The sequence below is a fragment of the Gymnoscopelus microlampas genome (assembly GCF_963454915.1).
Source record: "Gymnoscopelus microlampas genome assembly, chromosome: 13".
Taxonomy (NCBI): Eukaryota; Metazoa; Chordata; class Actinopteri; order Myctophiformes; family Myctophidae; genus Gymnoscopelus; species Gymnoscopelus microlampas.
The window spans coordinates 52,222,252-52,294,340 of NC_139950.1; the positions used below are offsets into that span (position 1 = coordinate 52,222,252).

Below are 72,089 nucleotides of genomic sequence, written 5' to 3' on the forward strand. Positions count from 1 at the left end.
ATAAAATTGTTTTCTATCTCCCTGTGTTCCATATGGTCAGATGTGCAGTCACTCTCTCCACGTTTTAAAATGCAAAGAAACTTGACTTTTTGCGTCTTATGTAGTCAATAGTCACCTGATATACTGAAGCTTTATTTGAGCATATCACATATTTTTCAGTAATATCCTGGCTACTACACACTGTTCAGTTGACAGACATTTAAGATGTTCAGTTGACAGACATTTAAGATGTTCAGTTGACAGACATTTAAGATGTTCAGTTGACAGACAATTAAGATGTTCAGTTGACAGACATTTAAGATAGATGTTCAGTTGACAGACATTTAAGATGTTCAGTTGACAGACAATTAAGATGTTCAGTTGACAGACATTTAAGATAGATGTTCAGTTGACAGACATTTAAGATGTTCAGTTGACAGACATTTAAGATGTTCAGTTGACAGACATTTAAGATGTTCAGTTGACAGACAATTAAGATGTTCAGTTGACAGACATTTTAACTGGGAGTTACAATGTGTCGGTCACCCAAAACTAGTTTGGGGGTTTTATGTGGAAAAGTGTATTAATTTACTTCATTAACTATATAACTACAACTACATAAACATCAAACTAGCAGAAAATGTTCAAATCACAATTATCACATCTATATTTATCTTTGTACTAAACTTTTAAGGTGTATTCTTTTTTACCATATGTTTTTTAGGACCTTTATGGTGTCTAGTTCAGATGTATTCTTGTTGCTCTGGTCAAATAATGGCCCATGGGGTTCATTTTAACCCTTTATGATACCTATTCCTAATCAAACCATAAAATGAAGATAACAGAAAATACCATAACTCTTGAAGTAAACAACCTACAGAGACAAATAAACACATCTTTCTATATCATTTGGACTCAAGGAATTCATTAAAGTGGTTAATATGAAGATTCAAGCACATTTTGACTCTATTTGAGGACAGAAACAGCAAAGAAAATAGCAGAATATTTTGAAATCATATCTATATTTCTCCTTGTACAACATTTCTAAGGTGTATTCTTTTTTTACCATATGTCTTTTAGGACCCTAAATGTGTCTAGTTAATCAGCGATTAATCATTATTAATTATTATTATTTTTATTTATATATATATATTTATATATTTATTTATCATTATTATTATTATTAATTCATCATAATTAATTTATTCTAAACTATTGAAATGTTTTGAAATCTATCTCATACTCATAAGGACTATTTGGAATAAGACACTTGCAACACTGATTTACTTACTGATTTACTTTTTAGCCCAGGGGCGAAGAGTCGTACACCATCGTCCGGGGAGGCACAAAGCGAGGAAAGGAGCGCTTGCTGGATAACCGTGGGTTTACCTACACCAAGCACAAGACGGAACCATAATACACCACGTGGCGTTGCAGTCAACGTGCACTCAAGTGAAATGTCTCAGTGAAGCAGGTTGGGGAGTGTTTTGTTGCTGTGGGCAGACTTGACCACAGCTGTCACAGCGGAACGCCTGCCATTGCAGTAACTCCATTGTTTAGGAAGAGCAAGGAACAAAAAAGTGCGTGGATATGTACCGCCGGCAGGCAGAGAGTTCAGGCTCTTGGTGGAGATTTCCTGCTCTGATTCTCTGTGGGTCTAGCTCCTGCTAGCCGCTAACTGGCGGCTATTTTGGGCTGAAAGTCCTGCTTATTCGGCGACCTCCAGGCCCCAGGCTGGGGCAGGCTGTTGTCCTCCTCCGATGTGGACGGTGGACGGTCCCGTAGAGATTTCAGGCTCTTTACCGAAGAGTTTTCCTGCTCTGAAGACAAGCGCAACATTAGAATATTGCTAATATAACCGTGGGTTCACATATGGCAAGCACAAGACGGTGACGACGCCATCTGAATACACCACGTGGCGTTGCACTCAACGTGCACTCAAGTGAAAAGTCTTAGTGAAGCAGGTTGGGGAGTGTTTTGTTGCTGTGGGCAGACTTGACCACAGCTGTCACAGCGGAACGCCTGCCATTGCCAATAAGGTAAATTAACTAGTGATTTTGTGTGTGTATAATGTGTAGACAAACCAAACTGACCAACTGATATTGCTAATATAATCGTCCGGTTGAGGGGGGTTGAGGGGGTGTCGCCCCCCGTGACGCCGGGCCTGTTCCTAGCTAGGAGACTTTATCATGACACAGATGCGTTCCCTGTCCTAATGGGTTAAACAACTAGAAAAGACAAGTCTTAACAAAATGTTTTGATCAAATAATAACATTGGATTTGCTTCAAGGCGTTGTCCTCTTCTTCTTGTAACCCCCTCCACCACTTCTACCAGGCGCCTGCTTGAAGTGGTCAGAGATGGCAGCGCTGACCAGGTTCTCCATTGTCTCTCTGAATGTCTTCTGAACGGCTTCTGCAGTCAAAACAATGACGAATAACTCTCAGGCTGACAGTAGACATTACAGAGGTTATCTAGTATATGTCAGTCACACGTTTACAACGTGAAGAAGCAATCAACAAATAACTAGCACTGACAAAGTTATTTTTACCATTGATGACAGATAGAAGGCAGTGCTTTTGAAAGCTCTCTCCTGCTGTCCATGCAAGTAGAAAGGACTCATCAGGGCATTGGTGAAAAGTCTGAAACAAAAAGAAAACGCAACGCTAAATTGCAAAAAGAAAAACGGCACACTCTGCCAACCTGCAATGAAGACAATTATGTTGATATGAAACAGAAATAATACACTAACACGTAAGTGTTAAAAAAGTGATAAATAATACTTCCATTCTTACTTTTCTCCGACATGGGAAACTGAAAGAAACAAACCATGTGACAGTCTGCCTGTGATTTAGAATTTGAGGCTATACTTTGGCTGGTGCAGATCTTAATAAACAACATTACTTGTTTTCAAGTTCAACATCATTATCTCTCCCCAATTAAATCTTTGCCAGAGTAAGATGACTTCCAAACTTTATCAAAGTGTACCTTTTGGAATCCAGTGACTTTCTCCTGGGAGTTCTGATAAGATTTCCTGTTGGTGAAAGACAAGGTAATTAGGCTACATGTCATACGTGCAACATCACCATTGAGGATTACTGTTATAGTCAATTGAAAGGTGGAGTAGAGTCAAGACATTTTCTTGGCCCAGATTACGGCTTCACTGTAGGGGAGAGATTGCAACCCATTTTGCTCACTGCTACAATCAATTGAAAGTTACCTTGTGTAGTTCAGGATCTGACTTGGACCGGTGTGTAGCTTCAATATTCTGCTGGGTGTGAAAACACATTGAAATTACACCTTCTTACACCATCAAGTCATGTATGATATATGCTGTGCTTTATCCACATTTTCATTGTGGAGTCCAAGTTGTTTCTGTTCAGGAGTAAGGCCCCCACAGTAGATGTACTGTTGTTGAAATACGTAATATATTTTAATACCTTTTTATTTTAATCTTCCGGCTAAACGTTCTGTTATACTCATTTCTTCTAGAGGACCTAAAACATAGTAGTAGTAGTCCCAACGATAATGCAGGCGGGTAAACAAACAAACAAAAACTTTCAAAATGTAATTCCTGATATTTAAAATGTTAATCATTCATGTAGGTACCTTGTGCAGTTCTTCCTCTTTTACGGCTGACCGGAGTTTTGTCAAGATCTACCACAGAAAAAGAAATGAAGGAATTAGAAAACTCTTAAGGTTTTGTTGAACATTAACACCGATACTGGCTGTAATTTCCATCTACAATATATATATTAAACATTGGGCTTAAATGAATTAACATAGCATTTAAATGTACCTGGTGTTGAGGTGTGTAGAGGGGCTGTCAAAACTGTCTTAGCTTTGGGCACTGGGCACTGATTCACCTGGGGAAGATAATTAGGCCAGATGTATATTATTGTAATGAACGAATATGACAATACTCCCAAAATAAAAAGGACAAAATAACAAACAAATCTAACAGCACAGCTCCCACCAGCATGGAGTTATCTATAGCTTTAAGCCAGTCATCAGTCAGCTGTATCAAAGCAGTAGAAGTAGAGTGACCAGCTCTATAGGCATGTTGACAATATGTTGCAAGCTTGTTTGAAACAAAATAAGCTTGAATTTGTGAATGCACCAACTTTTCCATGATTTTGCTCAAAACAGGTCAAATACTTATAGGAATAACCTTAGCCTCCTTCCACAGCTTTTGACATAGACCCACATCCTAACATCTATGAATAATATGACAGGTAGGAGATGCTACATTCTAGTGTTTAACACCGGGATTCCCGGGAATTCGTTTTTTTTTACCATCCCGGGAATTCACTTCGGTTCCCGGGCTTCCCGTTTTTTTTTTCTTGTTAGAAATGAATACAAATTAGTAGAAAGCCCTATCTACAGCGTGGAGGAATTACTATTATAATTAGGCAAGTTACTTGCCGCGTGGCCGACCAGGGCAGGGTCCCATTGTGAACCAATATGGGACGCACTGAATGAATGTAACAGTAATGAACAAAATAAAACACAAGTGGCCGTGATGCCCCATGCCTGCCCTGCGCAGTACGCACGCTGATTTCACTGTTTCCTCTGCTGTCAATATGGTAGACACCAGTTGACTAGTTCAGATTCAACATCATCAAGTGAAACGCTGCATAAACAGTAGGTAGGTTTGATCGAGCCTATATTCCAGCTTAAAATGCGCACAAGCCAAGCAATGCTTTTGATAGAGAGAGAGAGAGACAGACCGGAGAGCTGGAGAGAGAGAGAGAGAGCAAGAGAGAGCGCGAGAGAGAGAGAGAGAGAGAGTATTAGACCGATGTGGTCCGATTTTTTTATCATCATTAATGTAGCCTACCCTACCTACACTTGCATTTTAGAACGTTCAAACTACCATTTTACTAGAACTACCCAGTAGAACAAGTGAATTGCACAACAGCTGTCTGTCTCATTGATTGTCAGTGCTGGCAGCGCATGCATGTGCACATCAAAATCACACTACAAAACCCCACATTTGATCAACAACAAAATATAGATTAATAGACAACATACAGCCAACATCCCAAAATGGAGTCTTATAATATCCAGCAAGTAGCCTAATATAAATGAATAACTGCAAACAAATGACAAGTTTAGGATATCAAATCAATATCCTACAAAAGTAGAGAAAAGCTGTGACCTCACCGGCGCTCTGATGGACAATAAGTACATATTCCTTTTGCAAATTCTCTTGTCAATAATGATACAAATGGAACGTTTATTTCAGCAGCTAGAGTTTGACATTGTTTGAGTGCGTTTTGAGCGCAGCTCCTCGTTAAGTTAATTGTCTTCACCCGCTGCGCAACAGGGCAGATCTCCGCCAGGGCAGGGCACTATAGGCTATTATATTTATATATTACTAGACCATACCCGGTCGGCGCAGCGCATCCGTGGGGGGATATGCGCACATGATCTGGCAACCCGGGAGGCAGTTTGTCCCATAGCTGGGCAGCCGCAGCTATGGGACGACATTCTTTGACACAAAAACGCTAATAAGAAGCTGAGATTTGATGAAATTGAAAAACGGGCTTCACAGTTAAGTTCAGATGGTAATGGTCAATGGCTTTGTGCAAAATCAGAGCAATTGGTCCAGCCAGTGGGGAGAACCGGGTAGCTTCACCACCACCACCACTACAAACGGACAGAGGTTACTAGAATTATAGTAGGATATTTATATGATTTTTTAAAAATCAAATTAAGTCATTATTAGTGCAAGTTCATAGGTGGACACAATAGGGACATTTGGGCACCTCGGTGTAAAATTGGCTATTTAAGTATCTACATATAAATGCATTTTAGTGGGCACTTTTTTTTTTTTTTACCCTTTAACGGGAATTCCCGGGAAGCCCGGGAAAAGGTCTGAAAATTCCCGGGAATTAAAATTAGCTATTTCCCGGAAAATGTTAAACCCTACTACATTCTCAGCACTTTACCATCCAGATTATCTAGACCTTACTATCATAAGGAAGAGAGCAGAGTAACTGATCCACAAATAGTTGCAGTCATTGTCGTGGAATAGCCAGAAAGAGAGAGAAAGAAAGAAAGAAAGAAAGAAAGAAAGAAAGAAAGAAAGAAAGAAAGAAAGAAAGAAAGAGAGAGAGAGAGAGAGATACAATGTGACAAAAGTCAGCAGTTTGCCACTTCTAGACGTCACCTAGAAGAGAGCTGTAAATACATGTGTTGGAGAGGGTTAGAAAGGACTGTATAATCTGAACTGAGTCTGTATGGTAAGTTTCATTCGCCCCCGGGGCGTCGGTCAGGACACATTGACAATGAGATTTGATGGGTTGGTTTATGACAGCCTTTTACTGTTGTTGTAGGCACAGGTGATACAGGCATGGGATGGATAATGAAGGATGGTACAAGCACTGATTTGAATATGGTTCTGCAATAAACACACAAATAACAGTAATGAATACAAACCCATACATAAGCCTCCAATATATCACATAGTCATATCACATATGATACTATCCTAAAATAGTTTATAGTATACATTTACAGTGCACAGTTATGAGGAGTGGTCAGATATGCATAACATCACTGAGGTACAATAGTGAATTAACTACATCATACACCTCTAACCATACACCTTCCATGAGCTGCTAACATCAAACAACCAATTATGGTGATACTCACGGCAGTCGCTAAAGTGGCTTGGCTAAAGGGGCTTAATTGGGCCAACCGCAGCTGCGGGACGTTACGCTAATGACTGCGCTCGTCAGATCCACATGACCAAACATTTCCCACACCTGACGTGCTATAAAGTACTTAAACATATAAACGTGCACGTCAGACCCAAATACACTCTCTTACATTATATGGTAAATAAACGTAAAGGAAAGATTAAAGCACATAATGTGGGGAATCAACATGAAAGGAAATATACAATCAATCAATAGTTATCCCCAGTGATGCTATGCTCATTTGAGAAGTGGTTGCTCTCTACGTGACGCGCACGTCGCTTAACACCTACAGCAGTGGTTGGTTCTCAAACTTTTTTCATGTCAAGGACCCCCAAAATGATATGCATTTGGCCGCGGACCCCCATCTCAAAATATGTTGTTCCAGGGACCCCCAGAAGCAAATATTTGAGTTACAAATGTTGGCTTTAAAAAATATATATTCAAAGATTTGCAAAAAAAAATCACAACTTTTCAAAAATAGCAGATATACAGATATCGGTGCCGCGCTATGAGCTTGTATATCTGATATTTTTGAAAAGCCAAAGTATAAAAGGTCATAATTATTGTGATGCTATATTAACACATTTTGTTGGGTACCCCCTGGAACCCCCTCAAGTACCCCTGGGGGTCCCCGGACCCCACTTTGAGAACCATGGACCTACAGTACAGGTCACACAATGGACAATTGATATGCATATAGGCTAATTCCTATGTTAATGTACCTGGCGTGAGTCGAGAGCCTTTGTAAACTTTGATGAAGTGTGAATTTAAAGTAGTTTTAAATCTGTGCGTGTGCCTGCGCGTCCCCCTGGCCAAATAAGTGGTTGCTCGGCGTGCAACCCCGTCCACTGTGCATTGACCCCCTGGTTATCCCTCAAACCAGAACAGGAGCCCAATAAACATACAAAACGTCAGTCACTCAAATAATCATGGTAGACAATAACAGTTGCAGACATCACTGAACTAAATGATGAACTTACAGTAGTCAATGACGCATATTGGCACTGCAGTGCTGCACGACTGGAACAATGTTTACACTGCTCTGGTAGGCGCTGGCACTGCTGAATGAATGAAAACGCCCCAGAATGCATTGCGCACTTAAGATGGGCAGGTGCGTATTACTCTTAAGGTGGAACGTAATAATTGAAATAATAATCAACGTATATGAAGGGAGCCTTTCTAACAACATGTAAATAGGCTACTGATTGAATTAAACCAGGGGTCTTCAACGTTTTCAGGCCAAGGACCCCTTGGCTGAGAGTGAGATAAAGCAGGGACCCCCCATTATATATTGTATAGAATATAATCTTTTCATAGATTTCATAGCTTCATAGACTTGTTTGACAGACACTGTCATCAGTGTTGGATTCGTGTTAATGTGTGTTTTCAGACTTTTAACCACACACACCGTCCATACTAAGTAAACTTGACCCACTCTGTACTTGGTCTGCTTTTTTCCCCCCCTCCACCAAACCTCTTTGCCGAAAATAGCAGATCTACAAGCACGAGGCGTTGTGTGCTTGTAGATCTGCTATTTTTGGCTAAAGTTCTCCTCAGAAAAGGGATGCTTGGTTGAAGTTAGTGTAAAAATCACATAAAGATTTGGCGGACCCCTGTAGTAACTCTGAGGATCCCCTAGGGGTCCCGGACCCCCTGTAGTAACTCTGAGGACCCCCTAGGGGTCCCGGACCCCCTGTTGAAGACCCCTGATTTAAACATTCAACACATGGCCCAACTCAAGCAAAGGTGAATAATGTTATGTTACTAGTGGTGAGAAATAGCTAGATAGGATACATTGTTTTAATGGCCAGTTACAGTTAAAACTCACGAAACATTCAATGAATAATTACCTGTGCCCATTGTTATTGTTCTTTATCGGTTTTGCTGGTACAGGTTATAAAAAAAAGAAAGAAAAAATAATACATTAATCAAACATTTCACAATGTTCTGTAAAGTTTTAACTCCAGATTAAACATTACACATAAACGATACTTTTATTGTTAAAGTTAGAGCTGCCAAGTCTCACCCTTTGAGAGTGAGAGTCACTCTTCACACATATTGTTTGATGGCAATGACTGATACAAATGAAAGAAGACCCTAAGACAGCTAAATAGAGAATTTTACATTTTAAGAACTGCGTTCATGTGTGTGTGCGTCCCTGATGAGTCTCACTCCTAGATTTTCCTGAAAGTTGGCAGCCTTAAATGTATCTAAACTCAAGTGATTGTACTTCGTTACGAAGTACACAAATAAGGTATCCTTTATCACTCACCTATGCAGTGTACTGACTTCAGTTCAGAATGAATGTTTTTTGCAATTCTGTTCTTTATATTCTCTTCTGTTCAGTGTTCTGCTTGCCTTTAGAATCATATATATATATATATATATATATATATATATATATATATATGTTTAGAACGCGACAATGCGTTGCTGCTGACTTCCGTGTTATTACAAAACTACTCCAGGGGTTGCCACGTCTTGTGAGACCGCTAAGCAAAACCAACGTTGCCAAGTCTTGTGAAAGAAACAAGCAAAACGACCTCCAAACCCAATCTGCGGTTTAGTGTAGAAAGTCTAGTGATGCGAGAGGTTAGCAGTTTACTGCTTGGCTTTCACTCGTTCCTCTGTATTTTATATTAGCCTATCACCATTAGGGCAAACTGCCTTTATTTGTTATATTTATACATATTTTTTAAATATATTTGCATATTATCACCATTATGCAAACTGCATTATTTCGCTGTAATAGTATTTCTAAACATATGTACGTTTTCAAACAACATGACAAAAACATTAAATACATTTAATGGTTTAGATATGGTCTAAATCTAAACGTTGATATATAGTTTTGATTTAAACGTCTAGATCAAGGCTAAATCTAAACTATACTGTATATTGATCAATAGTGATAATAGTAAGATATAATCATTTCTGAACCTAATGTTAGCACCCTAACATAAAGATTTTCAAACAACATGAATAAAAAATAAAAGTTTAGAAATGGTCTACATTTGAACGTTGATATGTAGTTTTGATATAACGTCTAGAATCTAGATCAAGGCTAAATCTAAACTATACTGTATATTTGATCATGGCTATTCAAAATATTTTTGTCCAATATTTGGAGATCAGTTATGCAACTTACAGTTGTTGTTTTTTATCAATATTTATGGAATAATTGTTTAAATTCAATCGGCTAGATTTGGTCTAGATATAGACTGAATCTAGACCATTGGTTCTCAAAGTGGGGGTCCGGGGACCCCCAGGGGTACTTGAGGGGGTTCCAGGGGGTCCCCAGCTAAATAATGGATAGGAACCAAATGGACCCTTATGGGTCTGTAACTCTGAGAGTGTACAAATGGAACCAAATGGACCCGTTACCATTTGGTTCCATTTGTACACTCTCAGAGTTACATTAACATTGATTTTACGATATGAATTGGGGTCCTAGAGATAGAATTGCCATTAAATGGGGGTCCGTAGCCTAATAACATCTGACTCCGTTCATCCCTTTGGATTCAAGGGTCTTGTCGCCCTCATGTGGACAAAATGAATCATTACAGGTGGAAGTCGTTAATCTATCTATATATATATACAATTTGAATCCTGCGCCATGTCGGTTGTCCGTATGCGACGCCAGTGTGACGGTGTGACGTAATCTGACATCACGATGACAACGCCAGTGTGACGTAATCTCACGACAGCATGACATCACATGACATCACATCCTACCTATAAATTCTAGGATGCCGTCAGATCGCACCAGTTCGACGGCTTCCATAGTGATAAATAGTAATAATCTATACAAGGAACTCTCTCCACCACAAGAACTCTCTCCACCACAATGACGACAACTTCACCAAAGCCACAACGGCTGGAGATACAACGCCAGACATGGCGCACTGCAAAGTGAACGACGCGTCACGCTAGACGTTCGGGCCGCGTATACAATTTGAATCCTGCGCCATGTCGGTTGTCAGTATGTACGTATGTAGCCAGTGTGACGTCATATGACATCACGGTCGTGACATCACGATGAGACACGCCAGTGTGACGTAATCTCACGACAGCATGACATCACATCCTACCTATAAATAGGTAGGATGCACCAGTTCGACGGCTTCCATCCTCAACACAACCCACGCCGACGACCCTTTACACAAATAAACTGCTAACTTCATCTCCTGCGATTTCAACTATCTTTTCACATTGTACACCACTGCACACTCCCCACAGGTCTGCCATACCAGGTCTGAGTAATCACAAAGTGGGTTTTGGTCATTGGAGAGGTGATGCACGTCACCTCTTTCTGAAGTGGGTACTTTCAAAGCCTGCCGTGGATTTAGGAGAGCACAAAACTCTCTCTCACACTGTGAGGTGCCTGTAAGGTGGCACTGCAAAGTGAACGACGCGTCACGCTAGACGTTCGGGCCGCGTAGCGGCCCGAACTTCTAGTATATATATACAATTTGAATCCTGCGCCATGTCGGTTGTCAGTATGTATGCGACGCCAGTGTGACGGTGTGACGTCATCTGACATCACGATGACAACGCCAGTGTGACGTAATCTCACGACAGCATGACATCACATGACATCACATCCTACCTATAAATTCTAGGATGCCGTCAGATCGCACCAGTTCAACGGCTTCCATAGTGGGTTTTGGTCATTGGAGAGGTGATGCACGTCACCTCTTTCTGAAGTGGGTACTTTCAAAGCCTGCCGTGGATTTAGGAGAGCACAAAACTCTCTCTCACACTGTGAGGTGCCTGTAAGGTGGCACTGCAAAGTGAACGACGCGTCACGCTAGACGTTCGGGCCGCGTAGCGGCCCGAACTTCTAGTAAATAACATTTTCACTAAAATGAAAGAAACAACAACGAGACACAATATGGAGCTAGTTTCTACAAAATAAGCTGTTAAAATCTACAAGCTCACAACGAGACGCGTTGTGAGCTTGTAGATCTGCTATTTTCGGCGACACCGTCGTAGAACAGAGCATAAAGTAAACGTTACAACCAGTAAGACTCCCTAATCGGGAGATAAGCGACCGTAGGTCACATGTATACAGAAGAGGGCTGTAACGGCGATTGGTTCCTAGTTGTGTGGGCAATGTATAGTTTTGTTTGGTGGTCTAAGAAATGTGGTGGCAGGCATGTTGATGACATGAGTGTACACTTACTGTGTAGTGTGTAGCAATTTGCGTGTTTTTAGGGGCAAAACTGTAGGAGTAGTGGGCAAAAATGTGTTGTGAAAAGCGGCCTGAAGGTGGCGCTAGAAGAGGGCCATGTGAGAAATTAGGGGTGGGGTGTCCGCGTTGCCTTGGCGGACGAATAGGTACCGGCCGCGGCTCTCCCGGACGCTCCTAGCCCGAGTTACGGCATTTTATGTGAGCTGCAGTGGCAGGGGGTCCTCCACTGGGGGCGCCACCACTTTTGCATCCGTTCTGGAGCACCAGGAGTGGGTGGTCCCCGGGAATGCCCCGTGAGCAGCCCCGTTGGAGTGGTCATTTGGTAATTTGTCCACATGTGCTCCTTTTTTACACTTGGGGGTCCCCGAGGCAGCTGGGGGTCCCTGGAGCTCCGGGGGTCCTTGGAGGGTGTAGTTTGGCAGGTAAGGAGTGTGTGTGCAAAATCTGGCATGGATCGGGGCAACGGGTGCGGAGATATGAGCAGGGCAAAAGTGTGACGGGACGTGTGTGACGGAGGGACGGACGGACACCTGGAGCAGGTTTCTATAGTAAATGCGACCTACGGTCGCAACAATTTTATTTTGTAAAAAAAAAAAAAGAGCGGAAGTGTTCGAGTTGCGTTTGATGTGTGTGAGATTTGACACATGTTATGCTTTTATTTTGATGAGAAAACGGAAGTGCTCTCGCGGCATACGGTGTGAAGCTTGACCCAAGATGTAAGGGAAATGTAGTCCTTAGAATGTAGTTATTTTAGCAACCCATGGTGTCAGGGAAATGTAGTCCTTAGAATGTAGTTCTTTTAGCAACCCATGGTGTCAGGGAAATGTAGTCCTTAGAATGTAGTTCTTTTAGCAACCCATGGTGTCAGGGAAATGTAGTCCTTAGAATGTAGTTCTTTTAGCAGCCATGGTGTCAGGGAAATGTAGTCCTTAGAATGTAGTTCTTTTAGCAACCCATTCGGTTCTTAAGTCTGACGTAATTTTGTAGTCCGATGTCACGTCCGGGTCCAAAAGGCACCAGCGCCGTCCACTCTTCATTGTAAACAACATGTTGGAACCCGTAAATCTTTTTACAATAACCTCCTTTTTCAGAAATGAACCATTGAGGGTTAATAAGGGTCTTAAGGCTAATATCATAGAAGTACAAAGTATTTATTTATTATTATGATTTAACATTATTATTATTAACATTAAAACACTTGGACCCGGAAGTTATTCTAGCGGGGCGCAACGTCACGTCTTAACAATCGAATGGTGTCAGGGAAATGTAGTCCTTAGAATGTAGTTCTTTTAGCAGCCATGGTGTATAGGAAATGTAGTTCTTAAGAGTAGTCCTTGTGGCCATGTCCGGTTTTATTTTGAAGGGAAAACGGAAGCGCTCACGTGGTTTTTGATGTTAAGCATGACACTAAACTCTGTTTTAATTTGAAGAGAAAACAGAAGTGCTCACATGGTTACTAACGCTCTGTTTTATCACGGTGTCGCGCGCCGAAAATAGCAGATCTACAAGCTCACAACTATGCGTGTCATTGTGAGCTTATAGATCTTAACAGTTTGTAGAAAGTAGCGCCATGTTGCGTCATCTGGTTCTTAAACTGCTAATAAAGTATCCAATCAATTCCACTTGTAGTGATTCATTGTGTCCACATGAGGGCGACAAAGACATATGAATACAGATGAACGGAGTCTATTGGCATTAGCATAACAATGAGCATTAGCTTTAGCTGTTGTTAGCCTTGTCTTTGCTTTATAGCTATTATTAAGCGTTGTGTGTTTTATCGTTGTATTAAAGGACAGCCGATTGTGTATTTAATTACTTAATAGTTGTATTATTGAAATAAAGAACAGTTTTACCACGAATGCAGGACTTTTTACATCATTTTAAAAAGCTAGCTAGCAGTCACAGAATTCAATAGATGGCCGATTTCTGTGTAACAAACCGGATATCTCAACCAGAATTGGGTTACTTCATGAATGTCACAGAATTCGATAGATCACCAATTTCAATGTAACACACCGGAAACCTCAATCAGAATCAGGTTACTTAGTTGCTAAACAAACAAACAATACATGTTGAATTTCTGCGTTCTATAATGATGTTTATGAACATTGTGTTCAACATATGAAACATATACATACATACATACATACATACATACATACATACACATACACATACACATACACATATATACATATACATATATATATACATATATACATATATACATACATATATATATATATATATATATATATATATATATATATATATATATATATATATATATATATATATATATATATATATATATATATATATATATATATATATATATATATATATATATATATATATATATATATGTGTGTGTGTGTGTATATGTATATATATATATATATATATATATATACATATATATATGTATACGTATATATATATATATATATAGTGACTTTGGATGAGTGCTCCTGTTAGAGTCCTCCATGTATTCTTACTGACCAGAGAGGAGATCCAGTACAAAAGTCTTGTTCTTTGGTTGACTTTTTTGATTACTTTAGTTGCCATTTTATCACTGGAAAGATTTGCCTCTAAAATGGAACCCAGGTAACCCACTTTGAGTTGTGGTGCTGATTTTACCTCTTCTGTCCTCCTTCTGTCTGTGTGTAAAGAGGTTTCATCTGAACATGAGGAGAAGAGGAGCCCCAGTCTGGTCCAGGAGGAAACACAACCTCCACAGATTACACAGGAAGAGGCTGATGTGTCAACACAGACATTACTACATAGGAAGACCAGGTGCAACACTCTCTCAGGTATATAAAAAATAAACTGTATATGTGCAACAAAGTAAAGTTGAAATCTCAAGATGGTTATTGGACACATACGTATGCCTGTGCCTACTTAGATAACAGGTACCTAATTTAAGTAGATTTTAATGAATGTCTGTATGAATGCTGAACCGTGCATTTAAAGAAACTACTTGTTGACACTTGAGCTGTGCTCATATTTTCTCATGTTGCCGCGCCATGTTCAGCCACCTGGTGGCGCTCTTTTCATTCAATCAGACAGGTGGTGGCTGGTCTCACATATGATCAGAGATCTCTGCCTACTAGGTCTGGACAATTAACTGAAAAGATATCGAAACCAACGTTTCATTTATGCTGTGTTCACACTGGCAGATACAAAGCTACAGTCCACCATTCATTTCAATGGAAGCCAGTGACATGAAGTTACAAAGCTACACCTGATGTTTGTAGCTGCTACAAAATCTACAAAGCTACAATCCAAGTTGAGCTGAGCTTCAACTGCAGATACAAAGCTATAAAACGACAAAAGCTACATAAATGTCGTGTAACCATTTCCACTCACCTTCGCTCACAAGTTGTACAATGGTGGTGTGCAAAAATAGTGAAAATAGCTGATCTACAAGCTCAGCTTATAGATCTGCTAATTTTCACTATAAATGTTTTTGGGGAATTATTCATCGTAATTGAGCGAAACGTTTCATGATATTGATTAGAAGTGTAAACACAACACATGTTTAACCACTTGAACCTATTCTTGTTCTTTTTTTGAGACCTTTTTCATCCCATGGGGCAATTCAGTTTCAGCTTTACCCAGCTGAGTGCTGCCCACAGAGGAGGGCAGAGGGGGGAGCAGTTAGGGGTTAAGTGTCTTGCTCAGGGACACTTCGACACATGGCTGAGGGCTGGAATCAAACTTAGGACCTCTAACCATTCAGCCACAGTCAGGGAACATAAACAGAAAATAGCCAAAGTACAAGCTCAGACTGTGCCGGCCTTGTTGTGAAGTTATTTAAAAAGCCATGCATTTATTAAACCTTGTACATAGCAGGGTGTTGAGTGAACCAAAACGTGAGCTTGGGAGAATGTTTAGCTGAACCTTGGTGGGAATCACTTAACACTTTTTCATTGTGTATGTATTGTATCTTTTATGCTGTCATCAGGGCTGGCTTCCCTGAATAAATAAAGGAAAAAGAACACACAGACAGACAAAACAAGGAAAACATTAATAAATGGTGATTTTTGCAAAGACAGATATGTCGATATGTGGCCGTCAATCGCATGATTATGAAATATCGGCCCTAATGATCATCTATGATGATAGACAGCTGTAGTGTACACAAAGATTCAAACATTTGATTACAGTACAAAACTGTTCAATTTCCACCACAAAGTGTATTGGTGGAATGGAATGGTTGCAGCCAATATACAAATATCTTAGATAAATGAAGATAGATCTATGGTTTAGGAGCATTTATTTACAGCGTAAGTTACTCCAACCATCACACCTATGAAACAGAGGTAACACTAATGAAAAAAGAAAAGAAACATGTTTTGCTTTCATTGTATCTTTTCTCCAGACTTCCTGCACCTCCCTGTGTGTAAAGAGGAGGTTTCCCCTGAAGAGGAGAGGAGCCCCAGTCTGGTCCAGGAGGAACCAGAGCCTCCACACATCAAAGAGGAGCAGGAGGAGCTACTTCGAAGACCAGAAGAGGTTGATAGGCCAATGCTGACGTTACTAGCAGTGAAAAGTGAAGGTGATGATGGTGAAGACAGAGACACAGAGCCTGTAGCCAGCACCTCAACTGAACACATGCAAACACAAGCTGATGTAGAGGACTGTGGAACATCACATCCAACTAGTGATGACCAGCTCCTCTCTTCACACTGTTCTGAATCTGACATCACTGAAGACAGTGATGAGTGGGAGCCCAGTGTAGATCAGTCAAACACACTGAAGTCACACAAGACACAACATGTGGAAGGACAGAGATTGTCTTTGAGCAACAAGCTGTCCCAGGACCTGAAATCATCGAAAGAAACTCACTCCATGCAGAGTCACACAGGGAAGAAAAGATTTAGTTGTACAGTGTGTTGCAAATTGTTTAATCTTAAGGGAAATCTAAAGACGCACATGATTACTCATACAGGGGAAAAGCCATTTACTTGTTCAGTTTGTAACAAAGGCTTTAGTGCGAACTCTGATCTAAAAGTACACATGAGGACTCATACAGGGGAAAAGACATTCACTTGTACAGTTTGTAGCAAAGGCTTTTGTCACACACACATGAGGACTCATACAGGGGAAAAGACATTCACTTGTTCAGTTTGTAACAAAGGCTTTAGTGCCAACTCTGATCTAAAAGTACACATGAGGACTCATACAGGGGAAAAGACATTCACTTGTTCAGTTTGTAACAAAGGCTTTAGTGCCAACTCTGATCTAAAAGTACACATGAGGACTCATACAGGGGAAAAGACATTCACTTGTACAGTTTGTAACAAAGGCTTTTGTCAGAACCGTAATCTAAAAACACATGAGGACTCATACAGGGGAAAAGCCATTCACTTGTACAGTTTGTAACAAAGGCTTTAGTCAGAACCGTAATCTAAAAACACACATGAGGACTCATACAGGGGAAAAGCCATTCACTTGTACAGTTTGTAACGAAGGCTTTTGTCACACACACATGAGGACTCATACAGGGGAAAAGACATTCACTTGTACAGTTTGTAGCAAAGGCTTTCGTGACAACGGTAATCTAAAAAGACACATGAGGACTCATACAGGGGGGGAAAACCTTTAGCTGCAGTTTATGACAAACACTTTGGTCCAAATGCACATAGATTCATACACAGAGAAGCTGTTAGTTAAACGGAAACAAATGCTTTTTTCAAAGGATCAATCTGAGTTAATAAATGACATCAAACAAACGTATGATCTATCACCATTATTCATAGGTTTTGCCTTGATTATTTAGGATTAATGAGCAGTGAGAATGCATTGTATAATTGTTATAATGTATTACAACTATGAGAGTTATTATGAAACAAGATCCTGGCCAAAATAAAAAGTCTGTGAGTGACCTTTAATTATGAAGCTGTGTGATACTTGACCTTATACATTATCAATAAGTGGGTCGGGAGGTGGCTTATTGTTATATAGAGTTAGCGTCCACTCCATATCTCTTTGCCACAAATAGCATATCTACAAGTTCACAATGTGTTGTGAACGTGACGCATTGTGAGCTTGAAGATCTACTATTTTGGCTAATGTTTCCCCTTAGAATATGGACGCTGGGGTTCAAGTGGTTAAATCAGTAACTGTTTAACAGGCTATGTGTTAAGGGTTAAAGATGCTATTTGTTGTGGCAGCTCAGGGGGAATGGAGGCAGGCCTGACAATAAAGTAAGGCCTTTGTTGATTTGTTTCTCAAATCTAATCTTTAGGACTGACTGTTCACACTGTTATTTGCAAGTGAATCAGATCAGATTTGTGTATTCAAAAATAGCCGATCTACAAGTTCCCAATGCGTCGTATTGTGAACCAGAGCAGCGTTCTTCTCTGTGGCTGAACAGCAGCACTGCAGCAGCTCATGGAATCCTACAAGGAAGTAAAACGTATAATAGGCTAAGAAAGAAAGGAAACACGATAAATAGATCCAGGGAGAAAGCATCGCAAAGTATTGCCGACAAATGAAATGCACAAGTTGTCCAAAAATATGCAATTCATTTATATACAAGTCCATAAATATATAATTCAGTTAGGCTTAAACATGAGGAGTTTAAGTGAATGTTGGATTATAAACACTTATTTTATAATTTCTAAAATCGAAGATCTACAAGTGAAAAGCTTGCCTTTTGGCGGCCGGGGGTCAACGGGGGGTCGGGGGTCAATGGGGGTCCGGGAGTACCCGCCCCCCGTGTACTCCCGGACCCCCGTTGACCCCCGACAGAGGTCCGGGGTACACGGGGGTCCGGGGGTCCAGGGGGGCGGGGGTCCACGGGGGTCCGGGGTCCATGGGGGTCCGGAGATCCATGGGGGGCCGCGGGTCTACAGGGGTCCGGGGGTACACGGGGGTCCGGGGGTCCAGGGTCTACGGGGGTCCGGGGGTCCACGGGGGGGCAGGAACCCCTGGCTGCCATAAGACAAAAAAAAATCGGGCTTGTAGATCTTCGATTTTCGAATTGAATAATTGAATGAGAATTGAATAAGTGTGGAAAAACTCATTGGTTTACGATTGGAGTCATTGGACTAACAGCTATTTCACAAAACTTGAAGAACAAGGCATTGGATTAATAAAGCTTGGCTGTTAGCCTGGTCCGGACCAGGCTAACTTCACAGCTAAATTGCCATAGTAACTAAGGCAGGATTGCATCAATTTTCTTTCGTGAAACCGGATCATGGATAAACATATCCAGGTTTACTGGCTAAATTAATCTGCCGAGCTAACTCAGCTTTCGTGAAACCGATTCCTGGATAATTTAAGCCAGGATAGCCGAGTAAACCCGGTTTAAACCCGGTTTATGCCTAATCCAGGTTTCGTGAAATAGACCCCTGGTTCTGCCAGATCCAGGCTAAGCCGGACTTCACATGACGTGTCAGCTTGTGTCTAGGCCTAACCCTTTGTGTTTTACAGTATATATACCATCTGTATTTGTACTTGTGACATAATAGTGATGTCCATACATGGTATGTCCGTTTGTCCTTAGGTTTGGCTGGGACCCGTCCGTTTGTCCTTAGGTCCCAGCCAAACGGACAATACCATGTATGGACGAAATAGGGACAAAGCCTCATGTAAGAGGAGCCTCATGCAAAAAACTAAAACATTGTTTCCCCCATTGTGTGAATGACCAAAGATGGCTACTGATGATGTCACAGGTAGGCTGAACAGGAACAGACTGACAGGTTAAACTTACCTTCCAACAAGACGGTGGTTCTGGGGGTGAGGTCTGGAAGGGAAGCCCCTCAGCTCTGATAGGCTGGCCAGGAGCAGCAGTAGCAGCATGGGACGCTGTGTCCATCTCTCTCTCCTCCTCATCTCTTTCATCTGAGTGAGCTGGGTCTGAGCAGAGCTTCTCAACTCAATGGGAGGCTGACACTACCATCACAACACTGTCTCTCCTCTGTGACGTCCCAGCAGGAAGCTTCTTAATCATCATCTTCATTGTTTACATTATATTATAAATCCATCTATATTCTGTCACCTTTAGGGTCGGGACCCTTTAGGATTTTAACGATTCTGGTTTGTTAAGGATTCCCTCTTAACGGTTCCCTTTGACAATTCCTATATTTATCAAACATTTGAATGAAAGCCAAAATGATATAGATTTTTTTTTAACACAAATTCAGTCAGGTTCTAAATGGGACCTTACACTCAAAGAGTTATGGTGGTCCTTGAAATTAAAAGTTTGAGAAACACTAGTGTTGTAATTGTATAGCAGACATGAAGCCCACATACCAGCATCTGACAGAGTGACAAATCGGTTCCAAATGTGATGGAACAGATTCCGGTTCCTCAATGTTGGATCCGGTCCCTCCGGTTCTGGACCCCAACCCTAGTCATCATCATCTATGGGTTGACTATAATCCCTCCTCAGCTTGAGAGAGACACATTTGACACGGCAGTAAGCATCAGAGATCTGCCCCACAGTTTCCCACGTGTCCTTCTCTTCACAGTAGCACTCGATGTTACGGAGAGAACTACATGAAGAGACACAAACAAACAACCGTGAGAGACATGTCTGGTGTGGACCAAACGACACCTTTTCTCAGACATTCATGTCGGTATTTACCGGCCATTGACCGGTAAAATGTTTAATTGGCCGGTAAATATAAACACCACCGGCCACCGGTTGGGAAAATGAGGCTATTTTATCATTTAAGCCTATGTAGTTGGCTACAACCGTTACAATCATAATAATTTAAAGTTTATATCATGATCTGACTGTGGTTTAATTCCGACAGCCTGCTCGGCTGCTGTGTGCTGCAGTTATAGAATAGACTATTTGTTGTACGATGGTGTCGCGCGTTGAAAATATCAGAGCTACAAGCTCACAGCGCGTCGCATTGTGAGCTTGTATGTCTGCTATTTTTGAGCACAGCTGAGAGACACAGCTGTGTCTCCTCCTGATCAGCGCTGAGTAGGGTTGCTCTGGCTCGCTCGGGTGTTGATAAACAGAACCGGGATTTTCCGAGGTGATAGAACCTGTACCAAGCCGGACCCAATTGTCGATAAAGGGACTCGTTCCGAACACGTGTGGGTCGTGGATATTATGCAATCACAGTGACTGTCTGTCTGCAATGGATAAAGTGGTGAAAGTTGGTGAAAGCAACTATAGAGGCAAGTAATCAACCTCGCGCAAGGCCACATCATGACATATATAATTAACGTTAACAAAACAAAACCTACTTTTGCATATCAAGGTTGAATGAGAATCGATGTAAAGCCCAAAATATATATTAATTTGTTTACACTGTGCGACGGTGTTGCCCAGGGAAACCACAGCCCGAAGGGTAATTAGGACTCGCCCCAAAACACCCTCGCCCCCATTTTTCAGTCGGACCAGCGGTTCTTGTATTCTTGTATTTGTTTTAGCCTACTGAGGATAAGGGTAGATATAGGTTTAGGATTAGGTATAGTTTTACTGAGGGTAAGATTAGGAATAAGGTTAGGGTTAGGCATAGTTTACTGATATGTTTAGGAACACCAGGCGAATACCGCCGGATTTTCCCCGGGGCGACTTTGTTTGGGGGCGAGCCGCTAGCGGGAGTTTTGGTATTCGTCTCGCAGCAGTTCACTCATGCCCACTTTGTTCATTTCATTTTTGGCAAGCAACATCTCTGCATGATATAGACTATAGTAGATCATATAATTTAGTTATCTATAAAAACAGGAACAGATTGCATCTGTGATAATATATGACATAGGTGTTTGCAAATGTGCATTGCGAAAAGAAATTGCGAAAATACAAAACATTTGGAATATTTTTCAAATAACATTCTATCAACACAAATCTTGTTTGGGGGTTCCTGGCACAAAATCTTTTCAGATGGAGGTCCGCGGCCAAATACATAATTCATTTGGAGGTTTAGGAACCACTGTTCTAAACCACTCAAGCCTTATTTCATACTTTCTCGTACAACGACAGCAACACATTTACAACTTGTGTAGTGACACATCGTTAGCTTGTAGATCTTCTGTTTTAGAAAATGTTAGAAAAGGTTTGCCTACGCTGACATGCCCAAAATAGGGACGCCGTGAAAGCGGTTAAGACATGCCGACGGTCGTGTGATGTGGGGGGGGGGGCGGCGCTTACCTCAGCCAGGTAAGTGACCAGGTTGAAGGTGATATCGGCGAAGGCGTCGTGCACGTAGCGACACACCACGTTGATCCAGTTGGTGCAGTCACGCGAGTAGCTGTGCGTGCTGTACAGGCTCATCATGTGGGCCAGGTTGGACAGCGTGGGCGACTTCTCCTCGGCACACACCTTGGCGATCTTGTCGGCCGTCTCCTTGCAGAAGGGGGTGGGGCTGTCAAAGTGCTGGATGAGGTGCGGCAGGAGGCACAGGATGTTGAGCGGGAAACCTGAGGAATGCGTGGCGTTAAAAGGGACACCAGACAAAACGTTCAGCCACCAGATGTCGCACTTTTACAACACATCTGTTACATAAAATGTGTTATTTCCCCGTCGCCTCTATAAGGCAGCAAAAGGCCTGCAATCATGATGTCGTCTCTGTCGGGTGACAGCAGATAGACAAGCTCAAAGCGTGTCGCGTTTAAAGCTTGTAGATCTGCTATTTTTTATGCTTTTGTGTGACGCTGTAGTATGATCACATAGGGCTCTCATTTACCAAAAAACACAAAACAAAAAACAAAATATTGGAGAGAAGAGGTTTCCTCCCGACAACAATGATATACTTTATTTAATTTTTTGAATTATCAAAAAGTTAAATGTTCTCAAACAGAAACTTTTACATCGATTTCAAAATAAAAATGCGAAATATTGGTCAAAACATTGGTCTTCGGACCCCCCCAAAATCTGTCTCTTACCCGCCAACTGCGAGGGGTCCACCAGCGTGTGTCGGGACACGCTGATGAGCTTGCTGAGCAGGTGGATGGTGAGCTCCTGGGTGGAGGCCGAGGTGAAGCCCTTGAGGAAGAGCTGCAGCAGGCCGGGGAAGCTGTACCACTTCAGCTTGGCCTGGACGCGCTCCAGACGCTCGCGGCTGTCCGCCTTCTCCAGGGGCAGCTGGCCCAGCAGCTTGTTGAGCAGCCGCAGCGCCAGCAGGTACTCGAACTCGTAGTCCGACTCCAGCAGCGAGGCGGCGATCCAGAACACCGTGGCCATCAGGTTGGAGGGGTCCACGGGGGGCGGTGTGGCCTCCCCGCCCGGACCTAGGGTAGTCACGATCATGGCATTTTAGTTGACAATTATTGTCACACAAATAATTGCAATAAACGATACATTTCTGTTTGCCTTTTAGGCTTTGAAAACAAAAATTGCACAGGGCAGATAATTAACATAAATATACAAAGAAATAACTTAACAATGGCCGCTACCAATAATCAAATGAATAAAGTACTATTGCCAAAACAGGCCATACTTTTCAAAATGTTTTAATAGTAGTTGAAATTGCCGATCTACAAGCTCAAACCACATTGCAATGCGTTGTGAGCTTGTCAATCAGCTATTTCCACTATTTTTGAAAATATTTGAAGTTGTATGAACATTTTACAACAGAAGAATTTATACAGTAGAATGGAACGCAAAAACAATTGCGATCTAAATAATAATTGCAATCAGGCGGTTATGTAACAATCATGACAAGGCCTACCCGGACCTCCGCCCCCTCCCCCGCCCTCCCGTAGCGACGAGAGGCTCCGCGTGCGCGCCAGGTTGCCGTGGCTGCCTCCCGGGCGGTCGGCAATGTCCAGGGTGTTGCTCCGTCTCCGGTCGGCCTTCCGCTGCTCGCCCATCAGGCTGGCGCGGAGCGAGTTGCTGCGGCCGTGGCCGTAGTGGGCATAGTTGAACAGACCCCCGCTGCTCAGGTTTATCTGTCCCGTGCTTTTCCTGTTGGCTGCAAACTTGGCTCCCAATAATAGGTGATCGTGGGTAGGGGTCCTGCAATATAAACATTTAAGCAGTTTTTTTAATGAAAAATGCAACCTGAACTTTTATCTAGCCTTGATTCTCCCGCATGAGAGACCTTAATGTCTAACGCTCAAACAAGAGGCAATCCCTGCTTGGCCAGGGGAGAAATTGTGCCTAAGGCGGTGCTACTTGTCAACTAGTTAGGTGTCCTAACTGACACCAGGGTCTGTATGTCTCAAGGGAGACCACCTTCAGTGTACTAGTTACATGTATTAACACACTCTCCCCCATACAGATTGGTTAAACTAACATTTTATTTTTCAAAATAAGTTCTGGATTGCAGCTACCAGTTAGTATCTGCTTAAAACATTTTTCATTTGTTTAAAATGTCTCTCATACTGGAGAATTGGATATAGCTCTGGCTTTTGAGCAGACTTACTGTGCTAAGGCAGTGAGGAGGTCATAGTTCTTGACGGTGTCTGCCAGTGTGTCGATGCCCGACTCCAGGGTCAACAGCAGTTCTATTACAAAACCCTGAGGAGAGAGAGAAGAGCAGAGGTCATCCTATCAGATACAAACACACACACACACACACACACACACACACACACACACACACACACACACACACACACACACACACACACACACACACACACACACACACACACACACACACACACACACACACACACACACACACACACACTGACCCTCACAAGGCTCCTAACACAACAGATACATTGCTTCACTCTCCATCCAGGCCAGAGAGGCACCTGTTTGCTCTCTGAACAGAAATATTTCATTTTAGACACATAAATCATTCAGCATGAGCAGCGTTTTGGTTGTGATGTTCTTCTTACCTGGGCCTCCTCTCCGGGGTCTCCTACGGTCTCCACCAGGCGTGAGAGGACGTCAGACAGCGTGGCGGCTTTCAGGGGCTGCTTGAGAGCCCGGAAGATCTGGAAGGAGCGGCCGGCATAGTGGCGAGAAGAGCACGACAGAGCTGTCTGGAGGGCTACTTCACTCAGCAGTGACTCTAGCTGGAAGCCTGATGGGAAGGAAGCATACCCGTTAGTGTGACTGGTGAACTGATTAACAGTTTCACCATTATTTCACTGGCTAGGTAGATAGAAGTTGGCCTAATGAGAGAATGTTTAAAAAGTGGAGAGAGTGAAATCTATGATCTGAATAGTTATTCTTAGACAGGCAGTCGTAGAATTCGGTACTAAACTGATGTCACCCGTGCCCAAATTAGGACAATCCGAGCCCCTTTCACTTTCATTATAAAAGTATAGAGCATATGTGGACAAGAATTAGCCTAATGACAGTGTGCACAACAAATGTGGTGCCTAGGTCGGTCCTGCGGTTTGCGAGACTAGCTACGGACAAGACCAAGACCATATAAGACAATACTGACCTGCCGGTGACTGTTTAAACACAGTCACTACATGTCGGAGGAAGACGCTGAGCTGATCGGCGCTCTGGATGTTGGGGTTCTTGGGAGAGACGTCCTCGTGGTTCCACAGCGGACCGCGCTTCCTACACCAGACAAACACACACACACAACCCATGTTAGGAGGGCAGACAGCCAGACAAACGTCACCACCCCCACCACCTCTATTATGAGTTTATCACGTACAGTCAAATCAAAACCATGTGTAACATATCAAAAGTCAAACCACACAAACGAAAAAGCCATGCGATGTGACAATACCAGATCCGTTCAGACATAGCTGTGAGCATGAAAGCAAACACACGAGTGGGATGAAGAAATTAGTCATGGTAACAAGGATGATCATGATGATGAACACTGACACACCAATATGTTAGTCCCAGACATGGTTATTATAGGAAACCGAAACTAAGTATAAAAAATATTTGTATTAACCCATTAAGACCTGGAACTGTGTCATTTTTAGATTTGAGCTAAAAAGCATTATTTTACACTTTGGGCTATTCAAAAATAGCAGATATACAAGCTCATAGCGCGGCAGCGAGTGCCGCACTACGAGCTTGTAGATCTGCTATTTTTGAAAAATCGTGAAAATGTGTGCAAATCTTTGAATATATATATTTTTAAAGCGAACATTTTTTACTCAAATCGTTGCTTCTGGGGGTCCCTGGAACAAAATATTTTGATGGGGGTCCGCGGCCAAATACATATAATTTTGGGGGTCCTTGACATGAAAAAGATTGAACACCACTGATATAGAAACAAACATTTTTCAGAAAACTGTTGAGATTTAGGAGACATGTAGAATCGGCTTCATGTCTCAATGGGTTAACTGAAACTAAAATAAAAACAATCTGAAGGCTAACTCCAAACTAAAATGAATTACACAAAACAAACTAAAACTAAGCAAAATTGTAACAAAATCATCTTCATTTGAGTTTTTCCAGCGTTCATGAATTCTTTCATCCTACCTTTTTTCAGCTTCTATAAAACAAGGCTTTCATCATAATCTCTGAAAAACTAGAACTAGCCAATTCCTAAAGCCAAAACTAAACCTTCTTATTACACGTGTGAAACGAACTAAAGCTCAAACTGAAGTCCACTCCGATACGGTCTGCTGTACTCTCAGCGGCCGTTATGTGTGGCCGTTCTCACCTGGAGGTGACAAACTTGATGAGGGCTTTGACCTTCTCGTCGGTGACGTCCACCTCGCTGAGGAGGGTGGGGCTGAGGTGGGACAGAGTCGCAGCCCCCGTTCCCAGGCTGATGCTGGATGAGGTGGAGCTGGAGCTCAGACCCGAGTCCGTCATTGGCGACGGCTGATGCTCGTGATGTGGCATGAAGTCCTGCACTCCTGTATGGGGGAGAAAAAAACACACACGTCACAGCCAGTGATGGAAGAAGTACTCGTGTGTTTTACTTTAGTAAAAGTATCAATACTGCAATGTGGAAATACTCTGTTACAAGTAAAAGTCCGGAATTCAAAATTTACTTGAGTAAAAGTACTGTAGATAAGTATTGGTGTCAAAATGTACTTTAAGTACCAAAAGTGGAAAGTACTCATTACGCAGAATATCCCATTTCACAAGTTTTCAAATGTATAAATTGTAGAAAAATCTTTTGAAAATAGCAGATGTATATAGGGCTGAAGTGGTTAATGTATGTTTTGTAATTATAGTCAAAATCTACAAAGTAACTAGTAACTCGTTTTCAAATAATTGTAGTGGCGTAAAACTACAATATTTGCCTCTGAAATGTAGTGCAGTAGAAGTAAAAGTACTGAAAACTGGAATTACTCCAGTAAAGTAAAAATACCTCAAAATTGTTGTTGGTGAAATAACATTTCCTTACATTGTGTGAGACATTCAGTGAGAGAGCTGACTTTTGCTGCCACCTAGTGATCTTGCGATGCAATTACAAAAACAGTACACTTTTACTCCTCCTGCTGTCAGCTACTGGAGCCTGACCTGTGAGGTTGGACTCGGGGGTCGTTGTACTCCCTGTTGCGGAGCAGCACCGTGGCCAGGGACTGGACACTGCTGTTTGCTCCCTGCACGACCAACAAGTGGAGCAGTAGGCGCTTGCAATGCTCATAGACCTCTGGATGCTGGTGATCAAACCCTGGAGGGAGAACGCAGGCCAAAGTGTCCGAAAAGTCACCATGACAGGTTGAGTACAACTCGTTCTCGTTGCTTACATACTAAGCAATAATAAACCACAAGAGGCCGTGGTCTACCATGGATTTTAGGACAGCGAAGGCATGTGGTTATGCGAAGCAGAGGGCCTAAAAAAGAAACATTAACTGTTCCAAAATCACAGCAAATAACGGCCTCACTTATTGTTTCTCAAAAACGGTTACCAAACTGGTAACACATCTCAATTAAAACGTTTTCAAAACAAGAATGATTTCTACAAGAAAGCAATCGCTGTGACTGCCTCCACAAACAAGGAAGCTCCTGTGTAAATGCATGGAAGGTACTGAGTGTACGCCTTTTCAGTATCTGCCTTGATTTGTAAAATTAACAAGGCAGATAATGGTGTGCAACAGGTGTGTTTACCTATAAAAATGGCGTGCAACAACAGGTGTGTTTACCTATAAAAATGGCGTGCAACAACAGGTGTGTTTACCTATAAAAATGGCGTGCAACAACAGGTGTGTTTACCTATAAAAATGGCGTGCAACAACAGGTGTGTTTACCTATAAAAATGGCGTGCAACAACAGGTGTGTTTACCTATAAAAATGGCGTGCAACAACAGGTGTGTTTACCTATAAAAATGGCGTGCAACAACAGGTGTGTTTACCTATAAAAATGGCGTGCAACAACAGGTGTGTTTACCTATAAAAATGGCGTGCAACAGGAGGTGCAGGTAGGCGCTCCACTCTACTTTGACCCCGTGATCCACAATGAGGTCCGTTAAAAGGATGACAGCGATGTTACACCTGGAAAACAGAGAAAAAATGCCGAATTGACAGCGGGACGCTGCAGTTACAGTATGTGACAGTGAGAGAGGTTAAGGACGGGTGTCGTGTGTTGTACTTAAGGAGGGGAACAGTGTTTATGTTTATTAAAGGATCCCCATAGACACATGAATGAGCCTTTAGTCTTCCTGGGGTCCTGAGCATAGCAAAGACAATACAGACATACATACAATACATACAACTAAAAATACAAATTAAATTATAAAATAAATAAAAATGAATAAATTAGTACAAAAAGACTTAGAATTAACATTCTAATCCCAAAGTCCAGTAAAATTAAACAAATACACAAATTAACAGTTACATACTTGGCAAGATATCTCTTAATATATATTTTTTTAAAGTTATTTTGTTATGGATTGTAGATAAGATGTTTGTGTGTGTGTGTGTGTGTGTGTGTGTGTGTGTGTGTGTGTGTGTGTGTGTGTGTGTTGTACGTGAGAAGGGGAACAGCAGGTGTGTGTGTGTGTGTGTGTGTGTGTGTGTGTGTGTGTGTGTGTGTGTGTGTGTGTGTGTGTGTGTGTGTGTTACCTGTGCAGGGGAATAGAGCGTGTGCGTTTGTGGTACCTGTGCAGGGGAACAGTGTGTGTGTGTGTGTGTGTGTGTGTGTGTGCGTGCGTGTGCGTGTGCGTGTGCGTGTGTGTGTGTTACCTGTGCAGGGGAACAGCAGGGGTGTTGGTTTCAGGCAGGTAGTCTACCAGAGGAGCCCAGCAGCCTCCAGTAGGAGGGAAGGGCAGAGGCTCGGGCCTGTTGTGGTCCATCACCTTCAGACGCCAGTTGGCGTACAGAGGCATGGAGTCACCTTGAAAACACACACACAAACACACACAGGTCATTATCACACATGATGGTACACTAGATCAACTCTAGATGTACCAATATTTCATGGAAATTTGTAATGGAGCTTTAATTTGATGAGAGAAAATGTGGTGCTCCTATATAATATATTTGTATATATATATATTAGTGTAGACATATATAACAAGCCCCTAATGCCAAATCAAATGGGTTCAGATCTGTTCGTCTGATCCAGACTTAAAAAAACAGATGAGATGTCCAAAATCACCCTTGTTAAAATGGGCTGTCCATACAAACCAGATATTTCATTGTGATTATCATACAAAGTGATGTCTCCTTGTATATAAAGTAGATTCCCCATCTAGAATGGTTTGATTCTGTTTACATCTAAGAGGATGCAATGAGATCTAGGATATATCAATATAAAGCAAAAATGACAATTCTATAAGCTTGCAGCATAAAGGGTTTAAGTGGTTAAAGTGTGTGTTCGTACTCTTCTCCTCTTCGTAGGAGCCTCCAGAGCTGCTGCTATATCTGGACTCCAGACGGTGGTGCTGTCGGTTCAGATTGCTGTTCAGACCACTGTAGATGTCCAGGTGGGTGTAACTGCACACAGGAAAACAGGCACTTTATATATGTATATCATCGCCGTTACCGTTACTCAGGATGTGGAAAAAAGAACCTGTGTTCCAATGGATCCAATGTAGTTATCATTTAGTCACAAGCTCTTTTCATTGGTTCAATATTTATAAAACCACACTATAATGGCAAAAATAGCCAATCTACAAGCTCTACAATGTGTCGCATCACGGCACGTTGTGAGCTTGTAGATAGGCTATTTTTGCTACTTTTCCGTGACACTGTAGTGTGAAATATGGAATGAAAATACCACAGAGAAACACGATTTCTGCCGACAGCAATGATGTAGAAAAAATGATACATCTTAACAGGCAAGCAAAGGACATCCATTGACTGAGAACACATTTTCAATTTACGGTGACTTGAATTTAAAGTGACCTCATGGCTCCTGATGCCTCAAAAATGTATCTTTCATGTAATGTAATGTCAGCTGCGTGAGTTATGGCTCAAACTCACCCTGCAAATTAAATCGGTGAGTTAAATGTTGCTCTAGTGGAATTATCACCCAATTACAATTTAACCCAAGCCACATTTGAGAGCTTTATTCTAGGTCATTTGGACTGCAAGGTAAGAGCAACCCAGTACAACACCAAAAAAGTAACTGCATGTGAACAGCAAGTATTTATGGCAGATAAAGGGCAAGCGTGATGCTGGTACCAGCCTTAAAAAAAAGGTCAGTGGATGTTTTTGTACCTGTCCTCCATATTCGGGTCTTTGATCTTGCTGTGGTCGTGATGACCGTCATTTCCTGGCACCATGGTATTGCTGCTGGAGGTTGTTCCTGAGAGGACAGATGAGAAAATGCACTGTCACCACCAGCAAGGAATCATTGTGTATCATTTCTGACAGCGTGGTGAGTCCTGGGCCAGGTTGCACCATCTCATACTAAGTTGAAACGCAGCCTAGATCTAGCGTAAATGACTTGCAAGTAAAAACTTACATTACTAAAATAGTACAATTTAGGCATTTAGCAGACGCTCTTATCGAGGGCAGCGTACAAGTGCGAGACCGGAATAAGTGGAGTAAACATGAGCTCTTATCAGTAAACAAGGTAAATAATGACATAAATAGAGTACAGAGATAACAGTGTAGTGCCTCAGAGAAACTAGGATACCGGGTAAACAACAAACCAAGCATCGGTCTTGATAACATGCTATATAAATCATTCTTAACATTTGTGGAAGAGAAAAACTAATCTATGGAACAAAAACATGAGAACACGTGACCAAGATATGTACTAGCATCAATCATAAGAAAGGGTGGCAAGAAGGGGTACAGGGAGAGTACAGTGCTAGGAGTTGAGGAAGTGAGTGACTGCAGCAGAAAATTGCGAGTGAGTCGGCAGTTCTGACTGCAATGGGAAGGTTATTCCACAGTTTGGGAGCCAAGAAGGAGAAGAGTCTAGGACATTTTAGGGAAGGCTCGTACAGCAGTCCTGTGTTAGCTGATCTAAGTGAGCGGAAAGGGTTGCAAGGTTGGATCATGTCTCCAAGGTATGGAGGTGCCATGCTTTTGGTTGCCAGTGTTTTGTACTCAGGTGTAGGCAGCAACCGGAAAACAATGAAGGTAGCAGAAACGGTGGAGATATGTGAAAGTATTGGCTGGTTGAAGACTAGAGGTGCTGCAGCATTCTGGATCAGTACCTGAGGTGACTGAGGGAATCTTATAGCTGGAGGTGATACGGTAGTAGGGAGGGTTGTCCATGTGAGTGACGGCTGAGCTCACAGGGTCCGTCAGCTCCAGCTCACACATCAACTCCTCCAACAGCTGCATAGTCTTATCTCTGCCCAGGTACACCACCACTCGCTTCACCTGATGACCAACAAAAAGCACTCATTATAGGGTGATATGGAACTGTTAGTGAATAGGGTGCTATGGAACCGGTAGTGATCACACTGTATAGACCTATTTAGATGCCCTTTAATAGTTTGAAATCACCCGGATCAAGGTGATCCGGTGGGTGTTGCTAGTTCTGCAATGCTACATGTCTGTAATTAAAACATTTCAAGACATCACTGCCTTGTGTTGGTTGTGATGCAAGCTTTGCAGCCACTTCAAGGAGACTTCACTTTACAAACAACAGGAAAATAACATATTTTGAGTGATTTAGTGATGATTTTTGGTGGCAGGGGAACACATTGGAGGCTGCCAAATATGTAAAATGCATAATCGTTGGCACTCTAAACTGAAACAGTTATCTAGATCTTTGTTGGTCACATTTGCTATTGTTGGTAAAGATGAGAAAGAATTAGATCTTTGTCCAATTTGGCCAGAATTTCCCTTGAGTGTAGCCCAAATAACAGAGCTGGATTTCTGTTTTTACAAATCTGTGCATGTGCTAATGTCACAATCTCACTGGATATTTAGAATAATCCTAATACCATAACAAAAAATAAAAACTGACTTAACTGACTTATTTCCATAACCCATGCATGTAAATGCAGTCACTGTATATATGGGGCTATGGCTGTACAGTGTATACACAGTGACTTACATAGGGCAGAAGGCTGGGGTCACTGTTGACGCCCGACATGCTGATGAGGAAGTGCAAGATGATCTTGAGGTTCTTTGGCCAGTTGTCTGCCAACGTGGTCCACACGTTCTCTATCTCCGACCAGGCAAACTCATCCCCGTACTAGTAGGAAACACACACCACACATTTAATGTCATGCTTATTTATATTTCCTTATATTCCCTCATCCCCATCACCCACTCACATGCATACACGGACACACAACACAACTGTTAATAATCATGTTAAGCATGTATTGAAGCTGTAAACAGGATTTAGGCAAAGTGTTCCTTTAATCGCTACGCTGTATCCAACTGCTTCAATAACAACGCATCATTTTCTCCTAAATCTCTCATTCTGAAAGTAAACAATAGGAGCTGCTTTTGTTGGCAGTCGTTTCACACGCATCCAAACACGTATCACTCTTTCGCTTTGAGTAGGCACGATAAGAAATTACCGGAAGAAATCACAATGACACATTGTAGCCAGCAGCCTTCTACCTGGATCAATTTAGGCATGCAACAAACTCTTTCATTCTGAGTAGAGATGTATCACTCTTTCGCATTGAGAAGGCATGCGTCAGTGTTTTACTTTGAGTACCCTGCCCCCAAAACACACACAAAACATTTCTTGTTGGATCTGAACGAATCACTTCTATTTCAGATAAAGTGTAAATCAACTTGAATTATAAAGGTTAACGATAAAAAGTTGATTTATTCTGTAAATCAGTGCAAAGATTATGATTAAAGTTTTTTCTTAGCATTGTATATAAATATATTGATAAAGGTTATTATTAACCCATTGAGACCTGAAGCCGATTCTACATGTCTCCTAAATCTGAACAGTATTCTGAAAAATGTATGTTTCTATGTCAGTGGTGCTCAATCTTTTTCATGTCAAGGACCCCCAAAATTATATGTATTTGGCCGCGGACCCCCATCAAAATATTTTGTTCCAGGGACCCCAGAGGCAACGATTTGAGTTAAAAATGTTCGCTTTAAAAAATATATATTCAAAGATTTGTACACATTTTCACGATTTTTCAAAAATAGCAGATCTACAAGCTCATAGCGCGGCACTCGGTGCCGCGCTATGAGCTTGTATATCTGCTATTTTTGAATAGCCCAAAGTGTAAAATAATGCTTTTTAGCTCAAATCAAAAAATGACACAGTTCCTTCCAATGGGTTAAAGTGTGTTCTCAATATTGTATTGTGAGAATATTTACCTGAATAATCAAATACAATAATAAGACAATAATACAACAATATATAATAAAATACAATAAAGTTTATGACTGGAGTTCATTGTAAATGTGAGTGTGTGTTGGGGTTATCGGCCTTCACCTTGGCGGTCATGAACATGAGGTTGTTGAGCACCATGGTGGTGGCGTGTGGCGAGCCCCAGCCCTCGCCGCGAAGCCACCGTCGACTGTTCATCATCATCATGTCGCGCTCGTGCGCGTCCTCCTCGCCGCGCCGCGCCGCCGGCTTGAAGTCCACCAGCTCCACGTTGTTCATCCATGGCAGGAGGTAGTGCAGCATCACCTGTCGACCGCCAGGGTGAGCCGTCTGGATGCGCTGGCTCACCTCTGTGGGTACAAAGCCACAAGCCAGGGAGGAAGCAAGTCAGGGCCATGGCCAAAACTTTAACACAGTGGCTTGCACAGACATTTTGAGGGGCAGGTGCTCAAGTAAATTATCCTTTTTTTTGTTTACTTGGTCTGCTCTTTTTTCCCTCTACACCTATTCCTCTTTGCCAAAAATAGCCGATCTACAAGCCCACAACGCCTCGCAGCGCGTTGTGGGCTTGTAGATCTGCTATTTTTGGCTAAAGTTCTCCTCAGAAAAGGGATGCTAGATTTCGAGTGGTTATGTTAAAAAGAAAAATCATATCACATAAAGATTTGGTGGAACCCCCTGTAGTAACTCTGAGGACCCCCTGTTGAAGACCCCTGCTGTAAACTAAAAAAAAAAAACTTTTTTTCTTTTTTTCAAAAGGGCACTTCTGGTCAAGAGGGCAAAGGGCAGGTGCTCTAGCACCACCTAGAGTCTATCTGTGCACGTCCCTGCTTTAACACCCACATTTAGCTGGACTGTCCAGGTTTTTCTTTTTGTAGCAGGGCCGGAGAGCAAATGAGGTTTCCATCTCAGTTCGATATCCCTGTCTAACTATATTTTGATTGATTGATAGCTTTTAACAGAGATTTTAATTGATACCTTTTAACAGAGTTTTTTGTGTTCTCCTTTTAGCTCAAATGTCTGACTGTACCTCCTGCTGTTTACATGTCTGTCAAATAGTAAGTATTCAATCAATACGTCAATTATTACATTAATAATGGTAGCAATATACGTAAGTACTTCTCAAATATAGCATATGTATTGAAAGAAAGAATCAATTCCTAATCTAATTTCTATATCTGCGTTGCTTATCCTTTTAAAAGGCGCAATCCAGGATCGTTTTTGATGAGTGTATAGTTGTGTGTGAGACCTGAGAAGATGGGTAGGGTGAGTTCTGGGTATGTCCTGGCCAGTTCCTCAGACAGCTGGTAGTAGGACACAGAGTAGAGGTGTGGCAGGGGTGAGGGTGGTGTCAGAATCCCATCTGTCCTCTGGATCTCCAGTTTGTGGGCATAACGGAAGAGCTTGGGCTCCAAGATCTGGATTTACACACAGCAGCAACAAAATGTGAATAATAACTGCAACCTCCTGCATTTCATCGCTATGTGATGAGTTGTTTAAATGTGTTGCATTGATGTGACTATTCTAATATACGTTTCTTCCCTACACAGAGAGGGGTTATCTTCCTGAACCCAGTGCTGCTTTCCTCTCTATCCGGTGAAGTTTTTACCACCGGCAAAGATTTGTTTTAAACTGACAGAAAACTGTTTGTGTTAAACAAAGTTCTAGATGTTTATAGTGTTATTGTAACTGTGTTTAAGACAGAAAACATGCAGTACAACAAAGACTGCCAATAACACTCTGCCCAATGAACAACACGCTGCGGTTGAAATAATAAGTGTGCCCGACTGACCTGCAGCAGCTGCATGGCAACTTGGTAGATATCCCTGGATGAGTCGGCCGCCTTGAACAGGATGAGGTTCAGCAGCACCACAGTGTCAAACTGGTAATCCCTGGAGGGGAGGACAGATCACAGCCAGTCAAATGCCAAGATATTCACAGTCTGTACAATGAGTCCCACTGTGACGTGTGTCACCAGCAGTGGTGGAAAGTAACTAAGTACATTTCCTCAAGTACTGTACTTAAGTACAATATTGAAGTATTTTTTTTACTTTACTGGAGCATTTCCAATTTTTCAGTACTTTTACTTCTACTCCATTACATCTCAGAGACAAATATTGTACGTTTACTCCACTACAATTATTTGAAAACTTTAGTTACTAGTTACTTTGTAGATTTTGATTATTATTACAAAACATCAGCCCTATTTGAACTTTGGATTTTTGAAAATAGCCGATCTACAAGCTCACAATTCGTTGCGATGCATTGTGAGCTGAAAACTTCTTCTGCATAATGACTACTTTCTACATTTGGTACTTTAAGTACATTTTGATGCCAAAACGTTTGTACTTTTACTCAAGTACATTTTGAATAACAGACTTTTACTTGTAACAGAGTGTTTCTACATTGCAGTATTGATACTTTTGCTTAAGTAAAACATTAGAGTACTTCTTCCACCACCAGTACCTGTTGTGAAAGACGTTGGCAATGGCTCTGAAGCAGCCGGCGGCCACGCGCCGGGAGCCTGTGTAGCAGCGGTCCACGGCCCAGAACATGAGGTTGCTCTGGTCTGGGTTCAGCTCTAACAGCAGCATCACGGCCTCACAGCCCAGCTGGTGCACCTAGAGGACGGGACCACAGCGCAGAGGAGCTTATTGGTAGCACACAATACACCACAAGACAATAAAACATCATCCGGTGCTAATCAGTAGCACACATACTGTACACACACCACAGCACAACAAACATTGCCTGTAACATTCACATACACAAATGCACCATAGCACAACAAACGTTACCTATAACATTCACTAACAGGTACACCACAGGATAAAAAAAGTTCCCAGTAACATTCAGTAACACATAAAAGTTACTTGTAACATTTTGTGCTGTAATTGTTTTCCATTTACTCCATCTACTATCTTCTACTATCAGAGTTAAATTAACCCTCAGGATTTTACTGAGTAATTGAACAACACTTTTCAAATCCTAATAAAAAAAAAAAAAGAATCAAGGTCAAATTTGATCACATCTTAGATTAGAGAAACCTGTCTGCGCTGGAATCAGTATCATTCCTGGTAGGATTATGAATGACAACTTCTCTTGTACCAACCCCTCACTACTTCTAGCCAACCGGAAGCAGCATTTACACATCAAGATTCCAGAGTGCTACTGTAGGACAGGTATTACTGTACCTCCAAGCTCAAGTCATTGACAGTATAAAAGGAGAGACTGTGTGTAGGCCCTTACCTTCCTGTCCTGTGAGTCCAGGATGTTGTCCAGCCACTTGTAAAGGTATCCGTCAGACGAGAGACCCACGTTGTCGGCCACCATAACACTGCAGACATGGCCTGGCAGAGACACGGTTAGTTGGTACATCGGAACTACCATGTACAGAACATGTGCATGGTATTTAAATGATCTTTACATCAGGGCTGCATGATTTTATGATGTTCATTTTAATCATCCTTGTGATATGAATGAACTTGTGTGATATACACATTATGTCAGTATAACAGACGTCATCGCAACTCATGTAATTTGTCTCTAGTTATCTCTACAAACAGAACAATCCAAACAGACCAAAGATAAGAGAAAAGACAAAAAATAAACTAAAGAGCGCTATGGATGACGATGTGAGCAATAATATTATGGCACCGACTAACTACTTCGATACCTTCGAGTACAGAAAAATGCATTGTCATTCTGTACCAAATATCAATATCTAAAGCCTAATTTATGCTCTGCATAACTGATGTACAAGCTAACAATACATCATATGGCTAGACGTTCTTTTCACAAGGCATGCAGGAAAATCACTCTTACGTTAGGCTCAGAGGCGGAGCTCATGTGAGCGTGTTGTTGTTTTATATAAAGGCTGAGACTACAGTGTGCAATAGATATACTGTATTTTAAGAGATCGCAAAAGTATCACTTCATCTTCTTTGTCAGGATCGATGCCAATAGTGCATGATATACACTGCAAAAAGCCATCATTACAAAGATCGGCAATACAATGAATTTGGTGAAACACGTACTGTACAATTAAGAACATTACGTTGCTCCATGTTTGAATAACAAGACGACGGTGCTATAAGAGAAGCTGCAGTACTGCAGCAAAAACTGACATTTCCATTTAACTTGAGCTTCTCACTGTACTGTATTCTGTATGAAATGATTAATACGTTATCAGACGTTAAATGTTACCTTTTGTTGAATAAATGTTTTAAAACAGGCAATTTGTTTTTAACAAAGTCACGGCAATGCTTGCCAGTGAGACAGCAAGTCTGCTGTGAGCTTGTAGATCTGCCGTTTTGACTATATTTGAACATTTTTGACGATTGTCGTCTATAATGACATGCCCAAAAAATGGTACCTTGAGTGCACAGTATTGATGGCGGTTGATCTGCATGTTGCGGTCGCTGTAGCGGTCCAGGGGGGTGAACATGATGCTGAAGGGACCGGCCCAGTGGCTGAACAACATGAACAGACTGTGTCTCAAGGACTGTTGGGGGAAGATGGTCCTCCGCTGATGCACTGAAACAAAACAACCACATAATAGTACATGTGAGAGGTCATCCCCCAAGACAGAATGCTTGCCACAGAATCTTTAGAATAGCATTTAGAATTAGAATATCTATCATTACAGAATTGTCTAAAAACAGAAAAAAAGGGAAAAAAGGAAAAGTCCCTCAAAATCCGAAAATCCGATGGAGAGGGTGTGTGTGTTTGTGTGTGTGTGTGTGTGTGTGCGTGTGTGATACTGTATGTCTCATAAAAAATGACAATCTCTACTGACAATATTGTCAGTAGAGATTATTTGTCATTTATGAATTCAATAAACATTTCATCAAAGTACAAATACCTCAAACTCTTGCTAAACGGGACGTTAATTTATGCACACAATGCTAATTCATAGACCAATTAATTCATAAACGAGTGTTCCCCAAGGAAAGGAAAAAAAAAAAGAAAAGACAAATAGGAACAGATAAGCAAGAAAGGATAAAGCTTTAGCACCACAGAAAAATGTGGTACATTTCCTAAACTGAGATTAATCACATTAACAACATAAATCACAATAATTAACACTATAGACTTGGCGGGAAAGAGCCCTATAAATGACCCAGACGGGGGGTGTAAAAGATTATGAACTACACATCTTGGCCAAATAAAAGTTAAAAAAATAAATAAAAGGAAAAAGCTATCATCTAACACAGCTCACTGTACAAGAATGGAGTGAGCCAAACAGACATAGATGGATGAGACAGATGTACCTGGAACATTCTGAATGATATTGGCCACCAGGGCACTGAAGTGACAGCGGATGTCCCGCAGCGTGTCAGAGTCCTTGTCGTTCTCGGCCTCCAGCAGCTGTCGGGTCAGATCAACATACTCCAAGAGCGTGCTGTTCAGAGAGTGGCTGTCCCCATCCAGACCTCCACTGGCTCTGCATCCACACACAACACACAGTAAGAACGGCAGCCTTGTCTTTGGAAACAACATTGTTATAGATACTAATGCGCTAATACAGGGGTCTTCAACAGGGGGTCCGGGACCCCTAGGGGGTCCTCAGAGCTACTATAGGGGGTCCGCCAAATCTTTGTGTGATAGGATTTAGTTTTTTTTACATAAACCACTTGAACCCTAGAATTCCTTTTCTGAGAGGAACATTAGCCGAAAATAGCAGATCTAAAAGCTCTCAACGCCTCGCGCTGCGAGGCGTTGAGAGCTTGTAGATCGGCTATTTTTGGCAAAGAGGCTATAGATGTAGAGGGAAAAAAGAGCAGACTAAGTAAAAAAAAACTTTTATCTGAAACACAATTTTATGCAATATAGAGTAGGGGGTCCCTGCTTCATCTCTCTCTCAGCTAGGGGGTCCTTGGCCTGAAAACGTTGAAGACCCCTGCGCTAATATATACCACCGGTTCTCAACCTTTTCAGGCTGTGACCCCCCCAAAAAAAACATATTTGAACTGGTGAGTTGAGGCACTGGGAGTTGAGGCATTACATTTAGTTTGACTCGGTTCCACAGATAAATATTTTGAAAATAGCAGATCTACAAGGTCACAACGCCTCACGTTGTAGATCGGCTATTTTCAAAATGTTTGCATCTTTCTTAAATTATATTGTTAAACTTTGACCAGTTTGTATACAGTATTTTATGTAATAATGGTATTTTTTCTTTTCTTTCTTTCTTTTTTTTCTCCAGGTATTAAAAAGGTCTTAAAAGTCCTTAAATTGTCACTTCACTGTCATCTGGGGACCCGCCCCCCAAATCCTATGAGGACCCCCCCGGGGACCCGACCCACAGGTTGAGAACCACTGATATACACCGCCTTACACTGGTGTTGCACGCTGGAAATAGTAGATCTACAAGCTTGAAGATCTGCTATTTCCGACAAGGTATGTATCAGGCTTTACACAGAACGCTTAGGGCTGTCACGATTACAAATTTGAGTTCACGATTAATGGTTAGTAAACAAATAATTGTGTTTTTGGCATAGAACATTGGAATTTTAGGCCTCATAATAAATAATGCACAGTGTAGATATTATGAAGAATAACTTAAATATACAAATAAATTACATATTTATCATAAATGATCAGAAATGACATATTTATAATTATATACTTTAAAAAAGTAAAAAATTACAGAAATAGCAGATCAACAAGCTTATTTCTGCTATTTTCTGCAATCTGCTATTTCTGCTATTTCTGGAAAATGTTTGAACATGTATGAACAATTTTCAACATGGAAACGATTATGACGATTGTCTCAAATAATTGCGATTATGTAATAATTGTGACAGGCCTAAGGATGCTAGCGGCGTTAACTAGTTCTGGTTTCACCACGTACAACTGGCTGACGACTCCAGCGTCGGCGAGTAGCTCAAATATCCGGACCAGCTGGACCCTGAGGATGTCACGTCGCCTGCGTCGCTTCATGTTCTGCAAACGGACCATGGTTGGGTGGTTGTTTTAGGACACATGCACAAACTGACCAGCATGCCAACATGCAGAACTATGCAAGACTAGAACCTGAGAGATGATTGAAGCTGTCCTCACCTCAGGTCTTCTCTCCAAAGCTTCTTTTATGATGGGGTTCAGCTCCTCGATCAACTCTCTGGAAGACAAATTAACAAAACTGTCGTGATGTCTGCATTTTTTTCTTCATATAGAATTTAAGAAATAATCTATTACTATTCTTCTATGAATTACTCACCCTAAAATATATCTGGTGTAAATGGTCTCGTGAACGAAATAGAAGCGCTCCTGGGCAGTGGATGCCATTATACAGCACCCAAGGAGCAGTTAGGGGTTAAAGGAGAATTTTGGACTAAGGTTTTCTTACCTTTTCTATGATGTTATGATATCTTAGGATGAATGGTACAGTAGAAAATGTTTATAACTCCATCCCGGGTCCGCCACAGCTTAAAACGTGCGCGGATAGGCCTTGTGCTAGATCGCATATTTTAATAGCTTTTTTAAATGTATTTGTTTGTGAGATCTGACGTTCATAGTGACAGAACAATATGCAACCAAAAAAAAACAACAAAAAACAAACCTAAGTCTCGCTAGACAAGATTGAAATCTCGAGATTTCAATCTCGTCTAGCGAGACTTGTTTTTTTGTTTGTTTTTTACAGTGTTCTGTCACTATGAACGTCAGATCTCACCAAAAAAATAAAATAATAGCTATTAAAATATGCGATCTAACACAAGGCCTATCCACGCACGTTTTAAGCTGTGGCGGCCCCGGGATGGAGTTAAGAAATCTTTCTACTGTACCATTCATAGAAAAGGTAAGAAAACCTTAGTCCAAAATTCTCCTTTAAGTTCCACACACAGACTGGGCAGACCAGTGGGCAAACTGGTGACCTTCTTCATTACCAGAAAGCCTCTCTACCCATTCAGTTACCATAAGAGATATTATAAAGGTTGGCCTTTGACGTTTTCAAGCCAAAACTTAAAGCCTCACTATGTAATTTTGTAGTATGATAATACAATATGACGTAATCAATTGGGGTGGTTGTATTTTGTCTCCCTGCTCTTTTATTGAGATATTTAGATCATGTCAAAGGTCATGTCTCACCTAGACACACACATTTTGACCTGATGGCAATTTATCCCCTGAGCAAGCAGCTCTATTAGCTTAGTGATATAACTTTCAGCACTTGCACAGGAAACCGGGTTCAAATCCGGGGTAGAAGAGGAAAGTTACATAGTGCTGCTTTAATCATGGTCTTCAGGGCAGCCTACTGATCATTCCCTCCATATTTCTTGAGAACCTGCCCATCCGTTCTCAAACAAACAGACAGAGACCAATTACAATTCCCTGCCAGGCCTTGCTGCGGGCAGGGAGGGTAACAATACTTTATAAGGACTGAAAAGACAAATAATGTACTGCATTAAGGTACACACATACTTCCATGTAGTCAGACTAGCATCACTCTGTATTCAGCATTGTGAAACTTGTCATAGCGTGAGCATAGCAACAGTGAATATGTGGAATGAGAGTAGTCTGACTCTGATACTTTAATAATCATATCTACATGCAATTTCCCAACTGCTGCCCATTCTTTCATCAACCTCCAAGGTGAAAAGTGAAGTCAAGGTCAAAATGACATAATCTGTCATATCTAAGGAGTGAAAAGATAAATAACAAGGTTTGCATATTTGTTTTAGCTGTCTTTATATCAGTTATAGAGTATGGTTTGGTTTCATACGTTTTAACCAATGTAAAATAAATAAAACGCAAGCGGTATCCTTTAACCACCTCAAAAATAGCCGATATACAAGCTCAACGCATCGCGACACGTACGTTTATAGATCTGCTATTTTCACTATTTTGGAAATGTATTGCCTATAATGGCCAGAATAGGGATGAACCAGGTTGAAAGTGTAGACCTGCAGGCATCCTGCGATACTCAAACATATGAAGGAAACACAGCTGAGACAAACAAGTCTAGTCAAGGAGAATATCCAGGCATATTTAGACACGTGGGCTGCAGTGACATAATGGACAGGATGGTGGCATTAACAGCGCGTGGGCACATTCACAGACAGATAGGATGACATCACCCATAGCAGAGAGTCTGCAACCACAGTCATTCCAGCTAAGTGCCCGTTCACTGGCCAAAAGATCTGCTTCTAAACCTCTTGCACAAAGAGTCTACACATAAAGCAACATCTCCCGGCTGCTTCATATTTTAGGAGCGGCAGCTCCTGAAATATGACAAAGTGTTGGTCAATCTGAAGGAAAATGAGGAGCACACGCCAAATTATGCTAAATGTTTTGCATCGTCGGTAGTGAAGGAGTTTGTTCTTCCTTTCAGAGGACATCGACGGACACAAAGTACATAATCGATTACTATAGTTTGTGGGTTGTTTACTGTCCAAATCAGGGTGGCTGTATCCCACCCCAAATTCAGTCCAATATACACATTTAAGATCGCCTCACCCGTCATAGTACATGACGTGTATTTGGCCCCATTCTTTTCTTTTTCTAAACCAAATCTCTTCACTGAAAATCTACAAGATTTACAAGCTCATAATGCATCGCTTCGTGAGCTTGCAGATCTTCTATTTTAGCCGAATGTTCACCTATTATGACATGCAAAGAATAAGGATGATGGGGTTCATTTGGTTAACTTACACTATTATGACAATATGAATATTGCTAATATCGTTTTTGATGATTACACGATTATGCATTTTGTGATTTGTTGAGAGCAAAGAAACGTTTAGCTTTTTTTTTCTTTGAAAAAGAATAAAACATTTAATACAATATAACAAGCACATCAGCAGTTGAGACATTTAGACCCTGGTGTCGGGTAGGACACTTAAGTTACACTAGACCAGTGGTCTTCAATGGTTTTCAGGCCAAGAACCCCTTAGCTGAGAGAGAGATGAAGCAGGGACCCCCACTACATGTTATAAATTGTGTTGCAGATTAAAAATGTTCTTAGATAGCTTCATAGACTTGTGTAGCGTTGTGTTGGATTCATGTTAATGTGTATTTTCAGACAGTTAACCACTTAAACCCTTGATACTGGTCTGCTCCTTTTTCCCTACACCAAACCTCTGCTGAAAATAATTGCCGCAAGGCGTTATGAGCTTGTAGATCGGCTATGTTTGGCTAATTTTCCCCTCAGAAAAAGGATGCTATGGTTCAAGTGGTTAATGTAGAAAGAAAAAAAAAGAGCGTTCCCTATCACACAAAGATTTGGCAGCCCCCCTGTAGCAATTCTGAGGACCCTTTGCTAGACTAGACCCCTGCACATCGTTGCAGTTACCTCTCTCCATCGGGAGAGGGAGCCGACAGACATAAAACGCGAGGATTGCAGCTTTAAAAATGTAGTGAAGTTGTTAAAAAATTTAAGGGCTGCGGCAACCTGTCACCTCTGTGCCAAGTGACCTATTTTAAAGGAGGGAACAATTGGCAAACAGGATCTAAAAGCCTTATCAAGGCACGTATTAAAGACACTAGGTGACATGATTATTTCCTGAGCCCCTCAAACTACACAAAAGCACTGGTGGAACACACACACACACACACACACACACACACACACACACACACACACACACACACACACACACACACACACACACACACACACACACACACACACACACACACAGAGAGTAGACGTACTTGATGTCAACTTGTGGCGACAGCAGCTGCAGGCGGGTGTAGGCGAACATCCAGGCGTAGTTGACGGCGGTGGGGCAGTGCTTGGGCAGGTGCTCCTGGCGCAGGTAGCTGGACAGGCTGATGACCCAGGGGTCCTGGCCCTGCGTGACGTGGGCAAACACCCAGATGTGCGAGGGGCTCACCACGTCGAACTGGTGGCTGATGGGAGACGAGCTCCACTCCGCCAGGGTCTGCAGGTCGATTCCGCTGGGGCAGTACAGCAGGTTGGTCTGTGGGGGGGTTCGGGTTAGAGAGAGGGAGGAGTGAGGCCCAAGAAGGCTCACCACCACGCATGCATGGTGGTGCATGTTTTCTGTATGTGCTGTAGTCACTACAGAACCGCCTGGGTCTCAAACATTTTCATGTCAAGGACCCCCAGATTGATTCGTATTAGCGGCCGACCACCACATGAAAAGATTTTGTGCAAAAAGGGACAAAACGTTTCAGAATATCTATTTTCAAATAGCCAAAATATGAAATAGGGCTGAGTGTAATGTAATGTTCCTCATTATGCAAGGGACCCCCTGGAACCTCCTCAACGACCTCTGGGGGTCCCCGGACCACACTTTGAGAACCACTCGTGTAGTGTGTGTGTGTGTGTGTGTGTGTGTGTGTGTGTGTGTGTGTGTGTGTGTGTGTGTGTGTGTGTGTGTGTGTGTGTTTTTTTTTACCTGGTCAGCTCCTGTGAGATGGATGAAGCTCTCCAGCACCGATGCACTTAATCTGTCCATGACGTCGATGGCCAACTCCTCATCCCCCTGGAAGATGGACAGACAGGCATTAAGTACATGTTGCAAGAGATTCCACACAATTTAGTTATTGTTTTAAAGGTAGAGGAAGTGATATTTTTAGCAACACAAAAGTGTTGCTAAAAGGTTAATGCACTTCTGATAGTAATCATTGCTGTATAGAGTGTTTGTTCAGTAACAGGGGTCTCCCTGTCTCTCCATCTCTTTAATTTTTAAACATTTCTTTGTGTCATCACTTCTTTAATCCGTATCCTGTGTGAGTTCTCTATCCTGATTGGATACAATCTGGAGAGCTGGAGAGACTCCTGTTATAGACTCCTCACTTATTTTAACAACAAAAAAAAAACACTTACCCTATATTTCTGTCATTTGTCAGGGGTGAGATTCAAAAAGGTCAGAAAAAGTACAGTTACAAATACAACAAAACATACCATTAAAAGAAGTTATTCACAGTTAAACCTGACACAGCTTGTGTTTACCTTGGCGAGGCCCAGCGCTGTGTGCAGGGCGCGGACCTCTTTGAGGACGTTGACGGCCAGCCTGCGGGTGGCGGGCCGGCAGCTGCACAGCACCACCAGTGCCAGGCCCTCCACCACATGCAGCACGTTCAGCAGAGGCGTACGCTCCAGGGACAGAGACTGGCCGCTGCCTGGCGCCTGGTGGAACAAGAGCGTAGACTTAACACAGCAAAACCAAAAGCCTAAAACACAGAGCCTAGTACCAAGCGGCTCCCAAGCGGTGTGCGGTGAGACCAGTCCAGCGGTGCCTTGAGATTTTGTGACAACCACACATCATTTTTGAAAGTATACAAAAAGTAATGAATTATCTTTTCATTTTATTATATCAGTACTTTCAACTTGGCATCCCTATTTCGGAGAATTATTATATTTATGAGCTTGTAAAAACGTTCAACAAGCTCACAACTTGCGAGCTTCTAGATTTGCTATCTTCACTGAATGTTTGCTCCCAGAATAGGGACACTAGGGTTCAAGTGGTTAAGTGGTTAAACTTTGTATTTGCCATTAATAGATAAAAAGCATTTACAGAGTGATAAGAATGATACCATATGTTACAGAGGCTATTTTGCACAGGTGTGCACAGGTGTGCCTTGAGATTTTGACTTGCCCTTTGCTGTGCCTTGGGGCACAAACATTTTGAAAACCACAGCCCTAGAAAATCCACCCAACTCCAAGTCTGGACTGGTTCTGGACCCACCTGAGCCTCGTGGCTCTTGTTGCTGCTCTGGACGGCCTGGCGCCACTGGCTGATGAGCTGCAGCAGCATTTTGACGGCATTGTCCAACAGCGTGGGATGGACGTCCGTCACCTCGCGTACAATGAAGTAGACGAAGCCTGACAGGACGTCCTCGCGCCACTCCGGGAAGTCCACCATCAGGGCCTGTAGGGTGGTGAAGGCCAGGCCACGCAGCTCCTCGTCCATGTGGATGGTCAGTCTGGGAGAGGGGAGGGAGAGAGACCGCCCCGTTTACACCTGTTGTTAGCCACATGAAACCTAGCATCGCTAGTGGACCAAGTATAGAGAGAGACCCTGGGACCCTAATCAAATTTAAGTGGTTAATATGCTACCTTTACAAATATTTCCTGCTAGCTTAAATTACAACGCAAACATGTTAGTGACCACCTTCTGAAGCAGCATTCAGTTTTTATGTACCACATATATGGAACAAAGTCCCAGAAAAGAGCAGGTCTGCTACAACTCTGTTCTTTTAACTACCTTTTATTGAGATTTTTGATTCATGTCATTCATTATTCTCTTTATTCTTATTTTCTATACTCAATGCTTAATCGTATTCAAATGCCCTTTTATAATGTGCTTCTTTTGCACTTTGTTTGAATACTCTTAATGTTTTGTGTAGAGCACTTTCAACAGCCTTGTTGAAAAGTGCTGTATAAATAATCATTGCTGTTGGGCAGAAACCTTGTATTTCCAAATTTCAACCTTTTGTTTTTTCGTAAGTGAATGCCCTACTTCGCCATACAACAGCGTCACACAAAAGTCACAAAAATAGCTTATCTACAAGCTCACAACACATTGCGATGTGACATGTGTGCTTGTAGATCTGTTATTTTTGTGTTTTACTAATATATAACTAATATAATAATTAGAACACAGATTATTTTTTCTATTTACTGAAAAGTAACGCTTTTGGACATAATAAGGTTTCCACAGCGACAAAATCGCACATGAAGTGTTAATAGGGCCAGTGGTCCAGGAGTGTGTAGACTGTTAAACTCCAGTGCATTTTCATTTTATCCAATCTGGATAAAATGAACAGATTTTCAGATATAACTTAAAGAAAACAAAATCTAATTTGTCAGAAATTGTAAGAATAAAATAAACTAACATTTTCTTTCAAGATTTCAGAAATGAAAGAAAAACACACGTGAGCCACTATTATCACTATTTTTGAAATAGGACTTATTCCGACTAATTCATAATGTATTTTTGTACATTTGGGTCCCAGGGGAGACACCAAATTCCTCTTTTGGGTCTCGAGCTGATCACATTTGGCAACCCCTGGCATAAAAGGAGGGGGAGAGAGGAAGGGGTTCTTACTTGGCCAGAAGCTCTATGAGGTCTTGTCTGCTCATGCCGTCCGGGATCAGTCTGGGGATGGCCGCCACGCACGTCCGGAACAGATCGATCTTCGGCTTTCTCTCACCCCTGGAACACGTCAAATGGATTATGGATTATTATGGATTACGAGCCCTGGGAACGAGACAGTTCAAGCATGGTAGAAGGTAACGTACGTGATCATGTCCTCTGGCTCCTTGTTGGACATCTGCACGTTGGTCATGCTCATGGACCGCCCCACCTCCTTGTCCAGGTGACGAAGGATGTTATCTAAGGCTTTCCTCACTTGTGGGTTCTTCTTCTTCTTCTTCTTTCGTGTATCATCGTCATATGTCCAGCTCAGTGTCGCAAAGCCACGCCAATGTCTCTGGTCCCACTTGGAAGAGGCCGTCCTCTGAAGGAGGTCTGTACAGAGGACAGGTGGTGATGATGTGGTCGGCAGTCTGCTCAGGCTCGCCACACTCGCATACTGCGCTGTCTGTCAGGCCCCACTTCTTCATGGGCGACTTGAACCGGCCAACCCCAGTACGGAGGCGGTTCAGCAGTGTCCACTGCCGGCGTGGTAGGTGTTCTCCTTGGACTCCATCCCCAGGGTCTAGGATGTGGTGGTGCATCCGTGACGGCTCAGCCGACTCCCACTCCCGTCTCCAGGCATTTTCCAGCCATGCTCTTACAGACATGTCCTCAGGGATGGTTCCAAGCATCTGTTGTGCTGTCCTGCTGAAGGGGTGGCGGGACTTCAGCCTGCTTGGGGGCACTGCCTTAGTTGTTGTTTCGTGCAGGATATGCCAGTCATGTTCGTTGGCTTTCCTAGCAAGCGCGAGGGTAGCGGCCTCTCGTCTTAGGCTGGCTGGGGCAATTCCCGCTAGGACTGACAGGTAGGGCACAGGGGTGGGTTTTAGACAGCCTGTTATGATCCGAAGGGCATTGTTGATAACAGGATCAACCTTCTTCACATGCGTGCTTCTACTCCAGACTGGGGCACAGGATTCTGCGGCAGAGAACACCAGGGCTTGCGTAGAGATGCGCAGTGTCCTGGCAGAGGCACCCCAGGTTGTGCCAGCGAGGCGGCGGATAAGTGAGACCCTAGATGTTACTTTGGCTCTGACGTCTTCCAGGTGTTGTTTGTAGGACAGCGTCCTGTCCAGCCGAACCCCGAGGTACTTGGGGGCTTGTTGGTGTTCCAGATGATGTTTATCGACGGACACCGACATTCCCTCTTTGCCTCTTTGTTGCAGAGGTGGTATACTTGTGGGTAGTACAGCGACATGCCTGCAAATTGAATTTAATACATTTCATTACATTAACACAGCAGAAGCCAAAAAGTGTTCATTTATCCATTCGTAACTCAGAGAGCATACAAATGGACTGCTATGCACATAGATTGTATTCCATGTCGCCCAGCACTAAGGCCTACCTATGACCTTGGCCTCTTCGTCTGTGAGGGTGGTGTTGAGGAAGATCTTTTTGACTCGCAGGGTGTTCCCAGACGGCATGATGACCCCTGTGGTCGGCATGGGGGGCTCTCCATCCTTCTGCTGCAGGCTGTCTGCAATCACCAGGAAGGCACGCAGGCCGATGTTCATCCGCTGAGGACACACAAAAGGGCAGACGGACAGTGAGAGGGGATAATAGACTCGGACAAGACCTCTCACTGAGAGAACAGTCGCAGTTTAGTCGTTATGCCAAATCACTCATGTAGTCAACAACAACCACAATCTTCCAATACATGTGACGTCGCCAGCTGCTTCTTTTCACCTGACAGAGCAGAGTTTCACTGGGAGGGCATAACTCGTGTGGAGTTCCCAGTTCCGCTTCCTTGCTGAACAGCAGACACAAACCTGTAGGAGTCGCTAGTCCAGTGACATATATCCCCCTCCCTGCCTGGCTTCCCACCACAAACACGGACAATTGCGCTCATTGGAATTGGAATGCCCAGCCAATGCCGGATGCCCTGTGGAGGAGTCAAACCCCTACTCTCCACACTGGTTTACAGGAACTTTACCCCTGCGCCACCCAGAGGCCAAGAGCAGCGCTAATTTCACTGATGAAAAATCCATCAACAAATGAGAAATGATCCTGAACTATCCTGTCAAATCTTTTGCTTGGAGGGGTGCATCTTTATTCCCTTATCGTTTTGTTGTGTCAACACAAATAGCACAGAGAGAGAGAGATAGAGAGAGAGAGAGAGCGAAAGTGATGTATATTCAATCTTTACTCATTTTACCTCTGGGTTGATGGTGAAGGTCTTGTGAGATTTGCCCACGCACAGCAGGTCGTAAATAATCTCCTTCATAGCAAAGTCCAGCCGTTCCTGAGCGAGGACATGTGAACAGACCAGCGATCATTTTAGTTCATCCTTAGTTTTAAGCCTCAGCTGTTCACAATCCAGGTACATTGGTTAAGAGACAAGAAAATGGGCGTCCTACTGTACCTGAGCTATGAATTGGATGATCTTGACGAAGATATTGAGCGGCGTGTCCCGGGGAACCACGCTGCGAGAACCTTTGGGGAAAAGTGCTGAAACGATGCTGAGTAATCGACTGCGAAACAAGGAGAGAACGATGTGTTCAATGGTGAACAATCACATCCTTTCCATAGTATCTGATACATGAAGCCTGATTTCTACATCGTACGACGGTGTCGCATGGCAAATAATTGCCAATCTACAAGCTCACCATGCGTTGCGATGCGTTGTGAGCTTGTAGATTGACAATTTTCGAGTGTGTGACAACGTCACATGACGGTGCTTAAATGAAGCACCAGGGCGCGTTGCGCTAGTAAACACTGACCTCTGCGTGACCGTGTTGCTCTCACACTAAGGATAATTCCTTTTAACAGGTTGTTCATGAAAGTCCTTGCGGTCTTGTTTCCAATGAGAACCTGTGAGCAATTAGGGGTTAAGAGTCTTGCTCAGGGACAAATTTCATTTCATCGACACATATGCTGACCTGGCCTGGAATCGAACCTGGGGCAGCCAGGGCCTCTGGCTCCCTACGCAGGCTCACTAACCATTCAGCTATGGCCGCCCACTTGATTCTGATGATGTAGACCCACAGCAGTCTGTAGAGCGACTCCAGCGCCACACGGGACATCTTGGGATCTTTGTTCTGCCGATCAGAGACACAAGATTAAGAACCTCGACATATTACAGCTGGACATTATTACTCACCTGTGACATTAAATAGGTCTGATGTAGTCAGTTACATGTCTTCCGGAGCAGCTGATCATGGTCAACACAATAACTAGTTTTCAGCCGCAGTGTAGGAGACATTTGAGTCACTGATGGATGACTGAACTCCCCACAATCTGTTAATAACTAAACTTCTGGTTTATTTAAATGCTTGTTTTGGGCATTGACACATGATTTTCGTGACCTTAGGGTAGTGTAGAAAAGTTACGAAAATTTAGAAGGGTGCATTTTTGTTCCCTCTGTGTAAAAACCTGGGGGCATTTTATTACATTCTGTGTGTGAAGAGTGGGTGGCATTACTTCATCTTAAAGTAATGCAATTTTTTAAGCCAGGACCTGGCCCTGAAAGTGTAATTTAATAACATATTAGCCTATTCATTTCAGCAGAAACTATTGTGGGAAATCTTTGTCCTCCTTCCCTGGATTTCAGGGGCATTGTTCGATTTGACTCTGTAATATGATGCAATAGGAAGGACCAAAAAATATCACTTTTACCCTACCTTTAATATTACAGTGATATCTATGGAAGAATACAGACTATATACACATCACTGCTACACACATACCATTGATAGTATAGTATAAATGTATACAGACTATATACATCACTGCAACATAACATAGTACAAGGTAGTGTAATATTAGCTGCTATCTATAGAAGAATACATAATATTATACATAGCAGCATCAATGTTACAGTGCTGTGGGCATGCCATTACATAAAAAAAATTTAAATGTTTTTCCAAATATAAAAAAAACAGCAGATCTACAAGCTCACAGTCAATGAAGAATAATTACTACAGTAAAGCTACTGTACAGAGGTCCCCTTCACACAAATCCCCTCCACCAAGTGTATGTATGTGGACTGAATATGAAATTAAATGTATGTGTGCAATCATTTCATTTACACAAGTATATTTTGGTATATGTACTGTATGCCCATGGTTCTCAAAGTGGGGTCCGGGGACCCCCAGGGGGTTCCAGGGGGTCCCCAGCTAAATGATGGGTAGGAACCAAATGGACCCTTATGGGTCTGTAACTCTGAGAGTTAAATCTAGCATTGATTTTACAATATAAATTGGGGTCCCAGGCATATAAATGCCATTAAATGTGGGTCCGTAGCCCTAATGCATGTCAAACTGGGGGTCCTTGAAATTAAAATGGTTGAGAATCACTGCTAGAGCCGTAAAAAGCCTTCTCTTATGGGGGTCCCTGGCATATCTTTTCAAATGGGGGTCCGCGGGCTAATAAGTGTCAATTTGACATGAAAAAGTTTGAGAACCACTGCTGTATGCTACTACCGTCTGTGTAAACTTCCTTTCAATGCATCAACCTCATGGAGACAAATACCTGACATGTACAAACACACTTGGCAATAAGCATTGTTGTGTTTCTGGAGTATTTATCCCGTATTAGTAGTACAGTAGTAGTATTATCTAACCATGATGTAAGCAGCATCAGCACTAACCAGGTGAGAGAGAGAGAGAGAGAGAGAGAGAGAGAGAGAGATATATATATATATATATATATATATATATATATATATATATATATATATATATATATATATATATATATATATATATATATGTATATGTATATATATATATAATGAATGAGGAGGAAATGGATTCAAGCAGACGTTGATTATGGGGTGATGGGGTCTACTTTAATATCAAACTCTCTACATGTGTCTTTATTAGCCTTAGAGCAAGACTATCGTATGTGTTTTATCCAGTCTGACTTTTACTTTCATATCTATTAGAGTCTTAGCTCCACCCCCTCAGTTTAACCTGGAATGTCACCAGTAAAGCCTGTATTTCTCTGAACATGTACAATAGACAATATAAGGTGCTTTCCCCAAATGTTAACTAGGGGTCCGGCGTGTTTGTGTAATGTATTAGTCCATATGTTTCAATTAAGAAGTGTTTTAATGCTGTCTGTGGCCGATTCTGTCGGAAGTTCCCAATGGGCAATAGTGACGGGGCGCATCCGGTGAAAGTCGTTATTACACTCAATGTAAACAGGAAGTAAACGAGGGGGAAGAAATGGCGTTCGGCCACAGACGGGATTAAAACACTTCTTTATAGCAAAATATGGATTAATACATTAAACAAACACTCCGGACACCTAGTTAACATGTGGGGCAAGCGGGAAAGTACCTTATATTTTGCATTTGTACATGTTCAGAGAAATACAGGCTTTACTGGTGATATTCCAGGGCACACTGGGAGGGTGGTCGCTAGGACTCTCAAAATGGATAAAACACATCTACGATAGTCTTTAGGCTTTCTATAATGCTATGTCTTTATCCCACCATTACTCCCACATCACCATCACTGCCTCCTGGTTAAACAACTCACTGGTTGTTCCTTTACTCACATGTATTTAACATCTCTATTAAACACCATTCTAACATCAGCCTCAATCCAACGTCCAACTGTAAACAAGCTCTCACAACACGCACACATAACGTAAACATGTATATTTGTACAACACACGTAAAACTCATGAACACAAAGACAAACACAGCTTAAATAAACATACCTCGTTGTTTTAGACGTTTTAAACTTTAACAACAAACACACGTTCCTCCCGCAGCTCCTCTTCAAAGGGACGAGGTGTTACACCTAACTGTGTCTTCCTGACAACAACACACTACAGAAGATCAGTTCCGGACACAAAAACTCCTGTGTAAAGTGACAAGTCTATGTATTTTTGTGACCTGCAGGAGGAGCTATAACACCAACATTGTAAGAAAGTGAGAGCTTTTGTAAAACAGCTGTATAAATGAATACAATGAATAAATGCTGAACCCTCCTCAGGACAGTGTAAGCAATGAGCTGTCCCATAACCATCTCCAGTGGTGCACTGGTGAATGATTTATAGCATTGAAATGGAAATCATCCTTCATACCAAACTATGAATGCCATGGAATACTGAATTGGCATATGTTAGCATTTTACTTTGAGCTAAAAAGCATTATTTTACACTTTGGGCTATTCAAAAATAGCAGATCTACAAGCTCGTATCGCGGGTTAGGGTTAGGGTTAGGGTTAGGGTTAAACTGAGTTTAAGAGTTGAACAAGCTTCAATAGAGAGCTGTGTGAACTCTAAAGCAGCCCCCCACACCTAGTCTCCACTGAAACTCTTTACCCCCCTACCCTAGCTCTACTTAATCTTTTTCACCCTCCATCAACTCCAGCTTGAACTAATCTAAAACTCTATTGTCCCCCCCCCCCCCCCCCCCACCCTGTCAGCTGATTTATTCTAAAATACTCTATAGCGAAGGGAGATGTATAAACAGTCATCATGTTCTCTGTGTGATTTCACAGCATGTAATGAATGATGATCAAGTAGTTTACTTGCATCAACAGCTGCCAAAGTCTGAGTCTGGGTCACACTATACGCATGAAAGTGCCGTTCAAAACCTTTTGTTTCCCACTTCTGTATAACAAACTTAGTTGTTGGTGTGTTTGTCATTTGACCCAGAAGTATGATGGATTTTTTTTTTTTTGAACAAAGGCGTTTATTTGCTTTTCTGCAGAGCATTCACATTGTACAATTACTTTTAAGCAAATAAACTAAAATAAAAAAATAAAATAAAATAAAAAAACACATAAAGAAAAAGACACAACAGAAAAACACAACAGAAAAGAAAGACAAACAGGACAATTCGGCAGATTACAGATTACAAATCAAATCGGTTTTAAATATCAGGACATTCACTTGGAAAAATATAACTAGTTACAACACAAACATTTTCATGACACATAAGAACACATACATGGTAACATATACTTTCATATAGGCAAATTTAAGTACCCTATAACTGGGGCCCATCTTTTCAGAAACACATCGTACTTCATCTGGAGCATGGCAGTAATTTTTTCCATAGTATACATTTTCAATATCCTCTCACGCCATTGGCTGATCGTAGGTGGTAGAGGTTTCAACCAGGATAAGGTAATCATTTTTCTAGCAATCAACAAAAGGATATGTAGGATATAAACCGTCTGTATGTTAGCCAACCCCTCCGGAACCACACCGATAATATATATTTTTGGGTCCAAAGGTAGATCTATATTAAGAATAGCACCAACTTCCGAGCTTATTCCCTTCCAGTAACTGTCCAATTTAGGGCAATCCCAGAACACATGGGTATGGTCCCCAATCTGTTTGCAGTCCCTCCAACATAATTCTGTTGTATTTACATCAAATTTGGATACCATGAGGGGGGTTCTGAAATATCTCATTTTGGTTTTCCAATTGAATTCTTTCCACAATGGGCTGTTTGTGATTTTGTGACCTTCTTCACAAGCCCTTTCCCATTCCTCATCTTCTATTATCACTGTCATTTCCAGTTCCCATTTCGATTTAATCTCTAATGTGTTCCCTGAAACTATGGACTGCAAACAGCTATATATTTGAGATACAATTTTTCTCCCTTTTTTTCCCTCCGTTATCCTAATTAAAAACAGTTCCAAAGGGGTTGGCGGTTGTCTCACAATCTCCCAATCCTTATGTGACAGCAGATAGCTTCTCACCTGCAAGTATTTGTAAAAGTCCTTAGTATCCAAACCAAATTTATCCTGCAACTGCTTAAATGATTTAATGGAATCCCCCTCAAGCAACTGATGAATTGTAACAAGACCTTTCTCTGTCCACGCTCTGAAACCCGAGTCCAGTTTACTTGGTAGAAAATCCTCATTCCTGTCTATTCTAGTGGCTCTTGATATTGATAGAGACAGCTTCAATTTCTTCCTGATTAAGGACCAGACTTTATACGTACAGCTCATCCATTCATTATTTAACTTGAGATTTTTCCATTTTTTAAGCTCCAGAGAAGGCAATGACTCAAGAGGTACCTGTGGACATGAATTGCTTTCCAAATCTAGCCAATTTGTATCTTTATCTTGTCTTATCCATTCTACCAATCCACTTAATTGAGTCGACCAGTAATAATGTCTTAAATTTGGAAGATTAAGCCCCCCTTGATTTTTTGGATAGCCTAGCATTTTCCATTTGATCCTTGGTTTCCTCTTTTGCCATATGAAAGCCGACATCATCTTATCTAGTGACTTAAACACCGAGGCCGGAATCCAGACAGGCAAAGCCTGGAAAAGAAACAACAATCTGGGGAGAATATTCATCCTGACTGTCTCGATTCTACCAATTAGTGAAAGCGGGAGAATCTGCCACCGTGCCAAATCTAATTTTAATTGATCTATTAATTTACCATAATTTGCTTTATATAAATTTGAGGTGTCTGACGTTATTTTTATTCCTAAATATTTGAAACCATGGGGCGACCAATTAAATGAAACCTTCCCCACCAGATGAGATGGAAACTCCCCGACCAGCATCATAGCCTCCGATTTTGCTTCATTGACCTTGTAACCCGACGCTATCCCAAACTCATTCAGGCAGTCCATGACTATTGGGATGGACTTTGAAGGGTCACTGACATACAAAATGACATCATCTGCATATAACGATATGACATGTGGATTAGATCCGTTTGATATCCCGGATATGTTAGGATTTCCCCTTATTAATTCCGCTAATACTTCTATATTTATCGCAAACAGCAACGGAGACAGTGGGCAACCCTGTCTTACGCCTCTGCTCAGCCCAAATTGGTCAGATGTATAACCGTTAACTCTAACTTTGGATACTGGAGCAGAATACAGAACCTTAATCCAGTCAATAAAAATTGAATGAAATCCCATTTTTTCCAAAGCATGTTCCAAGTACAGCCAATCTAGCCTGTCAAACGCTTTCTCCGCATCTAGACTAAGCAGCATTGACGTTTGTTTACTCTTCCGAGCTATAGACATTATATTCAGAGTTCTCCTAATATTATGTATTCCCTGTCGTCCGGGCATGAAGCCTGTCTGATCAGGGTTAATTATCTTGGTAATGCACTTCTGTATTCTCTTAGCCATGATAGAGCTCAATATCTTCACATCATTGCATAACAGGCTTATAGGCCTATATGAGGCACAGAGAGTAGGGTCCTTTCCTTCCTTATGGATCACAGTAATGATAGCTTCTGACAAACTTTTAGGGGGGACCTTCCCTCCAAGAGCATAGTTAAATACTCTCTGTAAAAGAGGGATGAGCTCTTTCCCAAAACATTTGAAAAATTCCCCTGAGTATCCGTCTACCCCGGGAGACTTGTTATTTTTTAATGTTTTTATTACTTCTTCAATTTCCTCCATTGAGATTGGGTCTACCATAAATTGTGAATCTTCTTCGCTTAATTTGGGCAAATTAATTTTTTCCATAAGAGCTCTAATTTTATCCTCCTTATTCTCAACCAAAGGGGATTCATATAATTTTTTGTAAAATGTGGAAAAAGCTTTTGCGATATCATTAGGATGCGAGACCATCTTGTTTGAACCCGGGTCCACCACCTTTGACACTGTCCTTCCTGCCTGTGCCTTACGTAATTGGAATGCTAATAAGCGGCTCGCCCTATTACCTGCTTCATAATATTTTTGACTTGTGAATCGTAATGCACCTTCTGCCTTATATGTCAGTAAGTCGTTAAGCTCCCTTCTTAGTTGGTCAAGCGTCCCCAAAACCTTCTTGCTGCCTGAATTTTTATGTTCCCTTTCCAGTTTTTTTATACTATTTTCCAATTGTACTTGTTTTTTCTCTCTTTCCTTTTTTAGGCCCGAAGAAAGGGCTATTATTTTACCTCTTATTACCGCCTTCGCCGCCCCCCACAAAATGGACGGGGAGACTTCCCCATTATCATTTAGTTCCAGGTAGTTTTGTATTTCCTCTTTAATTTTTTGAACCACCTCTGGATTGTTCAATAAAGAAACATTAAGTCTCCAATATCTGGGGCGTGTACCTGAATCCACATTCACCGACATCACCACTGGGCTGTGGTCTGAGATAGTTATGGGTTCAATATGGCAGCTCGTTATTTTATGTGCATCCTGTTTAGAGACACAAAACATGTCTATACGGGAGTGACTACCATGTACCCTGGAAAAGAAAGTAAAATCCCTTTCCCTAGGATGTTTCAGTCGCCAGATGTCTACTAACCCCAATTCCTCAATCATGCCACACAAAGCTGTTGTTTTTAGTGATTTTGGGCTGACCACGGATGGCTTCTTATCAATCTGCTGATTCACAACTGCGTTGTAGTCGCCTCCCGAAATAATCATTCCTTTCGCATTATCAGCTAACAGTGACGCAACCTCCCTGAAGAAGCTGGGGTCTTCTTCGTTTGGGGCATATAAATTCAAAATAGTCAGATATATGTCCCCTATTGTACCAACCACCAAAATAACCCGACCTTTCTTATCATCATATATTTTTTCTGGTACAAAACACACCGCCTTATGACACAACACATTCTCACTCCCAACTAGTCACTTAATGAAGAACCGTCAGTAGCCCCTAAACGTCCGATTATGAAGGTCCTGGTTCCCCTAAAAGTCCGATTTTGCAGTCCTGGTTATTTCTCCCTAACGTCCTAAAAAGTCCAAACGGGACTATGTCGTTTGCGCATGCGCAAATGAACGTTCAACAACAGTGTGGTGGGTGTGTTGGATTGCTCCATTTACAACGCTAACGTCCAGGTCATAAACGATCAGATTTCAAATATGAAGTGCTTAACTAAAGGCCACGGATGTTATAATTGTGTACGTTCCAGCTTGAGTACCCATATCTTCCGTATTGTTCAATAAAAAGCCTTTTAATCCGATCGACGGCCATTTTCTCCGTCTTTTCATCAGCTTTCAACTATGCGATCCTATCGGTCGGGAGGTGTATTGCACATTATAACTCTATGCGAAAATGGCCGACGATCGGATTAAAATGCTTTTTATCTAACAATACGGAAGATATGGGTACTCATGCTGAAACGTCGGCATGTATAACATCCTGGGCATTTAGGTAAGCACTTCATATTTGAAATCTGAACGTTTGTGTAGACGTTACAGTTGTAAATTGAGCAATTCATCACACCAGGTTGAAGAATGTCCATGACCGTCATCTTTCAGGCCTACCGCTGATAACCATTAGCACATTGGTTCTCAAAGTGGGGTCCGGGGACCCCCAGGGGTACTTGAGGGGGTTCCAGGGGGTCCCCAGCTAAATGATGGACAGGGACCAAATGGACCCTTATGGGTCTGTAACTCTGAGAGTGTACAAATGTAACCAAATGGACCCTAACAGGTCCATTTGGTTCCATTTGTACACTCTCAGAGTTAAATTAACATTGATTTTACAATATGAATGTGGGTCCCAGAGACCTACATGCCATTAAATGGGGGTCCGTAGCCTAATGCATGTCAAACTGGGGGTCCTTGAAATTAAAATGGTTGAAATCACTGCTAGAGAGCCGTAAAAATCTTCTCTTATGGGGGTCCCTGGCTTATCTTTTGAAATGGGGGTCCGCGGTCTAATAAGTGTCTATTTGGGGGTCCTTGGCACGAAAAAGTTTGAGAACCATTGCATTAGCACATGAAGTCAATTCATTGTTTAATTTCAAATAAGTTTAATTTCACTTATACCACTTCATTCTGTTGATGTTTCTATTTTACTGCTACAGCAATTCATCACAAGGCTTTTTCTTTACTATTTAGCATAAATATAGTCCTGGTTATTTCTCCCTGGTTATTTGCCCCCCCTCCCCCTTTTTTGTACATACTTTTTATTTTATTTTGATCACGTTTTGTTTTGTATATATTTCATTATTTTCTCATGACCTTTTTTGTACATAATGGTATATTTTTTTTCCCCCTCTGTATTCTTATGTTGATTTTTGAACTGTTTGGTTGTTACTACTACTATGTCTATGAAATTAATTCAAGGACCCCAATGGAAACAAGCCCGCAAGGACTTTTTTTGCCGGACCTTTTAGACAAAAGCATTATAAATGTAACTGTGTTGTTTTACATTCTTTTGCCTAATAAAAATTTCAATCAATCAATTCAATCAATCAATCCCTAACGCCCGAAAAAGTCCAAACGGGACTATGTGGTTTGCGCATGTGCAAAGGAACGTTCAACATGGTGTGGTGGGTGTGGTGGGGATTGCTCCATTTACAACGCTAACGTCCAGGTCATAAACGATCAGATTTCAAATATGAAGTGCTTAACTAAAGGCCATGGATGTTAAAATGGTGTACGTTCCAGCTTGAGTACCCATATCTTCAGTATTGTTCAATAAAAAGCCTTTTAATCCGATCGACGGCCATTTTCTCCGTCTTTTCATCAGCTTTCAACTATGCGATCCTATCGGTTGGGAGGTGTATTGCACATTATAACTCTATACGAAAATGGCAGCCAATCGGATTAAAATGCTTTTTATTGAACAACACGGAATATACGGGTATTTTTGAGGGATCGTACATAATTTTAACGTCCGTGGCCATGGGGTAAGCACTTTATAGTTGAAATCTAGACGTTTATGTAGATGTACGGGCCGTAAATGGAAAAAGTGCAAACATCAGGTTGAAGTGTCATGATATGAAATCTATCTATCTACATTGGACTGACACAACGTGAGCTAAGAGACGTGGTTTAAATGCAACATAACACACATCACCACCCAAACAAACCTGGAAATATGTTGTGCATTTTCATATTTTGTTGATCATTTTTCGATAAGTGTTTGTTGAGAACGAGAGATTTGTTTAACTTTTCCAACCCCGTGACGTCACGTCAGATTACTTCCGCATTCCGCGTGTTCGTACTCATGTCTCTGTCAGTGTCAATAAAGATCTGACAAAACAAATGTTTTATGATCTATCTAAACGTTCAAATGTTTTAAAAAGGTGCTGACCCTATGGCCACGGATGTTACAATTATGTGCGGGCCCTTAAAAGTACCCGTATCTTCCGTATTGTTTAATAAAAAGCATTTTAATCTGATTGGTGGCCATTTTATCAGAGAGTTGTAATGTTGCGTGAGTGCAGTACACCGTTCAACCCATAGGGTCAGGTGAAAACATATGGAGAAAATGGCCAGCAATTGGATTAAAAGGCTTTTTATTGAACATTACAAAAGATAAAGGTACTTTTGAGAACCCATACATGATTTTAACATCTGTGGCCATGAGTTAATAATTTTATATTTAAAGTGTGAAGAGTTATGTTGATGTACAGGCTGTAAATGCAGAAGTGCAAACACCAGGTTAAAGTTTCGCCATGACTGCCATAATGTATTATGGTTTCCAAGTGCTATACTGCCACCGGACATAAACATTACAACATTAAAACAGATCAAATAATTGCTGTTTGTGGTTCTATAGGGCGTTGATGTAAAGTAACTAAGTACATTTACTCAAGTACTGTACTTAAGTACAATTTTGAGGTATTTTTACTTTACTGGAGTATTTCCCAATTCTCAGTACTTTAAACGAAATGATGCAACGCTGATATCGCTTTTGTAATTCATTTTATAATATTTAAGGCACCCCGTCTGTATTGTATTCCAATAATAATAATAATAATAATAAGGGTAATAATAATCATAATAATAATAATAATAATGTAATTATAGAGCAGTAACACACTGAAATAATAAGGGTAATAATAATAATAATAAGGGTAATAATTGAATGTAGAGCAGTAACACACTGGAATAATAATGTAATGTATAGAGCAGTAACACACTGGAATGATAATAATAATAATAATAAGGGTAATAATAATAATAAGGGTAGTAATAATAATAATAATAATAATAACATGTGTGAGGAAAGTTATATTGACGCGTTTGAGCTGAAGAGCTGATAAATAATCCATTGTCCGATTCGGCGCCCCCTAGTGGCCAAGTTATTCTAGAAGGACCGTAACCCTAATTTTCAGAACCACATGTCTGTGTGAGAGGAAATTTATATTGTCGCGTTCGTGCTGAAGAGCTGATAAATAATCCATTGTCCGATCGTGTTCTCGCCCCCTAGTGGCCAAGTTAATAAACAAAGCACGTAACCCTAGCTTTCGCAACTACATGTCCGTGTGAGAGGAAACTTATATTGGCGCGTTCGCGCTGAAGAGCTGATAAATAATCCATTGTCCGATCGTGTTTTCGCCTCCTAGTGGCCACGTTAATCGAGAAAGCGCGTAACCCTAGCTTTCGCAACCACATGTCCTCGTGTGAGGAAACTTATATTGGCGCGTTTGGGCTGATTAACAGATACGGAATCCGTTGTCCGATTGTGTTTTCGCCCCCTAGTGGCTGAGATAATAGCGAAAAACTGTTCAAAAATAGTAAAAACAAAATCGGACACCAGTATATGCATCAGCGCGCCACCCCGAACGTGCTCGTATAACTCTTCTCGCACACGGCCTTACCGTTCTCCTTAAATGGCTGGGGACTAATCTCAACTTATTTCGCAAAATAACACGACATATCTCCTTAACGATACGTTTTTAGAATCCGTCGTTCGGATATGTTGTACAGCTCGCCGAGACGCACGTATGGATGTCTTGTTTGTCCCGCTACGACACTTCTAACGTTTGCTTCTGACAATGACATAAGGTACATGGAGTCGTAGAACGTTCACCCATACTGAGAGCCAAATTCAGAAATTGGTAAAAATGTCGGTTAGGGACAAACAAGATATCCATGCGTGCGTCTTGGCAAGTTGAACAACATATCCAAACATTGGACTATAAGTCCTTATCGTATTTGAGATATTAAAACAAATGCAATTGTTTCGGCCGCGTCGACCTTTGCAGTCTTTTCGGTGAACTTTTGAACTTATCAGTGTCAGAAAAAATCAGGATTGGTTCCAATAAATCCGGCTTACTCTCAACATGGATGGAGAGAAGTTTCAGATTTTTAAAAAATATCTCCATTGATTTATCACAGATTAGGTGCTCGATACCGCACATACAAATCAATGTTTGACAAAACCACTTTCCCAAAGTTTACAAAAATCGAGACCTATCCCATTCGATTCAGCGTCCTTTTTTGAGTCTGAAAAGGTGTTTTTTAATATAAAAAAAAAATATTAAAAAAAAAATGTGAGAAAAGCTAAACCTTGAACTATTTCAAAAATCGATAACTTCTTATTAAAGAATTCTAGACTATTGATGTAACCTACCATTCGACTCGAAATCATCTCAGTAAGCGGTTGGAAGGGTCGAAAAAATAAAAAAATAAAAAAAATATTTTTGTGAAAAAAGCCTCACGTTTATGACAATTTAACGCTTGTTTAAACCACTTTCCCAAAAGTAAAAAAAATCGAGACCTATCCCATTCAATTCAACGTCCTTTTCTGAGTCTGAAAATGTGTTTTGTAATTAAAAAAAAAATATTTTTGAAAAATGTGAGAAAAGCTTAACTTTATATTTCAAAAATCTATAACTTCTAATTGAAAAATTGTAGACTATTGATGTAACCCACGATTCGACTCAGCGTCATCCAATTAGTGAGGGAGGGTGTTAAAAAAAAAAAAAAAAAGATTTTAATTATTTGATCTGTTTTAATGTTTATGTCCGGTGGCAGTATAGCACTTGGAAACCATAATACATTATGGCAGTCATAGCGAAACTTTAACCTGGTGTTTGCACTTCTGCATTTACAGCCTGTACATCAACATAACTCTTCACACTTTAAATATAAAATTATTAACTCATGGCCACAGATGTTAAAATCATGTATGGGTTCTCAAAAGTACCTTTATCTTTTGTAATGTTCAATAAAAAGCCTTTTAATCCAATTGCTGGCCATTTTCTCCATATGTTTTCACCTGACCCTATGGGTTGAACGGTGTACTGCACTCACGCAACATTACAACTCTCTGATAAAATGGCCACCAATCAGATTAAAATGCTTTTTATTAAACAATACGGAAGATACGGGTACTTTTAAGGGCCCGCACATAATTGTAACATCCGTGGCCATAGGGTCAGCACCTTTTTAAAACATTTGAACGTTTAGATAGATCATAAAACATTTGTTTTGTCAGATCTTTATTGACACTGACAGAGACATGAGTACGAACACGCGGAATGCGGAAGTAATCTGACGTGACGTCACGGGGTTGGAAAAGTTAAACAAATCTCTCGTTCTCAACAAACACTTATCGAAAAATGATCAACAAAATATGAAAATGCACAACATATTTCCAGGTTTGTTTGGGTGGTGATGTGTGTTATGTTGCATTTAAACCACGTCTCTTAGCTCACGTTGTGTCAGTCCAATGTAGATAGATAGATTTCATATCATGACACTTCAACCTGATGTTTGCACTTTTTCCATTTACGGCCCGTACATCTACATAAACGTCTAGATTTCAACTATAAAGTGCTTACCCCATGGCCACGGACGTTAAAATTATGTACGATCCCTCAAAAATACCCGTATATTCCGTGTTGTTCAATAAAAAGCATTTTAATCCGATTGGCTGCCATTTTCGTATAGAGTTATAATGTGCAATACACCTCCCAACCGATAGGATCGCATAGTTGAAAGCTGATGAAAAGACGGAGAAAATGGCCGTCGATCGGATTAAAAGGCTTTTTATTGAACAATACTGAAGATATGGGTACTCAAGCTGGAACGTACACCATTTTAACATCCATGGCCTTTAGTTAAGCACTTCATATTTGAAATCTGATCGTTTATGACCTGGACGTTAGCGTTGTAAATGGAGCAATCCCCACCACACCCACCACACCATGTTGAACGTTCCTTTGCACATGCGCAAACCACATAGTCCCGTTTGGACTTTTTCGGGCGTTAGGGATTGATTGATTGAATTGATTGATTGAAATTTTTATTAGGCAAAAGAATGTAAAACAACACAGTTACATTTATAATGCTTTTGTCTAAAAGGTCCGGCAAAAAAAGTCCTTGCGGGCTTGTTTCCATTGGGGTCCTTGAATTAATTTCATAGACATAGTAGTAGTAACAACCAAACAGTTCAAAAATCAACATAAGAATACAGAGGGGGAAAAAAAATATACCATTATGTACAAAAAAGGTCATGAGAAAATAATGAAATATATACAAAACAAAACGTGATCAAAATAAAATAAAAAGTATGTACAAAAAAGGGGGAGGGGGGGCAAATAACCAGGGAGAAATAACCAGGACTATATTTATGCTAAATAGTAAAGAAAAAGCCTTGTGATGAATTGCTGTAGCAGTAAAATAGAAACATCAACAGAATGAAGTGGTATAAGTGAAATTAAACTTATTTGAAATTAAACAATGAATTGACTTCATGTGCTAATGCAATGGTTCTCAAACTTTTTCGTGCCAAGGACCCCCAAATAGACACTTATTAGACCGCGGACCCCCATTTCAAAAGATAAGCCAGGGACCCCCATAAGAGAAGATTTTTACGGCTCTCTAGCAGTGATTTCAACCATTTTAATTTCAAGGACCCCCAGTTTGACATGCATTAGGCTACGGACCCCCATTTAATGGCATGTAGGTCTCTGGGACCCACATTCATATTGTAAAATCAATGTTAATTTAACTCTGAGAGTGTACAAATGGAACCAAATGGACCTGTTAGGGTCCATTTGGTTACATTTGTACACTCTCAGAGTTACAGACCCATAAGGGTCCATTTGGTCCCTGTCCATCATTTAGCTGGGGACCCCCTGGAACCCCCTCAAGTACCCCTGGGGGTCCCCGGACCCCACTTTGAGAACCAATGTGCTAATGGTTATCAGCGGTAGGCCTGAAAGATGACGGTCATGGACATTCTTCAACCTGGTGTGATGAATTGCTCAATTTACAACTGTAACGTCTACACAAACGTTCAGATTTCAAATATGAAGTGCTTACCTAAATGCCCAGGATGTTATACATGCCGACGTTTCAGCATGAGTACCCATATCTTCCGTATTGTTAGATAAAAAGCATTTTAATCCGATCGTCGGCCATTTTCGCATAGAGTTATAATGTGCAATACACCTCCCGACCGATAGGATCGCATAGTTGAAAGCTGATGAAAAGACGGAGAAAATGGCCGTCGATCGGATTAAAAGGCTTTTTATTGAACAATACGGAAGATATGGGTACTCAAGCTGGAACGTACACAATTATAACATCCGTGGCCTTTAGTTAAGCACTTCATATTTGAAATCTGATCGTTTATGACCTGGACGTTAGCGTTGTAAATGGAGCAATCCAACACACCCACCACACTGTTGTTGAACGTTCATTTGCGCATGCGCAAACGACATAGTCCCGTTTGGACTTTTTAGGACGTTAGGGAGAAATAACCAGGACTGCAAAATCGGACTTTTAGGGGAACCAGGACCTTCATAATCGGACGTTTAGGGGCTACTGACGGTTCTTCATTAAGTGACTAGTTGGGAGTGAGAATGTGTTGTATGACACAATATCGCCACTCCCCTTTTTTTGCCTTTATCATATGATGCACTAAAGACCTGTCCAACCCATTCCCTTTTTAGTTTTTGGTGCTCTTTGTCGTCTAAATGTGTCTCCTGTAGCAACGCTATTGAACAATTTAGTCTCTTCAGCTGACTTATAATTTTCTTTCTTTTTATGGGGTTATTAATCCCTTTTACATTGTACGTAATAAAATTCAAATCACTCATGTTTTGTCTTATTCAACCTAATTGACACCCTGATATACTCTACATATTCCCCTACATATCCAACCATGTTGCGTTGCCATGCATAAAAAATAAGGTTAGTTCCAAGTATCTGTCCTGTCTTTAAAAGTTTGCCGAAAAACATAAAACAAAAACACCAAACACAGAGAAAAGGCCTCTTGAAATAGAGTATGATGGATTTTATAAGCCCAAACTGGGGTTCACCATATGGGTCGTAGGAGAGGAATACCGTCATGCCTGGTCTGTATTTAGTGCCCTTGAAGGTCACCCAGGCTGGCTCCAAAACCTCACTGAAAACAGGAAAATCTCTTAGATCCTTTTGGATTTCTTTAAATCCGTCTATGGAGGACAGAAAGGTGGTGGGCCCTGGGCCGACCTCCGTAGTGTGACTCAACACGGTGCCAGATAGAAAATTATAACATAGGTGCATCTGATGCCGATACGCCATTGTCTTGCAAATATTACGGAAATTGCATGTTATGTGACTGACACGTTTGAAGAAGTTGTGTTTTGCTTCAAACCGCATTGCCCAAAAGTGAATCAAGGGTCCCAGTTTTCTGATTGCTCGTGGGTAGTGAACCATGAAGTGGTGCTTTGGACGCAAATGTAATTGAGGAAAAAGTTCAAGGAAGAGTGAGTGATGCTCCTCAATGATCTTTGTCAAAAACACTGTTGCAGCGATGGTAATAGAGGGAGAGAAGATGAACTCCATGCACAGTAGCAAGATTAGGAGGAGTTCCCACTCCTCGTTTCCCTCGGGGATTAGGTCACCAATCATGATGGGCAGTAGCCTAATAAGGCACCACGTTTGAGCTGCTGACTGCCGCATGGCCCCTTCCGGTCTGTTAAGATCATTTTTGTTAATCACAGAGGGCTTGTTAGCCTTGTCACAAAAGCCGTAATCGAAGCTTGTGATTCTGAAGTTGATTTGGTCAAGTGTGACAAGTTTTTGCTCAATCAGAGTATTCAAGATGAGTTTGACCTCAAGGGGCCCTACTCCTTCTAAAATGTCATGCATAATGTCCGGTGCCACATTGTCAGTTACATGATAAAAAGAGAGATTGTTGAGCTTGCTGTCTCTCTTCAACCCTGTTTCTGAAGGGCTTGCGAGTTCCAGATCTGCCTGATGGGTGTGTATATTACGCAGTTGTGCTGGATCTTCCAATGCCTGTTGCTCCGAGACACGTTTATGCACTCTGCACCACCGGCACATATGGTTAGCAGAGAAACTTTCGGTATAACCGAGGATGGCATTTAAGCCCAAGTTGTCCCCCACTACTTGGACAAGCGAGAACTTAATGCCTTGAAAAGTAGGGGTGTCAACGGGGATGCCTTCTTTCTCTAAAAACTGCAGCTCTGCAACAATGGGGCGCAGGACATCATCAAGATCATATGTTTTTGCATCATCTGATTTGTACACTGCACACAGGAAGTGCGACCATAAACTTGAGAGCAGATCTAGTGGCAAGCTCTTCATCAGAAAGTAAATGAAGCCTAGCTTATGTGTTCCAGTCTTTGATCCTAGAGGGTTGACTGTTTCACAGTCATCATTGTACATAATAAGTGGAATGGAAGTCTCTTTCAGGAAGAGTGGGTGTGTTTTGCAAAACTTCCCATCAAAGACATCCTGAAGGACTCCACCATCTCTTTGCTGCCAATCCAGCATTGCCTGTAAGATGCCAGGCATTTCAAGGACCTGTCCTAGAAGGTGTGTAAGTGGAACACGTTGAAACGTGTCAGGAACCGCGACTTGTTTCACAGAGTCCCTTCTCTGGACGTAGGAAAACTCGTCATGACGGAAAGTTTCCTCAACTGGTTCTATGAAGCCTCCTAATTTCACAAAATACTGCATCTGTTTGTACTCGGTGTCTAGATCTCGGAAGGGCTCAGCATAGTCTTGGAAATCCACCATTAGTTGTTCTACCTCTGGGCTTTGATTATGTCCCAAACTACTGAAAACTGCCATGGTCCTTGATTGCAGCCTACCCACAATGTCTGAGATTAAACTAGAGGTCTGCTCAACAAACAAATGAATGCCGGACAATGTTTGCGAAGGCACAGACCTCAAATGAGCTAAAAAATGAGCTACCCGATCAGTAATGCCCTCTGGCTCAATCTCATCCCACTCCTCAACCTCCTCTCCTGGCTGGCCTTCAGTATTAAGGAACTCAGGCTGGATTGGATCTTGAGCGGGTACACTAAGCACTTCCTCAACATTTTCATGCTGCTGTAAGTGTCTTCGGAAAGATCGCATGTAATTAAATGTTCTACCGCAGCCAATTTCACAACACTGGAAATAATTTGCAGCATAATTAACATGATGTACCGCACGTAAATGTATAAAAAGACTTCTCCCATCCCCAGGAATTCGAGTTTTACATCTAAAGCAAACGTATCCCATGACTCATCTGAATTCTGAACTAAAAGGGCAAGTAGTGAAGGGTAACGTCTGTCTGTCAGTCCGTCCGTCCGTCTGAATTTTAATTTAGAACATGGTGACCGTGTATGCAACCGTATTACAGTACTTACAAATTCATTATGTTTCTTCATGAATTTTAGCCTGTCGCCTATTTTAGGGATCAAGGTGGTGATGGTTTGAAGGTCCAGGTACCCGAAACTCTCTTCATCAATAGCCTCATCTGAAAGACAGAACACAAAATATTACTACAGTGACCATCCATATAAACCACAAGCTTTATAGAGGTCTAGGACTAAAACTGCAACTCATGAATAGATATTAGGGTCTGGGTGTCATAACAATGGATAATAAATTCATCCTATAGTATTAGACAAGGAATATTCAAGCCCACATCCTTTCAGGAAGTAGTGCAGCTGAACACCCAGTTCAGTTATCAATTAATCCAACGTTAAAATGACCACAAACATGTTTGAGAGTGAAGTATCCCTTTAATATTTTAGCTGGGGACCCCCTGGAAGCCCCTCAAGGACCCCTGGACCCCACTTTGAGAACCACTGACTTAAATACAAATAAAAGTAGACAAAAACACAACAATACACCGCAGGAAGAGTGGGCACTAAGGAGGAGAGTGGGCACTAAGGAAGAGAGTGGGCACTAAGGAGGAGAGTGGGCACTAAGGAAGAGTGGGCACTAAGGAAGAGAGTGGGCACTAAGGAAGAGAGTGGGCACTAAGGAAGAGAGTGGGCACTAAGGAAGAGAGTGGGCACTAAGGAAGAGAGTGGGCACTAAGGAGGAGAGTGGGCACTAAGGAAGAGAGTGGACACTAAGGAAGAGTGTGGGCACTAAGGAAGAGAGTGGGCACTAAGGAAGAGAGTGGGCACTAAGGAGGAGAGTGGGCACTAAGGAAGAGAGTGGGCACTAAGGAGGAGAGTGGGCACTAAGGAAGAGAGTGGGCACTAAGGAAGAGAGTGGGCACTAAGGAAGAGAGTGGGCACTAAGGAGGAGAGTGGGCCCTAAGGAGGAGAGTGGGCACTAAGGAAGAGAGTGGACACTAAGGAAGAGTGGAAAGTCTGGGCACTAAGGAGGAGAGTGGGCACTAAGGAAGAGAGTGGGCCCTAAGGAAGAGAGTGGGCACTAAGGAAGAGAGTGGGCACTAAGGAGGAGAGTGGGCACTAAGGAAGAGAGTGGGCACTAAGGAAGAGTGGGCACTAAGGAGGAGAGTGGACACTAAGGAAGAGAGTGGGCACTAAGGAGGAGAGTGGGCACTAGGGAAGAGAGTGGGCACTAAGGAGGAGAGTGGGCACTAAGGAAGAGAGTCTCTTCCACATCACATCACATCACATCACATCACATCACATCACATCACATCACATCACATCACATCACATCACATCACATCACATCACATGTGAAGGAAGAGAGTGTGATCACATGTGATGTGATGTGATGTGATGTGATGTGATCACATGTGATGTGATGTGATGAGATCACATGTGATGTGATGTGATGTGATGTGATGTGATGTGATGTGATGTGATGTGATGTGATGTGATGTGATCACATGTGATGTGATGTGATCTGATCACATGTGATGTGATGTGATGTGATGTGATGTGATCACATGTGATGTGATGTGATGTGATGTGATGTGATGTGATGTGATGTGATGTGATGTGATGTTATGTGATGTGATGTGATGTGATCACATGTGATGTGATGTGATGTGATGATCATGTGATGTGATGTGATGTGATGATCATGTGATGTGATGTGATGATCATGTGATGTGATGTGATGTGATCACATGTGATGTGATGTGATGTGATGATCATGTGATGTGATGTGATGTGATGTGATGTGATGTGATGTGATGTGATGTGATGTGATGTGATGTGATGTGATGTGATGTGATGTGATGTGATGTGATGTGATGTGATGATCATGTGATGTGATGTGATGTGATGTGATCACATGATCATGTGATGTGATGTGATGTGATGTGATGTGATGTGATGATCATGTGATGTGATGTGATGTGATGTGATGTGATGTGATGTGATGATCATGTGATGTGATGTGTTGTGATGTGATGTGATGTGATGTGATGATCATGTGATGTGATGTGATGTGATGTGATGTGATGTGATGTGATGTGATGTGATGTGATGTGATGTGATGTGATGTGATGATCATGTGATGTGATGTGATGTGATGTGATGTGATGTGATGATGTGATGTGATGTGATGTGATGTGATGTGATGTGATGTGATGTGATGTGATGTGATGTGATGTGATGTGATGTGATGTGATGTGATGTGACGTGATGTGATGTGATGTGATCACATGTGATGTGATTTGATGTGATCACATGTGATGTGATGTGATGTGATCACATGTGATGTTATGTGATGTGATCACATGTGATGTGATGTGATTTGATCACATGTGATACGATGTGATGTGATGTGATGTGATGTGATGTGATGTGATGTGATGTGATGTGATGTGATGTGATGTGATGTGATGTGATGTGATGTGATGTGATGTGATGTGATCACATGTGATGTGATGTGATGTGATGTTATGTGATGTGATCACATGTGATGTGATGTGATGTGATCACATGTGATGTGATGTGATGTGATGTGATGTGATGTGATGTGATGTGATGTGATGTGATGTGATGTGATGTGATGTGATGTGATGTGATGTGATGTGATGTAATGTGATCACATGTGATGTGATGTGATCACATGTGATGTGATGTGATGTGATGTGATGTGATGTGATGTGATGTGATGTGATCACATGTGATGTGATGTGATGTGATCACATGTGATGTTATGTGATGTGATGTGATGTGATGTGATGTGATGTGATGTGATGTGATCACAGTTGATGATGTGATGTGATGTGATGTGATGTGATCACATGTGATGTGATGTGATCTGATGTGATGTGATGTGATGTGATGTGATGTGATGTGATGTGATGTGATGTGATGTGATGTGATGTGATCACATGTGATGTGATGTGATGTGATGTGATGTGATGTGATCACATGTGATGTGATGTGATGTGATCACATGTGATGTGATGTGATGTGATCACATGTGATGTGATGTGATGTGATGTGATGTGATGTGATCACATGTGATGTGATGTGATGTGATCACATGTGATGTGATGTGATGTGATGTGATGTGATGTGATGTGATCACATGTGATGTGATGTGATCACATGTGATGTGATGTGATGTGATGTGATGTGATGTGATGTGATGTGATGTGATCACATGTGATGTGATGTGATGTGATGTGATGTGATGTGATGTGATGTGATGTGATGTGATGTGATGTGATGTGATGTGATGTGATGTGATGTGATGTGATCACATGTGATGTGATGTGATGTGATCACATGTGATCACATCACCGCCGATGTGACCGCCGATGTGATGT

At 41.6% G+C, this 72,089-nt stretch overlaps 1 protein-coding gene across 1 annotated transcript; it reads right to left on the reverse strand.

Annotated features, from left to right (window-relative positions):
- Positions 1–20,273: 20,273 nt before the first annotated feature.
- Positions 20,274–56,068, reverse strand: LOC311058733 (protein furry homolog-like; the record flags this gene model as incomplete). The annotated part of the gene is given in 39 exon segments (XM_084076196.1): positions 20,274–20,385; positions 22,002–22,270; positions 22,736–23,080; positions 23,521–23,807; positions 24,217–24,311; positions 24,641–24,828; positions 25,198–25,319; positions 26,389–26,587; positions 27,190–27,354; positions 28,072–28,175; positions 28,866–29,016; positions 29,506–29,618; positions 30,345–30,432; positions 31,295–31,463; positions 32,146–32,286; positions 33,508–33,752; positions 34,652–34,820; positions 35,195–35,294; positions 35,869–36,023; positions 36,652–36,734; positions 36,737–36,752; positions 37,778–37,938; positions 38,676–38,848; positions 40,259–40,350; positions 40,468–40,558; positions 44,059–44,327; positions 44,769–44,855; positions 45,326–45,505; positions 46,062–46,299; positions 47,424–47,531; positions 47,618–47,751; positions 47,819–48,432; positions 48,606–48,713; positions 48,859–49,030; positions 49,669–49,755; positions 49,876–49,984; positions 50,234–50,259; positions 50,495–50,551; positions 55,970–56,068. Coding segments are annotated over 39 exon segments (6,021 nt in total). The 3' UTR covers positions 20,274–20,373.
- Positions 56,069–72,089: the final 16,021 nt, after the last annotated feature.